General features: G+C 34.1%; 2 protein-coding genes across 10 annotated transcripts; both read right to left on the bottom strand.

The window, feature by feature from the left end:
* Nucleotides 1-5,814: 5,814 nt before the first annotated feature.
* LOC129928090 (uncharacterized) lies at nt 5,815-36,946 on the bottom strand. 4 transcript variants are annotated; one of them, XM_056040565.1, is made up of 5 exons: nt 36,771-36,946; nt 26,649-26,849; nt 26,299-26,476; nt 16,408-16,459; nt 5,815-6,769 (listed from the first exon to the last, which is right to left on the bottom strand). In XM_056040565.1, exons 3-5 carry the CDS (start codon nt 26,446-26,448, stop codon nt 5,856-5,858), a joined length of 1,116 nt encoding a protein of 371 aa, XP_055896540.1. In that variant the 5' UTR covers nt 26,449-26,476; nt 26,649-26,849; nt 36,771-36,946; the 3' UTR covers nt 5,815-5,855. The 4 variants fall into 4 exon arrangements, with proteins under 4 accessions (XP_055896540.1, XP_055896542.1, XP_055896541.1 ...); XM_056040567.1 differs by lacking the exon at nt 36,771-36,946 and adding an exon at nt 32,046-32,094; XM_056040566.1 differs by lacking the exon at nt 36,771-36,946 and adding an exon at nt 31,796-32,083.
* A 637-nt stretch (nt 36,947-37,583) lies between these two features.
* Nucleotides 37,584-44,098, bottom strand: LOC106077583 (uncharacterized). 6 transcript variants are annotated; one of them, XM_013238309.2, is made up of 4 exons: nt 43,919-44,097; nt 42,514-42,636; nt 39,161-39,202; nt 37,584-38,915 (listed from the first exon to the last, which is right to left on the bottom strand). In XM_013238309.2, exons 3-4 carry the CDS (start codon nt 39,177-39,179, stop codon nt 37,999-38,001), a joined length of 936 nt encoding a protein of 311 aa, XP_013093763.2. In that variant the 5' UTR covers nt 39,180-39,202; nt 42,514-42,636; nt 43,919-44,097; the 3' UTR covers nt 37,584-37,998. The 6 variants fall into 6 exon arrangements, with proteins under 6 accessions (XP_013093763.2, XP_055896546.1, XP_055896544.1 ...); XM_056040571.1 differs by having other exon boundaries at nt 43,915-44,097; XM_056040569.1 differs by lacking the exon at nt 43,919-44,097 and adding an exon at nt 43,161-43,330.
* Between the last annotated feature and the right edge of the window lie 8,022 nt (nt 44,099-52,120).

Consider the following 52,120-nt stretch of genomic DNA (forward strand, 5'->3'; position numbering starts at 1 on the left):
AGTTATAATTCAAACGAAATTTTTCAATATAACAGTCACGGTTGAGATGAGTTGAAAAGCCAGATAATCTTTTCCTAGTCGACTTTTTCCAACCTTTACTCTATCTCATATTTTTCTAGTTAAATAAATTTAGGACTATAACTCACAATTTATGCTAGAATTTTATTGAATATTATTAATCGAATTTTTTTTTTCGGCGGCGATCCTGAAAACCTTAATCTAAATATGTGGGGTATCTAATCTTTTCAAAGAACAAATCGGTTTTATTTGCAATCTATTAAGGGACTATAAATTCATATTAGAATATTTTTCTCATTATTCAAAAGGCACTTTATAATAGAATGAATAATGAGCTGAAGGTCAAGAGAATGCGTTACTGCGGTGAAGAATGCCAGAAAACGCTTTTAGCGTCGAGGTTTCGTCCCGAACCTCATTGATGAATAATAAGCTGTAGATGTCAGGAGAATGCGTTTCTGCAGTGAAGAATGCAAGAAAACGCTTTTGGAGTCGGGGCTTCGCCCCAAACCCCACTAATAAATAATGAGCTGTAGATGTCAGAAGAATGCGTTTCAGCCGTGAAAAATGCAAGAAAACGCTTTTGGCGTCGGGGCTTCGCCCCGAACACCACTAATAGGTAATGAACTGTACAAGTCAGGAGAATGCAAGAAAACGCTTTTGGAGTCGGGGCTTAGCCCCAAACCCCACTAATAAATAATGAGCTGTAGATTCAGAAGTATGCGTTTCAGCCGTGAAAAATGCAAGAAAACGCTTTTGGCGTCGGGGCTTCGCCCCGAACCCCACTGATAAATAATGAGCTGTAGATGTCAGAAGAATGCGTTTCTGCAGAGAAAAATGCAAGAAAACGCTTTTGGGCGTCGGGGCTTCGCCCCAAACCCCACTGAAGAAGCTTAAAGCGCTCTCCCAGACCCCCAAGCTTGCAAGAGAAAGACTGGTTTTTTTTTTCAGTTTTTTTCGCCGAAGATTGAGAAACAGTCTTATTTTATTATCATATATCGAATATATATATATATATATATATATATATATATATATATATATATATATATATATATATATATATATATATATATATATATATATATATATATATATATATATATATATATATATATATGCTGTACGCACGTTTATGCATAGGGTTAGGGTTTACTGGGCGTTAAGGTTTGGAAAAAAATCGCCCCCCCCCACTCCAAAGTTCTGGATCCGCCAGTGCTCAGAATATGCATTTTTTTGGCTTTCAATATCAGAAATAGTGCTTGGCTTCGCTGGGGGAGCTCCTAGCGTTCCCCCAGACCCCCATAGCTGGCAATGGCGGGGAATCTACAATTTTTCCACTAACTCATGGAAGAACCTATTCTAGGGCACAATAAACGTCTTCTGAAAGAATGAAGGTTCAGAATGTAATAAAGATTATGTACACACACACACACACACATAAATACATTTTAAAAAATTTTTCGCGATCCCCCCCCCCCCCGAAAAAAAATCCTGGCTACGCCCATGCATATATACATACATACACAAACATATACATACACATAGAAACATACACTAGGCACTGTTCCACACCAGTGTGGAACAAGGGACAGGAGGAAATGGAGACATGATAGTAGATGCCGGCTTATTTCGTTGAATCAAACTAGATCTAGAACAAATTGACATTCTGTGGTTTGTGTGTGTTCTTTATTTAATTATTAAATCCTTATCTATATTATCATTAACCTGTTGAGTGTTTTCCTGGAAATTTATAGCAATACATATTTTGCAAACGTAAACAAGTATTAATAAACGAACAGGCATAATTAAACATTTACGAACGATCTTATTGTAGGTTCTATCAACCTTTTCACCAAAGTTAAAGCTGCCTACACGGCTCTATGCAATTAAAGTGTAAACAATTTATAAAACACTCAAAACACAATAGCTAGTCTACTTCGGCCAATGTAATTTCATTTTTCCCCTTAATATAGTCCATTAATAAATCAATCAACATAAGTGTTTGTAAGAGTCTGTGCAACTCTGTCTACTCCAGGAGTCGTACTGCTTCACACTTGACTGACAGTACCGGTGGAACTTCACTGTGAAACTAACAGTAACCGACTGAATTGACTGACAGTACCGGTGGAACTTCACTGTGAAACTAACAGTAACCGACTGAATTGACTGACAGTACCGGTGGAACTTCACTGTGAAACTAACAGTAACCGACTGAATTGACTGACAGTACCGGTGGAACTTCACTGTGAAACTAACAGTAACCGACTGAATTGACTGACAGTACCGGTGGAACTTCACTGTGAAACTAACAGTAACCGACTGAATTGACTGACAGTACCGGTGGAACTTCACTGTGAAACTAACAGTAACCGACTGAATTGACTGACAGTACCGGTGGAACTTCACTGTGAAACTAACAGTAACCGACTGAATTGACTGACAGTACCGGTGGAACTTCACTGTGAAACTAACAGTAACCGACTGAATTGACTGACAGTACCGGTGGAACTTCACTGTGAAACTAACAGTAACCGACTGAATTGACTGACAGTACCGGTGTAACTTCACTGTGAAACTAACAGTAACCGACTGAATTGACTGACAGTACCGGTGGAACTTCACTGTGAAACTAACAGTAACCGACTGAATTGACTGACAGTACCGGTGTAACTTCACTGTGAAACTAACAGTAACCGACTGAATTGACTGACAGTACCGGTGGAACTTCACTGTGAAACTAACAGTAACCGACTGAATTGACTGACAGTACCGGTGTAACTTCACTGTGAAACTAACAGTAACCGACTGAATTGACTGACAGTACCGGTGTAACTTCACTGTGAAACTAACAGTAACCGACTGAATTGCTATGCTGAACTCTACAACACTCAGTATCTGGTCTTCGAAGGCGTTCGATCACATCCCCATATTACGGGTGATATTGATGTGTAATTTTCCTAACAGTACCATCCCTTGACACTGTTGGCTGGTAATAAAGTATACTTATAGGGGTGCTGAGATTAGGTGTAAAAATTACTTAAGTAATGAAGGTCCTAGTAAACTATTCCTATCGTTTGAACAGAATGTACAATCAAGTAAAATAATAAGCAACATCATAGATAGTGAGGGGAATAAAGTAGATGATTATGAAGATATTAAGAATATTTTTACAAAACACTTCACTACTATGTACAGTGAAGAGCCAGTATATACTGATGCTCAAGATAATTTTCTAAAATTTTGCAACCAGCTGGACAAGACAGATGAAGATCTTTTAGGGAGTGCATTTACGCTAGACGAACTCAGGACTGCCCTGGACTCGACTAAGAACAATAAATCACCCGGTCCAGATGGCTTGACATTTGAACTCTATAAAACCTTCTTCCCCCTGCTTGGTCCTCTCTTACTGCGACTATATAGCGACGCCATTAAACTGGGACATTTTCCTCCAAATTTTAACGAAGCATACATCACACTTTTACCTAAGAAATCTGAAAATAACACTTCACCTAGCGACTATAGGCCCATTTCACTTCTCAACACGGACTATAAACTTCTCACAAAAATGATTTTCCTAAGAATGAAACCACTCATAAACCAACTTATCGGACATGACCAGTACTGTTGTATCCCGGACAGAAACATTGACGGCATGACGCATTTTTTACGGGATTTTATCATGTACAGTAAGGATAAAAACCTCAATGTGTCTCTTTTATCTGTAGATCAAGAAAAAGCCTTTGACCGAGTAAGCCATAGCTTCCTTTTCAAGGTGCTTGAGAAATGTAAAATAAGTTCCCTGTTAATCAGATATATAAAGCTTGTCTATACCAATGCAACAAGTAGATTGATAATTAATCATTCTCTCAGTAGGAGTATCCTCATACAAAGGTCTGTCAGACAGGGCTGTCCCTTATCCCCCTTCTTGTATATCCTTTGCTTGGAACCCTTCTTGGAATCTGTAAGATCTGACCCATCCATTATTGGGATAAATATACCGGGTCGTTCCTTCTCAACCATCAAAGTCAAAGCCTATGCGGATGATACAACCTTTTTTCCATCTTCAGAGCAAGATATTAAGAATATACTAAAGAAATTTACACTTTTCGGAGAAGCTAGTGGTTCAAAAATAAATATAAATAAATCCTCTGTAATGGGACTAGGGAAATGGAAATTCAAAGAGAATTGCGCTTTCAGAATTGTTGATAAAATCAAGATTTGTGGTATTGTCTATACCTGTAATCCTTTGTTCTATTGTAAAGACCAGTGGGAGAATATTTTTGTCAAAGCCTCAAACTTAATTAAACTTTATCAGCACACAGGTTCTACAATATTTGGTAGAGCTGTATTGATAAATAGTTTGGTCATTCCAAAGATTGTCTATTTAGCTAACATTATAGAGCCACCTCCTAAATTCATAAACAAGCTGAACAAGTTAATTAGAAGCTTTATATTTAAAAACACTATTAGGAGCATTAAGCACACTACACTCATTCAAAACAAAGAGGATGGGGGGATAAACTTGCAAGATGTTAAAACAAAAATACAGTCGCTAAGGCTAAAATTTGTAGGTCAAGTAGTTAGAAACCCAACAAACTTTCCCTTGACAATTTACTATTATGGTTTAAGATTAAGTAGTCTTCTTCCAATACACAATGATACTCCTCACTATTTTGGTACAGTCACTCATCCATTTTACAGATCTATTTCAAGAGTTTTACCTGGTAATGAACATTTAATACACAACAAAACCAAAGAATCATACACAACACTTAAAAAGCTGTTACAGGAAAGCCTAGTGAATAGGATTAAGTGGGGGAGAGTTCTTGGGGTGACAGAATTCAAGGACACATTCATAAACCTACACAGTAAACATATCCCACCAAAAGCTAGAGAGATTAGTTATAGACTTATCTTTGGGATGACCCCTATGGCTAGAAGACGGGCAAATGACCGTGAATGTATATTATGCCACCTTGAAAATGCTGATAACGAAAAACACATGTATTTGGAATGTCCATTATTCCTTCAAGTTAGAAGTACTGTAATGGACCTATTGGAAGCAAACTGTGGCAATTATGTAAATGTTAACTTGTCTATTATTTTAAACAAGCTGCCAAAACTAAAAAATAAAATGATACATAACTTTAACTTGATTATTGTTTCCGAATACAGGAATCTTGTTTGGGCTACCTGGCTCAAATGTCTACATAATAATAAGGTGTTTGATCCTAATCACTTGGAATTAACATTTAGAAAAATAATGGACTTTAGGGTAGAGAATTATCTAGTTTGATTTTCATATACCTGTATAATGCTCATGTAGTTTTTCAGAAATAGGGTTTTGGGGGTCAGGGATATCTGATATTGTGTTGATTGTTCTGGAGTAGAGTATACTTGTATCATTTTTCTGTCTTTAGGGGGTTCATTGGTTAGGTAGTATGTCTTTGATATTAAATAATATTTCTATTACTGTTATTATATTTTTAGGTTAATCACTTTTCAATTGTTTATGATTTAATACTTGTGAATTATGATAACTTACAAATAAAAACATATTAAAAAAAAAAAAAAAAAAAAAGCCCACAAAAGAGGCAAGATGGCCCTTAAAAGAGGCATATAAAGCCCAAAAAAGAGGCAAAGAAAAGAGGCATAAAGCCCAAGGATTCCTATGATGATAAAGCTAAAACTGAATAGCGCAAATTCTGAGGTTTCCTTTAAAAAAAAAAAAAAAACAACAGTTAAGCCTATTACGCCCCCAACACAGTTATAAATATAAAAAAAATACTTTCAGGATTTTTGTTGACATTTTTTTGTTTATGAAATAGTTTATTTCGTCACGCGTCACTCCAGATTTCTCCTTCTCCACTGAAGTTAAGTCTAGAAGTAGGTGTAGTTCCAGCGTGTGGAATTTGATTCCAAAACTCACTTCCATAACCTAACACACAGACTATGGCTCCACTAGTGCCAGGGCATGTAGCGGTTCTGTAGGTAAACCTGCAATTGTAATCGTTATTACACATGATTTTTTCATACCATTTACCAAAACTGATCTGTTTACTACACCCATGAGGATGTGAAACAATAAAACAAGCTTTCTCTACATCTCTAGACTCCCTATATTTGTTGTGAACTTCATCCCATGAAAAATAAAACTTTTTCCAATCCTGGTATAGTTTATCTCCTAAATTTTTATCACATGTCACACATTTTAATTGACACAAATCTGTTTCTGTACTGGCATGAACACAAGTAATGTTGTTAAGAGAGATCCCCGGAGTTTCCTCGCTGTCGTAGTATAATATAATAGATGTGCGTCTAGCCTCCATTTCATCGAACACAACATGAGTTGCAGTATTTAACAATATTCCCCAGTACTCTGTACTAGGTGTGTCGGAATGTTGACAACTTTGACAAGGACACTTTCTATTTGTACATTTATAAATTTCATTAATAAAACCACTTGCAGCTCTTAAACATGATGAACCAATCATCTGATAAAATGGAAAAGGTCTCGTTGTTCGGGGCCAAAAGTTAGGCCTACAATGGCTAACATATCTGACAATTACTTGAACTGTCAGATTTGAAATATTTTTAATTAAATCATAAATGTCAGCATTTTGTAGTGTTTCCGGGAGGTGATTTAACGTGAAACAATCTGTCGGTATAAACTTCTTGTGACCTGGATTCTTTTTACATCTCAAAAAACTAAGCCTTAACTCTTCTTTTAAATCTGTATCTTCATTTTGATCTGTTTAAGAAAATAAAAACATAAATGTCAATTTTATGCTCTTTTTGTTTTCAAGAAAGAAATAGGGAGACAAAGACGAGAGAATGAGAGAAAAAGAAACAGAAGACAAAGAGAGATGAGAGAGAGAGAGAAAGAGAGAGAGAGAGAGAATTGAAATAAAAACCTATGTAGAAAACAACTAACAAGATCTAGTTGTTGTTTTTTCATCACTGTGAAATATTTTTTGTGTTGTTGTATCATTTTTTTCCTATTATAATATACTAGTCGACCCACAGCGTAGCATACACCGCTATTATGAAGGGCCGGCCTTAGGCCACTGCAGCAGTGGGCCCCGCACTGTCATTGGATCCGCGCTAATTCTAGGTGTAAATTATTAAATTAAACCATTTTATAACTTATAACAGATTTACCGCGCCTCCTCATTTACCAGGAGATCCTGGAAATCTCCGGAAATTATTAAAATCTTTTGAAAACTCATACAATTCTCCTGAAATATATATACAAAAATTGTCATTTTGGGGTGTCACTCAATATGGAAAACGCCAATCCTACGGGCGATAATAAACGGCATTATGCAATACCCGTAATTGTGGAATCTGGTGAAAGAAGCTTCTCGCGCCTCAAAGTAATGAAGAATTAATTGAGGTCAACAATTCTCGTAGATTGATTGAAACATTTGGTAATTCTTGCTATTGAGCGTGATATAGGTAAGAAATATAATTTTTATGATATACTGTATGACTTCTCTACACGCAAGGCTCGTAAAGTAATTCTGTACGTAGTAAAGAATGAATAAAATGCAAAGACGAATTTATTTTCTAATACAAACTATTAATTTTCACTAATTAGCCGTATCCCTACCCAAACTTGGCCCCGCCAAATCCGTTTCGCATAGGGCCCCATCATGGTTTAGTCCGGCCCTACTATTAAGTGACGGGTGAATACAGAGTAGATTATTTGTTCCCCCCCCCTCTTTTTTTTACGTGGGATAACTCTAGTCCGACTTGCAGAAATAAAAGAGTGATCTTTCCAAGACTTCTTGGTCAAAATGGCTAAGTCCAGCCCTGCTATTCAGTGACGGGTGAATATTATTTGTTCTCCTCCCCCCTTCTTTTTTTAGCCCTAAAGTTACGTGGGGTAACTCTTGTCCGACTTTTAGAAATAAAAGAGTGATCTTTCCTTTACGTTTTGGTGTCAAATTTATTGAGCCATGAAGAGAATTATATAGATACATTTTTATGTGTAATGCACAATGTGAATCAAAATTCTTCACGAATAGTAAAGGTTATTATTATTAGTTTAGAAAAACCCAGGTTCGTTTCTTGCGCAACGCTATTAGCTAACACCGTATATCATCTCTCCATTAGTATATTTAGATCTATAGTCTAATTCTAGTCTAGATGACTAGATCTATATATATAAATCGAATAGATCTAGTAGGCCTAATAGTATAGAATCTATCTTGAGATTAGATTGCCGAGTCTAGCCTATTCTATGCATATAGTCAGTTTTTATTAGAATAAAGTCTAGATATTACTAAAGACTAAAGTTTATTAATTATTAGATATAGACATAGATCTAATAATACTGTAATACATTTACTATAGCCTACTCTATACTTTATCTACTAGACTAGAGATCTAGGCCTATCTATAGATCTATCTATAATCTAGTCAATCTATATCTATACAAATATTCATTATAATACTTCTACTTATTTAATACGTTAGTACTTAGACTTAGATCTATTATAGTTTATTAATAGATTTACTTTTCAATGCCTAGACCTAATAATAAAATTGCTAATGATATGTCTAATGACTGATTATTATTATTATTTTTTTGTAGTAATAGGCCTACTATATCTAGGACTAGACTCTACTTAAATCTAGTCTAAAATAATGACTGTCTAAGACTCTAAATAATTGAGACTTTCACATATAGGTGTTGTTAATAATACGGCATGTCGACTGAAAGTAAGCTGTATTCAAAGTATACATATATCTATATTATAAAGTAGAATGTGAGGGGTATGTATGTATGTATGTTACTTATAGACATCAAAACCGCTTGACCAATCTTGATAAAACTAGGCAGGAATGTTCCTTGGGTACCAACTTAGACCGTAGTGTATGTATTGTAGCCCTAAAACAAACTTAAGACCCTAAAAAAAAATAAAGTTGTCCGACTCTATTACATCTATAGTATTTTATGGATCTAGGCCATGTCTACAATGTTGACATGAGAAAAGATAGAAAGGATTTAGACCTAGATCTAATTTTAAGAAATACACTTTGCGCAGATAGTTTTTTACTTTGACACATGAAAAGACAAAAGAAGATCCATTGATTTCATTATATAATAAAATTAACCTTCAATTTTGTGTTTCAAAAGCATTTTTTACATTAATTAGTTCCTTATATCTGTGATTACAGATTTCCTGACGAACATTCTTTCATTAGACAATTCAGTAATGAATCGCGTACTAAATATTAATTCGTTTAATTGTTTACTTTATAATCCCATCCCTAGATCTAAAACTCTAATTCAACTCTAAGATGATAAAACTTCTCTTCGCACAGATAGTTTTATACTTTAACACATAAACATATTAATTAAAGTCCATTCATTTCATATTTTGATCAAATAAACATTCAAATTTGGTTTTCTAAAGCTACATTAATCTACGAAAGCTGCGAAGCCGAGTTAAAGGCCTAGATCTATATTCATTCATGAATCGCGTACTAAAAATTATTTCGTTTTATTGTTACTTTATAATCCCATCCCTAGATCTAAAACTCTAATCCAACTATTTTAACGTATAAATATATTAATTAAAGTCCATTCATTTCATATTTTGATCAAATAAACATTCAAATTTGGTTTTCTAAATCTACATTCGTTTACGAAAGCTGCGAAGCCGAGGTGAGATAGGCCTAGATCTATATTCATTCATGAATCGCGTACTAAAAATTATTTCGTTTAATTGGTCACTTTATAATCCCATTCATTTAACAAAGCTATCGCTCTTTTCGTTTTTAATAGATAAGAATGTATCGACTTCGGGTAAACCATTTTCGCAAAACTAATTTTATTTTCGTAGCGAAAGAGAAATAACGTGAAAGGATCATTAGCTATGTTTAACATACATCTAAATCCAATCCACTAGATTATTCAAAAGCAAATGTTTTAATTTTAAAAAAAATGGATTTTCCCCTATTAGCTATTTTGATCTGATAGCTTCATTCACACTATTTTTACACTGACATATTCGCTTTACTTATTACATTATTATTTCGTTTAATTGTTTACAAACACTCTCAGTGACTATATCGACAGTAATGCGCAAATAAAGACCCGCGGGTCGCGGGTAACATATGTCTAGTACATATATAAAGTGATTTTTTTTTGTAAAAAAAAAATAGATGATGTACTTAGTGATAGATTTAATAACTTTAAAATACTAATAAATTAACAATTAACGTTGAAATACAAAAAAAAAGGAATAATTTTTCCCGACATTGAAAAAAAGGTGCCGGTACCCCGTACCGGTGCGTACCGTCACAAAAATATATGTATATCTCAATCTTCTTTCATTTAATTTTTTTTTTTGCGTCGTTATTGCTACTTAATACATTGATACCGGATCGATTCATATAGGGTCTAAGTATACAAGCAGGATTTCGAGCATTGGATACATTTTTTTTAAAATACAAAGTTTTATGGAAGAGGCAATATATTAGTTGTTTGAAGTTTGTAACTTCTTAAATTCAGGCTAAAAATATCGAAGCCTACATTTTTTACACTCATTGCTAAACAATTAGAAGAGATGGACTGACTCATAGTGTACCTTGTGTACATTTGCAAAAACACAAACTCTCTTTGTAATCTTATCAGTTAGACTTTCAAAACTATTAAAAATAACAAAAAAACTTTGTGATTATTTTTACTGTATAATTCTATTATTATTCCTTTTTAGAATTAGGATATAAACAAAAATTTGCCATATGACTTTGTCTAACAGAAAAAAAAAGAAACTTACGTCTATTTATGCAGTTATTTATAGATACCTAGTAATATAAAATATATTGAATTAACACGTACATTCATCATAATGCAGCCATGCGATTTTTCGTTTATAAACATAGCATTATTTAGGACAAATATTTTAGAAAGGCTGCTTGGAGAAATCAGATATACCCATTAGGAGAAAAAACGACCCCTTTCTCAAGAAACATTTAAGAAACTAGAACAGACACAAAATAAACAGTGACATTCATAACAAACAAATATTCAAAATTGATTAGAGTAACACCTTTTTAAGTAATCATTTAAAGTTTAAAATCACTACAATTTTTTTTCAACAATTATTTTGTGTATGAAATTGTGTATCGGAAAATGCCGGGTACTTGAAATAAGCTAGTCCTAAAAAAAACAACACAGATCTTGGGTAAAATACTCATCAAATAAAGTACTGTAAATGTCTAGTTTCACACGCTAGATTCAGGTCTTTTATTTGTATAGCCTCTATATCCCAACTACCCGTATTTTTGTGCAGAATATTTTTCTCTATCAGACACACTTAAAATTATAGCATAACAATGTTAGTTTAATTTAAAAAGAGAACTGAAAAATGCAAAGATATATATGGAAAAAAGCAACTTCCGGCCCAATTTGTGATTTAAGTTTTTAATCAAAGAAACGAAACGGACTAGTCCAACATAGCCCATTGACGCCACAAATAAACAACCAAATAATAAATTCAATGTCATTTGTATACTGAAACTTTGTTCAGCGCAACACATCCAGTGAGGTCGAAACGCTACTGATAAATTCTATATGCTAGGACAAATTTGTACAAATGCTCCTTCTTCCCTAGTGCTGTTAGAGTATGGAATGGGTTGCCTGAGCTAGCCAGGAAATCAAGTGACTTGGCAGAATTTAATTCATTGATTAATATGCATGACTGAATGCATGACGCGTAGGACGTAATCATCTTCTTTTTTGAAGTAACGTCTGTATTATATTGTAATAACTTAAGTGAGGCAACTCAACGAGGACATAGACGTTTATTTACATAGAGACATGACAAACATATAGGGCATCTGCCTTGAGTACAGCATCTCCATATTGGCTCTCTACTTGGTCGGAAATCGTTAGTCTCTTATGTCAACATCCGACTTGTCTGGTCACTGATAGTGCGCACCTTTTTTCTGCACTATCTTGGATGGCGGTGCGCATGGCAAAGTCATAACATTGCCCCCGTCTTAGCACTTTTCGTCCCGAAAAGAAACACTGCAGCTGAGGTTTGACAGTTCAGGTGGAGGTCGATCAGTGGGAGCCACAGGCGGCAGGGAGCGTGTTCCCCACGAGGCCATCCGCATTGTTTTCCTCCAGTGCCGCTTTCTCTTTCTCCAGTTGACCAGGCTGTTGTTGCGATAATGACGTGGCCGTTTGCCACACAAAGAGATAGGGTCGAGCACTGTTTTCTTCAGCACAGCCGTTGATCTGACACGCTGTCTCAGCAGACCTTCTCGACAGACGCCTCTCAAGGGAGCTGCAGGTTCGCCTGCAGCCACGTTGCAAGCAAAGTCCAATGCACCGCAGTCATCCTCAGACAACAGTCTTACGTCCAGAAGATAGGTCTCTTCAGGTTCAAGTGGAAAATGTCTTCCTCTTGACAGCTCAGATTTAGAGTGGTTTGATTGACATTCATCTATGCCAATGTCGATGATGATGGTAGAAGTACATATGCCCTGTTGGTGGTTTTCTTGGCATCTAAATTCTATGTGTGATGCGCCGCAGGTACAGTTCATGCTTAACTTCTGGATGCAGTTGTCAAGCTTCGAATTTCCCTCATGAGCACCGACAGATAGGCAGAGGTCTTTAAGGTCCATAGCATCAGGCTTGAACGCAGACCCAACGTTGTCTTGCTCCGCCCGGCTCATTGAGGTGCTGGTAACAGGTACAACAGGAACAAACGCTTCAGGCACATAACAGACTTCAGTTAAGGTACTGGTAACAGGAACAACAGGAACAAACGCTTCAGGCACGTAACAGTCTTCAGTTTCTTCATTTGTCTCTTTCCGTTCGATTCGGTACATCTAATTGAGATCATCAAAGCAATCGTTGTCACGTTTCTCGTCTTGAAAGTCACAACCACAAGACTTGCCCACAACACAGACACAGACGGCGCTCCAATTCCCAGCGTCTCCGTCACCACTGTTTGTGCAGCCACAGTCTTGACCACGCAACTTCTTTACCAACGAGTCTACAGGCAACTGCTCCTTTACCAACGAGTCTACCCGAGACATCATTTTATCTACCTTTTTCCCCATACTGTTAATTTGTTCACACATTTCATCAATACCTTCATTTATCTTGCCAATAAGCTCATAAATCTCCGGTTCAATTTCAAATAGGTAGGTCTCCGGATCTTCGTCTTCATCAATCAAGGCTTGCCGGAGACGAGCTGTAAGCACCTCCTTGGTACCACCAATTATCTCATATCGGTTACGAAGTTCCTTCCTAAGCTCTCTAACCGAGAGTTGGTCTAATGGTTTCAAAGCTGCCATTGTAAATCCTACCTCCTCTCGTTGAGTTGCCTATAATCCCACTTCTGACACCAATTGTAATAACTTAAGTGAGGCAACTCAACGAGGACATAGACGTTTATTTACATAGAGACATGACAAACACAAAGGGCATCTGCCTTGAGTACAGCATCTCCATATTGGCTCTCTACTTGGTCGGAAATCGTTAGTCTCTTATGTCAACATCCGACTTGTCTGGTCACTGATAGTGCGCACCTTCTTTCTGCACTATCTTGGATGGCGGTGCGCATGGCAAAGTCATAACAATATATAAGATAAAATAAGATACTATACTAATTCTCTTAAACGTATACCAGGCTTACTCCACAAAGTGGGTCTTGGCGTACTAGATAAGATATCTAGCGTCTGATAGGTGATCTACTTGTCGTAGGACGACTATCTGCATTTATCTTGCAGATTTTTAAATACACAAAAGATCTATCAAGATAGATTGTAAACACTAGTAACGATCACTCATATACCAAGTACCTCTAAGTATAAAAAAAAACGAATGAGTTCTCAACAAGTCGATGGAAAGCTATACTCTGACTAAATGAATGTACAGTTGTAGATCTCTATCGATGTTTTGGAGTCAGTCCAATGTATAGATATCTTGACTAGCATTACCAATTCCAGCTTCATGACACTGGTGTCCCGTAAAAGTGCAAGTGGCAATGATGACGAATAATTGACAGAACTATTACATGATCTTTCAATTCAGTTTATAAAGTGATCTTGAGTCCCTAACTTATAAACGTAAAGACAGATAAATGGAAACGTGGCAGCGAAGTCCAGACTTGACCGTTAGATCTAGATAGATCTATAGCGTACGAAAATAATTTAATATAATGATTACCTTGATTACAGCGTGTACACCGAACTCCGTGGAAAGGCTATGTTTTGCTCCGGATACCAAGAGGTTCAGCACCTCCTGTTACAGTTCTCCAGCCAACGAATTACCTGCTACACTCCATCGACGCCTCTGAAACACCCCTTTATGCAGGTCAGCTAGGACTCCAGTTGACCAGGCAGATCAGCTTTAAGGTCCGATGTCTGAGGGAAGATAAAACTTGGACTTCTCTCGTCAGACGTAGCAACCAGTTACAGCATCATCTGGTCATCATGGACGTAGCCGACAGTCGTCACATCTCCATATCATGAAGGAGATAGCCCAACCAGTTGTTATAAACCTCTATACAGGGATTGCTTGGGTGGTTGTGAAAGTGGTTGACAGTTGTATATCGTAGGGAAACGAGTATTACAAATTCGTTGGCAACGTCGGAAAACTATTTTGACGATTATAATTTTTTAAAGTAATAAAAAAAATTACATTTGGCTAGAGATCGAAAAAATATTTATCTTTATCGGACTATACGTTTTAGGGTATTTCGGCTATATCTTATTATATTATTGAAGAGTATAAAAAATTAATGTTCAGGAACATTTTGCTCATCTTCTAGGTCTAGATCTAGAAGCATTTCATTAGAGTATTACTTAGTGTAGTAGATATATACATTCACTTAACTTAACCAGGATTCTTTCTCGGAGAGGGGGATGGGGGAATGAGGTGGGGTAAAAAATGTTCCTTTAAAAAAATCTAACATTTATTACTTATTACAAGCAAAATAATTGCTCTATAAGCTGTATAAAAGAGGTATTTTTTTTTCTAAAGAGTATTTAAAAAAAATGTTTTTCTTGTTCTCTCGTAACGAACAAAATCAACCCTGTATCAAGTTACTAAAGTTGTAATCCTTAATACTCCAACGTATGTATATAAGTATTCATCAAAACTAATTTATACAATTTACAGTGCGATAATTTTTTACTGTTTAAAAGATGTGTAAAAGTCCATTTTTTTAACCAAGTGGCTTTAAAAAGTTTTTATATATTTGATATTAAGAAAATCTATTTGAAGATTAACTCGATATGCTTTAATAATTGATAAGCTAATAATTTTAGCAATTAGCCAGCCATTTACATTGACAAGACTTATTAAATTATAAGGCTTGTCTTCGAGTCCGAAGATTAGTGAGGAATGCAGTATTTCCCGTAGCTGCGCAGCCCCAGCTGTGACCTACATATTTTGCCACATCCAAGGCATGCATAACCATTGTCAGCAGGTGGTCGATTTAGATTTTGTTTTCGCCGTCTTCGTTTGTCCTCGGCAGCGGGTTTCTTTTGGTCTCAAATGTGTATCCCGCGGCCTTCTTGAGTGACCTCAAGCTTTGTCGTTCTGAGGCTTCATGCAACCATGTGCTCTCACTTATGTCAGCTAAGGAAAGTTGAAGCCTAAGCTGGTCTTTGAAGCGTTTCCGTGGGGCGCCTTTGTTACGTCGACCAACTTTTAGCTCACCAAAAAAAGACTGCCTTTGGCATACGTTTGTCTCCCATACGGATACGTGCCCTGCCCAGCGTAACTGTCGGACCATAAGAAGTCCCTCTATACTGTCCATACAGTCGTTCGGAAGGACATTGCTGTTTGTAGTGCGCTCTTGCCACCGTATGTCCATGATGGAGCGCAAGCATCTTTGGTGAAAGAGCTGAAGAAGTCTTAGTTGTTTTCTGTATAGTGTCCATGTATTAGAGCCATAAAGAAGGGTTCATATATCTAGGTGCTTTAGTGTCAAATGACGCCTCACTTTCAAGGGAAGTTGATAACCGTCTGGCCAGGGCCAACAGCGCTTTTGGACGCCTTCAGGCGAGAGTTTAACGGAATTAATCACTCCACCTGCCTACAAAAATTAACTTCCTTTGACAAATAAGAGTTGCTAAAAAAGCTTTTTAAGGTTTGCGCTTTAACAGTTTTGACAATCAAAAAAGAGAAAGTGCCCATTGATTTGAAATCATTTCAATTATCTCTCTGGCAGTGTGCAACAGTTTACCAGAAAACCTTGAATGATTTTAGTTCTCTGTCAGAATCTTTTCTCCGCTTTAATAGTGACAGCAGTAAATCATATTTCATTCTTTGCATCTTTGTGACTCACAATTTTTCTTTCATTTTAAACATTGACAGAAATTAAGGCTAGAAAATGTTTCAAATAGTACCTTCAGAATTTAGACGAAAATTATGATTGTCCAGTTGGAACAAAGAAGTCGCCTGTAGAAGGAAAACAAACAAACAAAAAAAAAAAAGCATTATTTGGAATAATTTTCTTTTGAAAGCAATTTATATCTAAATTTTGCTATAAAATATCGTTTCTAAACAATCATTACAGAGAAAGACGCTTTTTTTTACCGTCCATTAGTCACGTTTAGATCTTAAGAAACAAGATTACAAAGAGAGTTTGTGATATCACACAAACTCAGCGGCGGCCCCCGTCGGATCCCTGTCGAATCCGCCTATTCACAAGTAATAATCAAGACATAATTTTATTTTGATGGTCAAAACTAATAATGTTTCAAAGTTTCATTTGCCGTTGTAAAAAAAAATCTTCGGCAATACATGTTTCGGATGCTACTTCTAAGTTAAAAATAATTAACTTCTCGCTGCACGACGGAAGATGGCAGCGAGCAGGGTATGAGCCAGTACCGTCGAGATAATCAGTTCAGTACGCTAACCGCACGACCAGGCATTGCTATTAATAATAAACTGGTTACAAACTAATAGCCTATTATTGATTGTCACGTACACATTGTCTATTTTTGTCTCAAGGTTCGCCGCCAAGATTTCAGCTAGCTCGGGAATATCCAAGTATATAGCAACCATTTATTAGAATAATTGTGATTGGTCAGAAATGTTAATTATGTACGTTAAGCTGTATTCTATTGGTCAGATTGATTAACCAAGCGGCAAGGAGATATTAGTCACGTGGTAACGCTGTAAGTTTGAAAGATTCTAGATATTCTCGCCAGTCTCGAGTGGATTGTGTTAGGGATAAGACGTGAATTGTTTTAGTCTCGAGTTGGAATTCAAAGGAAGAAGACATAAATTGTTATATTGTGTAGATCATCTAATCTAGTAGAAATATATTAATTATTTTATTTAATTACAGTTACCATTGTAATTATTGTGAATAGCTGTTCAAAGTTTTAAATTAAAGTTTTTGTATTAGACGAGGAGAAGTTTCTTCATTGAATATATTAGTAATATACTTAGATCATCTTATCAAATAGCAACTTCTAGATGATCATCTTATCAACTAGCAACTTCTAAATGATCATCTTATCAACTGACGATTTCTAGATCCTCGGCAATCATTGGTTGTGCAACTCAGGTCAAGATCATCTTCAACATGACAGTAGTAAGAGGCATATAAGAGATCGTGACATTTGGCACCTCAATGATTGTGATATTGATAAAGAAATATATTACACATTACGGCATTACATCTACCAGATATGTTCAAAATGTCAGACGAGTTTTTTTGGATATTTTTCAGCATTGATTTGTAATTTTAAAAAATGAACAGATATCGTGCTTGTACTTCGATGTCTCAGCAAGTTATCAACAGAGCTATTTGCATTTTCCCATTCAAATGGAACTAGAATAAGGATGTAGATCAACCTAAACAAAACTTCTGATTTAGCACTCTTAAGATCTATATCTACTAGATCTAGATCTAGAATATAAATTTGGAATGATTTAGATGTAATTTAGATTAGATTTATGCCAAAAAAAAGCCTATATAATCTATCAATAGGCTGAATGCAACACTAAATCTAAACATAGTAGATTGGTTTGAGTATATTATAACATTGATCTAGACGTTTGGGAATTAATTTTACACTTTAAGTCTAGAAATTGAAATTCTATATCTTGTTCTAGTCCATATCAATCTAAACTAGACCTAGAAATTCTAGATCTAGAATCTACAATAATTTTAATTACAATACAAGTCCATATCTAGTTTAAAAAAGCTAGATTTACTGTAAAAAATCTAGATTTAGTTTAAAAAATCTAGATTAGATCTAAATCTAGCTATTACGTCTTTTTAAAATATGGGCCAGATAGCGAGGTTTAATACACAATATTATAACGAGTTGTTTTAGCATTTCATTTGAAGAATTCATTCTATATGACGTCAAAGGAGCAAAAAAAAAAAACAAACTCAACGTCACAAGACCTAGTTAGACTAAAAAATGTCTTCATCAGTACGAGCCAGTTATTGAGGGTTCATAAACACTGATGCACCGAGTGAGTTCTTTAAGCATTTCATTTAAGAATTTATTCATATGACGTCAAAGGAAAAAAATCCATTACTTCACAATAGGCTAGTAACAAAAAATGTTTTATTAACAGGAGAGATTTAACGAGGGTTCATAGTCGATAGTACACAGAGTTCTAATAGAATTCATTTAAAGATATTATATTTATATGTATAATATATATTAACATTAATATATATATATATATATATATATATATATTAATCCTAATATATATTGTCAGTTTGTCTGTCCGTCATGTTATTATCGAAAAAAAAAACTAAAAGCTATTGAAAATTTGATTAACCTTTAATTTTCCTTCCGAAACATCGCAATAATTTTAAGTATCTATACTAGATAGTTCCGGATGTTTGTATTTATAGTAAGAGAAAAAGAGAATTCTAGCTAAATCTAATACCGTTAATTAAATTTTTGCAATGGTCTCGTGTGACAATTATATGTACCATAGCTTTGCGGAAAGATTTTCTTACCATACTTTGATGTTAGGAAGTTGTTTTCCTTAAAAATCGGAACATATAATTTACGAAAATTAGATTTTAAAACGTTTTAGCTAGAAAATTAAATATAATGTACGACAGAAGTGCGATTTCACATAAATAGAGTTAGAATATTTTCATAATAATCTGGAACAACCCAAATTTGTAAATGAGAAGATTATTTGTTTTATTTATTAGAAGAGGGTTTTCAAACAATTTTTGTGTTAGTAGATTTATCATATAAATAAGAAACAATTTTGGCAACGATTTAAAATGAAATTTATTTAATGTACTTTGATTTCTTTTTTTAAATCTAAATCCGGAACATTCTTTACAGATTGAAAAAAAACTTCTGTTATTTTTCAGCAAGAAAATCCAGTGATAAATTAGTATAAAAGTCTTTTTCAATAATTGTTTCTAGTAAATTACTTTCTTATTTTAAAATCCCGAACAACCTATTGTCGATATTTTGAGGAAAAAAAAGTCATTTAACATAAATTGATTTAAGTTGAAAATACGGAACAATTGGATATCAATAATTAAACTATAGTGACTTATTGTCCAAGAATATAAGGATAATGTAAGTCAATGATGCTATTTCAAATAATCATCTGACAATTTTTTTTTAATAAAACAATATCCGACACAATTTAATTGTTAATTAAATATAAGTCAATATAGAGATTTTCATTTAGCATTTATATGCTATTTACTTTAAAAAACGCAACAACATGTGACTGATCATGTCTTCTTCTTCTTCGTTCTCATTGTTATGTTGGAGTGTTCAGATGACTAGACCAATACCTGAGATGAACTGCGCAGTGGTTTCCAAATCAGAGAGCTCTCCATATAGTTTTCTTTCTATTGGTGTGTTTTGGGGCCAGTGTCTTATACGGGCCTCAAGGTAAAGAGAGCAGCTCTGGAGGACGTTCTCTGGTGATACTCTACATGGGCAGATTTCACTGGTTCCAATTTTGAGCTTCCGGTACATGTGTTGTCGCATTCTGTTGTGTCCGGTCCTGAGTCGAAAGATTAGACTTTGGTCTTGTCGGATTAGCTTATAGTAAGCGTCATCTTTCTTTTGATTTGGATGATAGCTCGTCCATTTCTTATTTATTTTATTTACATTTAATTTCTTCAATTCTTCTGGATAGAGTGCAGAGTTTATTTGTGAGTTAGTTCTCCCACTCTTGGTGAGTTTGTCATCCTTCTCATTTTCTTCTAGTTGTATATGAGCTGGTAACCAGTTTTTTTTTGCTGTTGTTGTTGAGCTTTGTAAGTGCTGTTCTGAGGTTTTTAATTTAGGAGGAATCAGAGTTTTGCAAGCTTTGGAGGGTTGTTTTCGCATCGGATAGAAAGATAATCTGAATGTGATCATGTGTTTTACAACGTTTAAGCACGGAATTTAAATGTAATATAAGTTGGAAGAGCAAATAAACATTCGTTGACATTGATTTTTATTTTCACAAAAATATCAGGAGCAATCTATTATGGATAATTAAATCTATTGCAATTTTTCGGTAGGAACATGAAAGGTTAAATTAGATTTTCAATATCTTTATTGTTGTTTTCTTTAAAAATCTAAACGTCACGACAGACCGACCAACAGATAAAACGCACATAAATAAGCGTCTTTTATTCTAAACAAAAATAAATAAATAAAATCTGATTATTTGAGAAAATTTTGAGGGAACTGATTAGCATCATGTCTTGCCGCTGCTTGTCACGCTGCTACACGAAAGTCGCTGCATAAAAAGTCAATTTTAAAAAATGTGCGTGATATTTACATACAAAGTGCATTCTTAGCCTTTATAACATAAATGTTTTCTTTTAATTTTAGCAGCCAGTTGACCAGAAAAAACACCCTTAAATAATAATTATATTTGTTGTGAAAATTTCTTGAACATTTTATAAATATATTTGACTTACTGATAAAAAAATATTGTCTTTCTTTGTTAACATATTGTAAAATTACCTCCTTCTTCTTCTTATATAATACAGACGTTACTTCAAAAAAGAAGATGATTACGTCCTACGCGTCATGCATTTAGTCATTCATATTAACCAATGACTTAAATTCTGCCAAGTCACTGGTTAGCTCAGGCAACCCATTCCATGCTCTAATAGCACTAGGGAAGAAGGAGTATTTGTACAAATTTGTCCTAGCATATGGGACGAGGAATGTGCCTTTATCTTTGTGTCTTTCTGAGTATTTTATTAAATTTTGTTTTTGTATTTGAAGATTATGGTTCAGTGTTTTATGTATAATTGCTACTTTACTTTTGAGTCTTCTGTCCTGAAGGCTTTCTAAATTTAGTGATTTTACTAAAGGGGTTTCTCCAGTCAAATGTGAATATTCGTTTGTTATGAATCTCACTGCTCTATTTTGTGTCTGTTCTAGTTTCTTAATATTTTCTTGAGTTGAGGGGTCCCAAACGGAGGATGCATATTCTATTATTGGTCTAACCAAGGTTAATTAAATAACATTTTAGTTTTATGTTTTTATTTGATTTATAGAAATTTCTTTTAATAAATCCTAACGCTTTGTTTGATTTTCTTTTTATAGTTTCATCAATATGTGGATTCCATGACAGTTTTTCATTTATTATAACATCTAGGTATTTTACGTTTTTAGTCTGTGTTACTGGTTTGCCATGACTAAGATAAGAGGAATTAATTGGTTTTAGTTTTTTTATTACTCTTAACAACTGACATTTTTCTGAGTGGAAAGACATGCTCCAATTTGATTCCCATTTCTGTAATTCATCTAATTCTCTTTGTAAAATATCTGTGTCTTGTGTTGTTTTTATTGTTCTATATATTATGCAATCATCTGCAAATAATCTAACTTTTGTTCCTGAAGTAATGCAATTTGGTAAATCATTTATGTAAATTAAAAATAGTAGTGGACCCAAGACTTCCTTGAGGTACACCTGAGTTTACTGTTATCGGTGTTGATTTAGAGCCATTTATTATTACAGTTTGTTCTCTCCCTATCTCCCTCTCTTACATTTATGTTATTGTTTTAGAATTGGTGTATCTTTAAGAAAAAATTGGTTGCATAATTAATTTTATAAACTAAACTGTTTGCTTTTAGAAAACCAAAAGTAGCCGTTACACCTAAACTTTTTCAAAGCCGCATCGCATGGTGAAATAATATATTTGATTTATTTTTCTTCTAGTTTTCGGGATCTGAGTGTGACAGACGGACAGACGGACATTTTGCACAAACCTAATAGCGGCTTTTCCCCTTTCGGGGGCCGCTAATAAAAGTTATATTGAAAATGTTATCATCATTCCCTTTTGCGTTCTAAAAAATTGAATTTAGCTATTTTCGTTCTTTATTGTTCTAATTATAAAATTTGAAACTGATTTATTCATTAACAAACATCCTTTTATAATCTAAATTTTTTAAACTACTGTAATTAGTTTGTAGAGTAAAACATAAAGAGGCAGGGCCGGCTTTATGTATAGTCGAACTACAAAGCTGCCTAAGACCTCCCATTGGTGTGGCCTCACACAGTATTCTAAAGACAAATTAGAGAAAAATTGCAAAACTTGGATCTAATCTCTAACATAGTGCCCTATAGTGGAGCTCTATGGGTCTATGTCTACTTTGACTCTATGAGTCAAGGTTTATTACGCATGTTTAAAATAGAGAAAGGAATTTAGCACCCCATGGCACTATGGATCAATTATTGCAACCAAACAGTGGAACTTTTTTCTTGGGGGGGGGATGGGGGATGGGGATGGTCATATTGTTAACAAAGTATGACTCATGGCTAAAAAATTATTACCTGTGTAAAAAAAAATGGAGTAATTTATATAACATTGAAAAAAAATATAATGTTCAAAATTCGAAATATTGTTTCATAATTTTAGATTGCTCACCTGATGCTGGTCACCGAGTAAATGACAATGGTTTCACAAATATGCAACATTGTGATTAGACCAGTAAAAATGAATAAATATTTTGATGTATTCCAAACTGTCAACGACAGCACTAGTAGAAGCTTGAAAATCGGCCAAGAATATGATAATTGAGCGAATAGGAAAGGCTGCAAATGATGGTGTGCAAGAGTGTCTACTTAAACTTAATCCAAAATTATTTAATGTGCCTTTGTGAATGAATTGGTTACATGGTAAAATCTGTTGCAAAGACCCTTTTTGGAGATTTGCATCAAATTTTATTTTTTGTTTGGCGCTTGAACATAGCAGCGTCAAATCTTGAAAACTCTTACTACAGGATTTGGGGCTGGCAGGCTGGGCTACTGCCCTAAACAAAGGGCCTCCAAACTAGAAATACAAACAAAAATATATCCATTTTTCAATTTACTCAGGGAGCTAGATTTAAGTTAAATCATCAACTACTTTTCTTTAAAAAAAAACTCGCAAAAACTCCATTCGTTAAAGTGGTAATTTAGTTCTTAATTAATTGTATTTGATGTTAAAAAAGAAATCATTATTTTCTTTGCTGGAAATTTGGGCAAGCCACCAAAGGAACAAAAAAATAAATAAAGAGTGGATTTTTTCAATATCTTGTTAGATGAAGTAGATAAATCATTGAATTCAAACAAACGAACGTCACTTTGGTATTTTAAAATTTCTGCACAATAAAAAAAGGTAAATAATTTTTCGCTTTCAGAAAAGAAAAAAGTAGTCGTTGCATCAGTCCTTTGAATGGTCTAAAATATCATGATGTCGGATTTTCAATATCTTTTCTAGTTTACGAGATCTAAACAGGACGAAAGACGGACCACAAAAAATAATAGGGTCTATTCCCATTTCGGGGGCCACTAAATAAAGTAAAAAACAAGGTTACAAAGACAGTTTATGTGGAAACACATACAAAATCGTCCCCCGAAGTGGTCCGCTCAGGCAGGTAAAAAGTCAGGCTTCAATATTTTCCGAAAGAATATCATAATGAAATTTTATCAAAGGCAAATGACAGAGAAGAATGAAGAAAATAGGTTGACCGATTATGTGTGGTGCCCCAACGGTCCCGCAGACCATGCGATAGGTGAAAATGAAGGTTAAGTTAGATGTGAACCTGACCTAACTGATGTCATATAAGGATTATCTAATTGATCTATTGTTTTTTAAGGGTCAATCTCTTATTCAAAGCCTCAAGAAAAAAACAACCTTTCCCGTAAAAAAATATATTAAAAAATATCCTTTCGTTAAATGTTCTGTGAATGTGGCTCTGCAGTGCAGTTTACTCTATAATATGAAAAACTACTCATTAATTGTTGTTTTCAATTATGTTAATCATGTTTTATATACATATTAATTAATTTTTTTCTATTTAAAAAAAAGGAAACATTTTTTTTGAGCTTACTTTACTTAATACATTTATAAAGTGTTTTTGACAAAAAATCTAAAACCTTTTGCATGAATTTCCTTAAAATATGGTAAATACTCATCTCCCTTACTAAATAGCCTCCCATGTTTATTACTATTAAAAGTGAATAGTTGTAAAAATGTTTTTTTTTAAATAAAAAATCTGTTTGCATAGTTGATTTAAAAAAAATAAATTTTTCGCTTTAGAAAAGAAAAAAGTAGCCGTTGCATCAGAACTTTAAATGTTCTTAAATGTCATAAAGTAGGACTTTCAATATCTTTTCTAGTTTACGAGATCTAAACGGGACGGACGTACAGACGGACGGACAGACAGACTACATAAAACTAATAGCATCTATTTCCCTTTTGGGGGCCGCTAAAGAAACAAAGTTTATACAAAGTGTAATTGTAGCAATTAATGTGGATCAATCATATCATTACGTTTGTAATTTTGAACACTTTTTCCTCTACATTTGTATCCCCTATGTTTTCGACTTGTTTTGCATTTATTAATATGTCTTTAGCTTTCAACTCTCTTTCTACGGCATGATTTTACTACAATCTGGATTAATATGTCTTTAGCTTTCAACTCTCTTTCTACGGCATGATTTTACTACAATCTGGATTAATATGTCTTTAGCTTTCAACTCTCTTTCTACGGCATGATTTTACTACAATCTGGATTAATATGTCTTTAGCTTTCAGCTCTCTTTCTACGGCATGATTTTACTACAATCTGGATTAATATGTCTTTAGCTTTCAACTCTCTTTCTACGGCATGATTTTACTACAATCTGGATTAATATGTCTTTAGCTTTCAACTCTCTTTCTACGGCATGATTTTACTACAATCTGGATTAATATGTCTTTAGCTTTCAACTCTCTTTCTACGGCATGATTTTACTACAATCTGGATTAATATGTCTTTAGCTTTCAGCTCTCTTTCTACGGCATGATTTTACTACAATCTGGATTAATATGTCTTTAGCTTTCAACTCTCTTTCTACGGCATGATTTTACTACAATCTGGATTAATATGTCTTTAGCTTTCAGCTCTCTTTCTACGGCATGATTTTACTACAATCTGGATTAATATGTCTTTAGCTTTCAACTCTCTTTCTACGGCATGATTTTACTACAATCTGGATTAATATGTCTTTAGCTTTCAACTCTCTTTCTACGGCATGATTTTACTACAATCTGGATCAGTTAGAAAACATTCTGGTGGGGGGGGGGGTGAGAAGGTAAGGGATATCTGTGTGAATTTTACCCTCATTGCTTTCTGAAAGCATTTAATTAAAAAAGGAGGGGGTAACAACCTGAAGTCGACCTCATTATTTGTTTCAAACTTATTTTAAAGCGGCGCTCAATTATAACTGTACACAATTACATAAATTACTCTCCTGTTCTTGCGACTTTTAAGCTTCTGCCATATAAACAATATTGCATGTTAAAAAGTCATATTTGCTTTATTGCAAGACTTATCTCCCTTTAGCTTAGTGCATTTTTAACTAACTAATACGACTAATTAGTTAGTTAATTTTTTGATTTATGTGTTGTCATCTAATTGATTTTAACCAGACAGACAGACGGAGTGAGTTGATATAAGTTTGTTAAAAAAATTCTACCCAAAATAATTTATTTTCTAAGAGAAAATAAGCGAGTAGCAATATTTTTGTATTTTTGATCCGTACATAGAAAAAAATGCAATGCATTCTTTACAATATTTCAATTTTTGTTTTCTCTTCCGGAGAATATTGAGAAATAGTTTAGATTAAATGTGAACATTGTTTCTAATTATTAGACTAAATCTAGATTTTAGTCCAATTTTTTTGGGAACATTGTTTAAATGTCCACTAACATGTTCGTCCCAGCGTTGCTCGTATTGAACACTAAAAAAAATTATTAACAATACAATAAAGTCTAGATTAACATTAAGAGATATATTCTTTACCTGTAGTACACTTTCAGAGCATGGAGCGGTTTCTTTAACATTTCTATATTCATTTGACAGAGATGATATCGTTGCAAGTAAATTCTGCTTTGGTTTTTCACTGGGTCCTGGAGATTGTGGACTAACGCTAGAATCCAATATTCTCTTCATTCTTCGGAAGTTATTAAATGATAAATATCTGTTTACGATTAATTAAAAAACAACAACATTTAATCAAACATTATAAAAAAAACAACAAAAACAGTTAATATAAGAATAATTTTTGTAAACGAAAATAAATGAGCTCTATTTATTTACTTATTTATTTAGCAAAGTGAGTTTTTCTGTTAGTATATAATAAAAAAGATTACCAAGAGAGTTTATATAGGCATAAACCCCTAGGCAACTTCAGAAGGATCCACACTTGGTCAGGTTTCAATATTTTATATATTTTTAGCACGAATATCAGAAGCAATGAACTACAAACATCAATAATCCTCCTTCTCTCTGTACATAATAGACCTGCGTCGACATCATGTGCTCCTTGATCGGCTCAGGGAATGATAACAGGTCTGAAAATAAGCTGAGATAACTAAGTATTGACTAAAGAAGCCATGACCAAGGAAAAAATGTATAAACACTAAAGAGATATGATTTATCTTCTAGATCAGGAGTGGGCAACCTTTTTCAACCGAGGGCTGCATTAACAAAATTTGGGGATCGGGCGGGCCGCATATATGTATGTATATATAAGAGTTAGCAATTTTTAAAACTAATTTTACGAATTATTTATTTTTTTATTTTGCTATTGTCTATTTACATCCAACATTTCACCACGAATGTATAGTAGTACTTGAAGTATATAACTGTTTACTTTCGTGCATAATGTTCCGGAACCATGGGACTAGCTTACTAGTTGTTTTTCTTGTGATTAGTGTCAAATTACCTTCAATAAGCATCGACCTATTCTAACACTTGATAATTTTCAAACAAAATGAAAATATTGTTTAAAGATGAATGTGGTTCTATAAAATGTGAAAGTATAAGTTTCTTAAAGTGTGGATATACAGCTTCTGGTACCCATGAAGCTCCCGCGAAAGAGCTAACTGGAACTTCTATTTCAGGTCATAATTTGCTTGGAGGAATGTCATCTGGAGCTATTTCAGCTTCTGCATTAAATGGTGAGCTGAGGGTATTGAAAACTAGTTTCAAGTTCTTGACGTCTTAAAATTTGCTTTAAAATTCCACAATCAAAGAATCCAAATAAGTCTTGTACTTTTCAACTATTTCGCTGGAAATAGTTTCACCTTTCAGCTAATGTAAAATGCTAAAGCCTTAATTTCGCTTGCTGGCCTCAAGAAATGGAATATCTTTGTTTAAAAAGATTTAAGATGCACATACATTTCATGTGCAAACAACAAATTGCAATGCTTCCGATGATAAAAATGAAGTTTGTCTTCAACTCTTCATTAGAAATATTAGGAAAGGGTCCGAGGGGCCGCATAAAACACCTCGGCGGGCCGCATGTGGACCGCGCTCGTAATTTGCCCTTCCCAGCAGGCGGTTGAATGTCAATGAATGGTCGACGTCTCATTCTTGGCTTCTGGAAGAAGTTTTCGCCAAATGTCTACGGGCACGTGCTTGTACTAGCAATGGGCTATGTTGGACTAGTCCGTTTCGTTTCTTTGATTAATAAGTTGAATCACAAAATGAGCCGGAAGTTGCTTTTTTCCTTATATATCTTTGCATTTTTCAGTTTTCTTTTTAAATTAAACTGACATTATTATGCTATAATTTTAAGCGTGCCTGATAGAGAAAAAAATTCTGCACAAAAATACGGGTAGTTGGGATAAAACCCGATAGAGGCTATAAAAATAAAAGACCTGAAACTAGCGCGTGAAACTACACATTTACAGTACTTTATTTGATGAGTATTTTACCCAAGATCTGTGTTGTTTTTTTAGGACTAGCCTATTTCATGTACCCGGAATTTTCCAATACACAATTTCATACACAAAATAATTGTTAAAAAAAAAATTGTAGTGATTTTAAACTTTAAATGATTACTTAAAAAGGTGTTACTCTAATCAATTTTGAATATTAGTTTGTTAAGAATGTCACTGTTTATTTCGTGTCTGTTCTAGTTTCTTAAATTTTTCTTGAGTAAAGGGGTCGTTTTTTCTCCTAATGGGTATACCTGATTTCTCCAAGCAGCCTTTGTAAAATATTGGTTTTAAATAATGCTATGTTTATAAATGAAAAATCGCATGGCTGGATTATGATGAATGTACGTGTTAGTTCAATATATTTTATATTACTAGGTAACTATATAACCGCATAAATAGACGTAAGTTTCATTTTTTTTTGTTAGACAAAGTCATATGGCAAATTTTTGTTTATATCCTAATTCTTCGATATTTTTAGCCTGAATTTAAGAAGTTACAAACTTCAAACAACTAATATATTGCCTCTTCCATAAAACTTTGTATTTTAAAAAAAACATTTATCCAATGCTCGAAATCCTGCTTGTATACTTAGGCCCCTATTTAAATCGATCCGGTATTAATGTATTAAGTAGCAATAACCTCGCAAAAAAAAAAAAATAAATAAAAGAAGATTGAGATATACATATATTTTTGTGACGGTACGCACCGGTACGGGGTACCGGCACCTTTTTTCAATGTCGGGAAAAATAATTACTTTTCTTGTAATTCAACGTTAATTGTTAATTTATTAGTAGTTGAAAGTTAGGCAATCTATTACTGAGTACCGGCAATTTTTTTTTTTTTTTTACAAAAAAAAAAGCACTTTATATATGTACTAGTCGACCGGCTACGTAGTATACGCCGCTATTTTGCAGGACCAACCTTAGGCCCCTGCAACGTATGCGACCGCAGTGGGCCCCGCACTTTTATAGGACCCGCGCTAATTTTAGGTTTAACTTATAACAGATTTCCCACGGCCTCCTGTCGATTTAATAGGAGGTAATTGCAAAATATACGAAAAAGTCCTGGAAATATCCGGAAATTATTAAAATCTTTTGAAAACTCATACAAATTTCCTGAAATATATAAAGGAAAATTGTCATTTATTTTCGCCTCTTAAATTACATAGGATAACTCCCTCCGTCCGAGTTGCAAAAATAAAAGAGTGATCTTTCCATTGTGTCCAAATTCTTGAGCGTGTTCTGTCGCCTCGATAGTAACTACAGAGTAGATTACTCCCCCCCCCCCCCTTTTTTTTTTTTTTACGTGAGGTAGAAATAAAAAAGAGTGATATTACAACGGTCCCTGCTATTTTGTGACGTGTTCTCCCACCACCCCCCCCCCCCATGTTTTCTCGTGGACTATCCGCAGAGTGATCTTTCCTTTACTTCTTGCTACTCGACAAAAATCTTGAGGAGAGAAGAGAATTATATATATAGAAGATACTTTGTACAGCTTACTTTCAGCCGACATGCCGTATTATTAACACCACCTATTTGTGAAAGTCTCAATCATCTAGAGTCTTAGACGTTCATTATTTTAGATTAGATTTAAGTAGAGTCTAGACCTAGATCTATTAGGCCTATTACTATTAAAAAAATAAAAATAATCAGTCATTAGACATCATTAACAATTTTATTATTTGGTCTAGGCATTGAAAAGTAAATCTATTAATAATCCATAATGGATTTAGATCTAGATTTAGATTTAGACTTAGATCTAAGTCTAAGTACTAACTTATTAAATAAGTAGAAGTATTATAATGAATATTGTATAGATCTAGATTGACTAGATTATAGATAGATCTATAGATAGATCTCTAGTCTAGTAGATTAAGTATAGATTATAGTAAATGTATTACAGTAGCCTATTATTAGATCTATGTCGTATGTCTATATCTAATAATCTAAGAATTAATAAACTTTAGTCTTCAGTAATATCTAGACTTTATTCTAATAAAAAAAATTGACTATAGGCATAGGATAGACTCGGCACTCTAGTCTGAAGATAGAATCTATACTATTACTAGATCTATTCGATTTTTAAAATATAGATCTAGACTATAATTAGATTATAGATCTAAATGTAGTAATGGATAGATGATATGCGGTGTTAGCTAATAGCGATGCACAAGAAATGAACCTGGGTTTTTCTAAACTCTAATACTTGGTATGTAATAGTAAAAAAGCACCTACCTAAATAAATCGTAACTAGAAATAAAAAACCTATATTTATTGTAGTATATATAGTCTGTGGTTGTATATTATATAGCCTTCGTAACTTCTTCTATAGAGAAATGCCTTTTTAATTTCTTTTACTGAAAAAAATGGGCTATTCGCGTCTGACACATATATAATTTTTATGTTCAGCAACAAAGCCCATTACATAAACTCTGTCGCCATATTTAACTTTTCTATTTTAAAACATCTTTTCGTCTGGAAAGGGGAGGGGTCGGTAGAGTGAAAACGATTAATCCTCGCTTCTTTTTATAATTTCTGCTAATAATTGCATTTGGCATTAAAGAATAGGGGTGGGGCTCCTCGATAAAAGAATTCAATTTATAGCATATATAAATTATATTAGTGACATTTAAAAAAATTTTTAACTTCTTAACTAAAATACAAAAAGAAAAAAAGTATTGGTTTGTCCGATTTGCGGAAAGCGATTGCATGTCTCGCCCCTCTCACCTGGTACAACCCTTTTTCATTTTATATTTACAAATGATAAAATTTGTGATAAGAGTGTGTGTTAGACATAATATACAAATGAGTTAAAACGTCAATATGTATTTTATATATATAGATATTCAACTAATTGTGTTCAAAAGCTATGATTTCTCCATAAAAATAGGACCGCCCTCCCCAACTCAGAGGGCTAGAGTGGGGAGGGCATCAGAAGCAGTCCCCCCCCACCTCACCGAATCGGTTAAGATACAGAAGTGTAGCGACATAATATTAAAATTATATAGTAATTCAACTAATTTTGTTCACAAACAATGATTTCTTATTAAAAGTAGGACCGCCCCCCCCCCATTTAAAGGGTTTAGGTGGGAAGGGCAGTAGATGTATTCGCCATCCACCCACCCAATCGGCCAACAGGGGAACGACATAATATAAAGATCGGTTAAAATATCAATAACAAGTTTTAATTATATAGATATTTAATTGATTCCGTTAACAAGCTGTGAATTCTACAAATAAATTGGACCGCCCTTCCCCAACTCGAAAGGTGGTGGAAGGCGGGATTGATGTCATCGCCAAATCCCCATCCCACCAAATCGGGCAACATACTAGAGATAGTGATTTGTTTACTAAAATTCGTCCGCCTTCGTGGGGGGGGGGGGGGGGGGGGTGTCAGCCGAGTGGGTGGGCAGTCGCCCCTACCGCTCCCCCCACTGGATCCGCCAGTGGGGAGGGGGTGATATAATCCAAAAATAGGTTAGAATATATATATATATATATATATATATATATATATATATATATATATATATATATATATATAATATATATATATATACTAGCATTGCCTACCTGTTTTTCCATTTTATTTATTGCTAGGCTAGATGTATATATTGTTCATTTTGCTTACAAACCCACTAGTGGTTTTTCCGTTATTGCTGACGATGTATTTCTCTAGGTTTCTCTACATTTATTCTAATTAAATCTAATCGGAAGTATTTATATCTCTTTCATGATCCATAAGACGCTAGTTGTAGCGACAACTAAAAAATAAATGACCGTGGTTCCTTAATGATATTTTTTAACGATTCTCTTAACTTACCAATATCTCTAGTATTAATCATTGCTGAGACATATCTATAAATATAAATAAAAATTCCCGGTATTAATTATTGGGAATTTTCGTAAACAAAAAATAACAAATGTTATATTCTAACCTATTTTTGGATTATATCACCCCCTCCCCACTGGCGGATCCAGTGGGGGGAGCGGTAGGGGCGACTGCCCACCCACTCGGCTGACACCCCCCCCCCCCCACGAAGGCGGACGAATATTTGTACTCTTGTCTCCCCTCAAATACTTAACTTTAATTTATCGTATATCGAATTTAGCACATGGTCGGTATGATTTTATTATGAGATTAAAATTCGACAAATTCTCATTTAATTCTAAAATTTTAAAAGAATCATTTCTAACAATTATTTTTAAATATACAATTATATCAAATAATTTCTTAGTCAAAATCCTTTTTTTAAAAACAATTCCTTTATATTCATCGTCAAAAACATCCGGAACCTGGGTTGACTCGGTCTCGAAAACGGCTTCAGTGAATTTCCGACACTTGATGTATAGCTTTGTGAAAAGAGTTAGTAGCTTTTTGGCCACTCTGGGAAAACTTTAGTTTGATCGTTTTAATTTTTCAAAGTATAAGAAAATTAATTTGAATTTGACTAAAGAACTAGATAATCTTTATCTTAAGCAGACTACGTCTTCGGATATTTCCACACATATGTTACTAGTCATGTATTACCCGCGGGTCGTAATTTGCTTATTTACTGATGTAGCCACTCATAAGATCTCTTGACTTAAACTATCTTACGTATCTGCATGAAATCTTGTACACAAGTTCCTCCTAGATGCTCACTAAGAACATAATCGCAACCTTGAGACAGTTATTCGCCAAAAAAAGCAAGCTTTCTATCAAACCTTAGTATTTTATTTTCGGTATTTCCAAAAAAACTACGCATTCTACATATCTCAATGGCAGGGGTTATCAACCTGTTCATCGCGACCTCATTGGGGATCGAATGACTATTTGACGGGGGTCGCCTAGACCACTGCAAATATGATTTTTGTGTGTGTGTCTATCTCGAATCTATTCTAACTTGTAAAACTTGATATTGTACAAAGTTTTTCAATTTAAAGTTAAATTTTTTTTGTTGTTGTTATTGAAATATGGAATGTTCTGTAATTATTGAAGGATATTCAATAAATCAGAATGATTTCAAAAGTTTAAATTAATGTATAACGCAGCGATGCAGAATCGTAGTTATTATTTGTATGGTAACGTCGTCACGAAAATGATAGAGATTATAGTTAGTATCGTTTAAAGATTCATGTTATTAAAATCAAAATATTTTCATCAAGGAAAAACCCATGGACATTAATGTACTATAGAAAAAAAAAAGCATAAAATATTACGTTGATTCATTTACGGTTTGGTTTCACTTCAATAGTTAAAGCCGTAATTCAAAAAATTCCAGTGCGTCATTTGTAAGGAAGTTTTATAATCAGAATCTGTTTAACGTAAATAACTGCAACGTTATTTTGATATTTAACATCCCGAGCTTTGACGACATGGAGAGCAAGTAGGCCTCATTTAAAGGTACGTTTAGGCATATAAGGAATGAAAGTTTAAAAGACGAGTTTATCTTTTGAAAACCACTTGAAAAGACTACATCACGAGATGTAAATCAGAAAGATGATTGATGTTTTTGATAAAAAAAGTATAAATCTCATTGAAAACTATTTTGATGTTTGTACAGAAGGTACAGGAAGTTTGCCAGCCTGACGGTCTGGATTTCAACGTCTGTTACTGAATGAGCCACAAAAGTCATCGGAGCTTACAAAATCGACGAGTACTAGGAACGAAGACATAGCCACAAGAATTACAAGAAAGAATGAAAAACGTCACTACAAGGATGAAATGCAACACGTCTCCAGTTGTCTGGAAATAATCCGATCCTTCAGAATAAAACTTCTCATTGAAAAACAAACTGACGAAAATAATATGTCTATGTTGCCAAATCTATCAACTCTCTATGAGAAAAATGAGATTGAACCTGATAAACGAATCAAGTGATAATTTGTGAAAGAACATTTGTGAATTCTTGCGGACATAATTTCATCATACTTTCCAAATTCTGACACAACCATTAATTGTCTGAAATCCATTCATAGATAAAGTTGAAGATATTTCCGAGACAGAAAGAGTTTATTGAACTCATTAATAGCACTGTAGAGAAAAATGATTTTTTTAATGTCAGTAACACACATATGGATTTGGTGTTTGCAGTCATAACTCAATTTGTCTGTAATGCGCCATCCTCTTTTATTTTCAATAATATATTTTGGGGTAAAATGGGTTTTCCAGCCTGTTAGATACCAAGTATAGGTAAATACAGAAAAAGACTTGATGCAGAAATTGACATTCTTTGTGATCTTGTAAAAACTGTCCCGAAAATTCCTCATCTTGTGAAACAGAAACAATGCCAAACTGTCGCAACAATTGTAGCAATGTAGTTTTCTATTACCCTGATCACTGTCCACGCTCCTCCATGCTTTTGAAATTGTCACACACGTATGATGGATACCGAATAGAAAAGTTCATAAATGCACGCCAAAAAAATTATTTATTTGGAATTTAATTATATTAATATATTTTTTCAAGAACATACGGCAATCGTAAAAGTTTTGTGATTAAACATCAAACTTTGGCAACATACACATCTATCAGATATTCACATTAGTATTACGTTTTATATCATTAGCAAATGTACAGTTTTACTTAGGCATATGAAAGATTTAATTAAAAATATTAAAATTTAATTTTCATGTTGAGGGTCGCGGCATAGTTGGGAATAGTAAAAAGGGTTCGCCGAGCTTAAAAGGCTGAGAACCGCTGCTCTATGGACTCCTTCAATCGCGAAGCGACGATGTATCATCTCATGGAAAAGATATGAATGCCTGGGCATTAGCTGTAGTCAGAACGATGTCGCCCAAACATCAGTTCCCCCCTCTCCACGCATCTGATGTATCCAAAAGGAACGGCAGTGTCGATACAGTTTGGGGTCAGGGTCGTCCCAGGTTCTGCCAGGGTGTAGCACTGGGTGCTGCAAACTGCCTTAGGGTCTTTCCCATTTATATAACTGAGGAAATTCATTTCACTTTTATGATCTGATCTTTCTGAAAAATGGCTTCGTGTTTGTATTCGGTTCATTTCATTTTGATACAGCTAAAGTCTTTTATATATATATTTATTTATTTATTTATTTATTTAGAGAGAGAGAGAGAGAAAGAGAGAGAGCAAGGAATGGTACTCTCTGACACTAATTAAAAAAAACAAAAAAACAATCAACTAAATCTCAGTAGCATTCGTACACACATACATACATATATACATACATACATACATACATACATACATACATACATACATACATACATACATACATACATACATACATACATACATGTATACATACACACATAAATACATAAGCCTTACTTTCTGCTTTATATTATATTATATTATATTATATTATATTAATTATATTATATTATATTATATTATATTATATTATATTATATTATATTATAGATATAACCATATGCGTAGCCAGCCCCCCCCCCCCCCCCCCCGAAATGAAATCCCCCTCCTCAGGGGGGATGTCGGAGTTTAGTGACTTATCTTTTGCTTTAATTTTGTTTATTTTAGGTGAAATTTTAATTCTAAACCATCACTTGCCCTAGCACAGCCAAGGGGGGTTTGATTTTAAAACCCCATACCAGGAGATTTTGAGTTTTAAACCCCCTACCAAGGGGTTTTGAGCTTGAAATCCTATACCAGGGGGTTTTGAGTTTAAAACCTCTTACCAGGGGTTTTGAGTTTAAAACCCCCTACCAGGGTGTTTTGCATTTAAATCCCCCTCTTCTACTAAGCAAAAAAAAAATGCAAACGACAATCCCCAAATTCCAAGAGCACTATCCCTACTGTCATGTCTGTACAATATACATGGCCAAAATTTTGGGGAAAGACAAAACAAACATATATCTTGATCTTGATGGACATCATCATGTTTCCCATCTTCATCAGTTTCTTGGTGTCAACATTCAACTACAGTGTGAACTTTGTGACATAGAAACATGGACAGGAAATATGTAATGACACAAGATGCGTAGAAGTTGATGTGAATCGGGTTTTTCCTAAGTAATGTGACGAGTAAGAACAGAGTAGGATTACGAACAAAAAGAATAACGGACAAGACGCCTGAGAGGACGACGCTAGGCTAGCGACGACAGAGGACTGTGCCCTTTTTATTGTATTATCTGTTGATGGTCAACACATCTGTTGATGGTCTATTTTGTTGATGAGTATATATATGTTAATGGTGCATGCGAGTCCATATGACACAACAACAGAATGAATCAAGAATATACTTAATAACGCAGGCTGATAACTTCAACAATTTAATAAACAATAAAAAGGGCACAGTCCTCTGTCGTCGCTAGCCTAGCGTCGTCCTCTAAGGCGTCTTGTCCGTTATTCTTCTTGTTCGTAATCCTACTCTGTTCTTACTCGTCACATTACTTAGGAAAAACCCGATTCACATCAACTTCTACGCATCTTGTGTCATTACACTCCACAAAGATCTGGATCTGTCACTGGCAATGTCTGAAGCCTCTTCCCACCTAGTGTCTACTGTTCTGAGGTCCTCCATGAAAGTATGGGGCCAAGTTATAGGAGGACGTCCCTGTTTGTGCTTACCTCGTATTGGCCTTCATGTCATCGCAACTTTTGGTATGCGCAATTCATTTTGTCGGAGAACATGTCCCGCAAACCTCATGCAACGCTCTGTCACAACCTCACCAAGTGGTCGACTCCCAGTTCGGCATAGGATCTCCTTTTAGGAGATAACTTCCGTGTCTCACATGCTGTTGAGATGAGGATTGTGTTCTGTAACAAAAGCAGGGAACAAAAAGTCGCAAGTATCAGTTACTTGTTTTGTAAAATGTAAAGTGTTTGACATGTTTCGGATGTTCCTTGAGAGTTGAAGATAATTTACTTCCTAGTCCAAACCTCCCGCAGAACGTCGGGGGATGGAGGGGGCAGTTTTTAAACCCGGGACCATCCATAAGTCTGAATGACAGTCAAGCGCGCAAACCGAACGACAAGAAAGGTAGTAGCTAAGTAAAATATTTGCAATAGAAGTTTCTAGGATTCTTGAAAAGACTATTTAAAATGTAAATTTGGGAAAAGTTAGTTTGTCGTGGTTCTTAAGTTGTTGCGATTCTTGAGTTAGCGGGTCGATGAGTTCAGTTGCATCAAAACAAAGCTGTCTCAGTATAAAGCTATATATCAGTGTAATTTTTATCAGTGCAAAGTGGTATCGACCTAATGTTGTAACAGTATAACTACAGTGTAACAAAGAAACATTGGTTTGTGGTCTTATTACGTCAGTGAATTTGCAAGAATTTCATTTCAAGTTAATGATGAATTGAGAAGTAATGAATTGATTGAATGTATGTGTTTGAAGGTGTTTATTAAAGAGTTTATTAAAGAAAAAAAGAAAAACAAAACTTTCTTAAATATGTTTTAATCATTTTATATTTCCTCTGCAAACGATTCTGTTTGTTCCATTTACTATATACAAAGGAAAAAAAACATTGCACTGTCAACGCAATCCTTAACATAAAATCGTCACAATATTGGCAGTAAAACAGTTATCGTTACAAAGTCTAACTGGTAATAGCTATAGTATAGATTTTATTTAAGTATCATGTATGTTCAATAGTGATTTTTTTTATTGATCTGCACTACTACAGCGAAATATAACTGATTTATATAACTATGCAACACTTTACAATGTCAACAAATTTGTCACTGTGTTTGTTTCTAGACTACAACATTCTAGACATTATTTGCTTAAAAATTTTTTTTAGATCAAAAATATTTCTTGATAAAAATGTGCTATCCCAGCTATTTATCTTTATCTTTATTTGGAGTCCAAAAATATGCCGAAAGCACTGAAATTAATTTGACCATCAGTCCCACTGTGTATAAGTTGATCAAAGCCAGTATACCAGCTGCCTGTGTTATAGCCTGGAATGAAGACATAGGCCCCGCTACTTCCAGGACATGTACTTGTTGTATAACTAAAGCGTTTTCCTTTCAAATCATCTCTTTCTTCTAGTTCCCTCCACTGGCCTACACTTATCTTCTTGAATCCACCATGAGGATGGGATACTATGACAGCAACCTTATCCTCATCCCAGGTAGATTTCCATGTGGAGTACACAATATCCCACAGTCGAATGTATTCTGCCATTATATCTGCCAGCTGGTTGACCAGTCCAGTGTCACAGGTTATGAATTTCATTTTGCACAGATCTTTCCTGACGTCACATGTGTCGATGACAAGTCCAGCGGACAGTTTGATGGCATCATCAAATAATGTCCACGTTGTATCGTCAGCTTCTGTCTGGTCGAAAATTACGTGGGCCGCTGTGTAGACCTCTATTTCGCCCCATAATTTCTTGGGGCACGCCGAAGTTTTGCATTTCTGGCACTCGCAAACTCTTTTACCATCCAAGTGCTGGATGACTTGCTCCACTCTTGCTGTTCCCATTCTCAACTTGCGCTGACATCCATAGTATGGATAAGGCTGTTGAGTCACTGGCCATTCTTTGGGTCTTTCTGGGCTCACCTTGCCAACAGATAGCTTTATGACTAACTTAGCCAACTGCAGAATGCATTCATGGAAATTTTCATTCTTGTACTTTTCAGGCAAATGGTTCATTGTGAATTCGTTTACTAAATGGAAAGATGCATGGCCGGGGTTCTTCTGACAACTTTTTTCGTTGGCTTCTGGATCATTCTCAAAATCTTCGACATCTTGAGTTTCCTGGAGTCCTACAGTATTCAAAAACGAAACCCATTTAGAAATTTAGTTGACGGTAGAATAATCTATATAGACATTTTATTTATTTTATGAAACGTTATAAAAGCTTATTGCTCTAGTAGAGATTCCTCAAATATGTGTACTGTGCAGCTATAGAACCCAAATAACATTATAACTAATAAAATAAGCAGCTACAATAAGCAAAAAGAAACTATCTAATACTTTAAATGTATCTACTCTAGTTTATAAAACGTACCGTAAAGTAATTTTGGCATAGTGTTGCTTTTCTATCCAATATCTAGATAAATAAATAAAATAAATAAACAGTTAAGATGATTGCTTTGAAGATTTGCTTACGTTTATATAAATGATGCTATAAACAAAATGCCAATGTATGTCCATATATCTGAGGGGGGGGGAGGGCGGGAGAGAATATTTTAATCAAGCTCTTTAGTCTAGGCTTAGTATAGTTACTTAAAATGTCCGATTGTTTTAGTCATTTTCTGATACAATTCTTCAGAGATGGACAACCCCCCAACCCCCCCCCCCCCATCTTTTGTTTAAAATTGTGTAAATTATGAAATAATTCTGTAATAGAATGGAGTTGTGAATAATTCTTTTTTAAAATCTTAATTTTGTTATTGAAACAGAAGATTCAAAACAACAGAGCAATGTATTTCCAGAACAAATGAAACAGATTTACTGCATGGATTTTTTTTAATAGCCTAAATTGTAATTAGTTTTTCAATTATTGGAAAGAGAAATTTCTAGATGTGAATGGAGTGAATTCAGAATTACTTTGCCTTGGATTGGGTTATTTTTTGTTAAATCAACAACTGTATAATAAATCAATATTACGTTTTTTTTTAAATTTTGCTTTGACTAAGTTACCTCCCTTTACCAATCAATACATAGTATGTAGGTTAGCTTGCTATTTCTTTTGTTATTACAAAGCTTATATTAATTAACTTTCTCTGTCTGTCTGGTACAAATTTCGAACACGTTATTTCTCCCATACCCATTTTTGGATCAAATTGAAACTTAACACAATTATGTATTGTTCCTGCCAAAACATGATAATAATCAATTAGTCAATTAATTACTACTGATAAATCATTTCGTTTGATACAAAAAAGGGAACCTAATCCTTCAGTATTAAAATATATGGCTAAATACGCGGGGTGTTGTCCCACTTATATAAATTTACACATCATTTATCACACAGTCATTATCGGATAAAGTTAAAACTTCACTAATTATTTATTGTACCTAACAAAACATGAAACAATAAAAGAAAAAATAAGTCAATTAATTATTGATAATTAATTATTATGTTTAATATCGAAAAGGAGAAATTAATTACACATTATTGAGAGATATAGTTTGAAATGTGGAGTTCTTCTCCTCAGATTAAGCTTTGTTGTTCAATTTTTAAAAAATCTTATATTCATTAGTAATAATAATAATAATTGCTCAATTCGTTGTATGACGGAATTATTGTCTTTTTATAAAATAGTAGTTATAACCTGTAATTCTTCTGTCCTGAAGTGTTTCTATGTTTAGTAATTCTAATAATGGTGCTACTCTAGAGTCTAGACCAGTGGTCTTCAACCTTTTCGTATTTTTTCTAGCGAAAAATTCGCCAGCGCCCCCTGTAAGAAAAACACTTATAAAGAAGCGTGAGAAGGCAAATTTGAACAGAATGTCATTTATTTATTAAATTTTATGCTGTCACTTATCAAGCATGGTAGACGACCGTATGCCAAAGGCGATCTTCTTTGGCGAGTAGGACGGAGTTACAGAGGTGCCCCCCACCCCCCTTTAAGCGTTATAAAGATCCTTTTAGGCGCCATTTCACCCACACTGGCATAGAGGATAGTACCTGGCAGCATTCTCTGGCAGCAGATGGCCCTCTGAGAGAGACAGTTGAAGAGCTCTCACAAAAGCTGCGAAACAAACATTTGAGACTCAATGAAAAGCTATTATTGAAGTCAGGCGAAATGGATATATAGCTGTTTGTCTGCGGGAAATTCGGGAAAATATGCAGGTCGCAACTGGGTTTGCGTAGTTATGTGAAACACTGGACTCAGCGCATAGACATAAATAAATATAGCCGATAAAAGAGTTTTATGAAACGAAAATTTGTGACTTGCAATTTTGTGTACTTTATTATACAGCAGTGTAGTTTTGTTTAATCTCTAAGACTGAAGATCATGCAACTTTTCAGAATTCGGAAATCCGACAACATGTTTTCAAGTTACATGAAGTTATTTCCCTTTTCCAGTCTATATTTATTTATGTCTATGACTCAGCCGTAATCTTCGGAATTGAAGGCAAAAATAGCCCATATTATCATTATACAAAAATTATGTCAAATAATTTGCAGTGATTACACACAAATAAAAGTCTCATTGTCATGACTTTCTTTCAAATCCTAAGAATATTCCCCTTTTAAATTTTTGAATATTAGGGCCTACTGTTTTTAGGCTAAATAGTAAATTTAGTTTTATTTTTTAATGTAAACATTATTATTGCTGAATTCGCTAGAAAAAGAAATTAAGCTAATGGTAACCTTGTGCCTCCTGCAGTCTGACAATATTAAAAATTTCAAGCTTTAAATTAGTCAAAGCAAGGCGAAGGTCTTCTCTAGTGGCTACATCCAGCCTATTTCTTTGCTTATTCATTAACTTTCTTACGCACTAAATCTAGGTTAACCATGTAAGTTGATGGAGACGCTAAAAAAAAACTCCATTTTCGACCACAGTTTTGGAATTTACTGAAACATTTAAATGCAGCCACATCTCTGTTGTGCCTCCAGGGTCGTAGCTAGGAATTCTCCATCGTTTGGGGGCCAGGAGGCTTGAACTCCTTTGAGTAATATTTAATTTAATTAATTAAATAACACTCATTTGGGCCCACCACTTAAAGTGGGGGCTGGGGGATTTTCAAATTCTCCCCCCTCTTCCCCCACCATAGCTACGCCACTGTATGCCTCCTATGTTTACATTCCTTTTTACTGAAGACATAATTTTGTAAATCTATTTTTTCCTGCAACTCAATTTGAACATCAGTAACAGATGTTTAATAATTGTCATTTATATTTAATTTTTTTTATTATTTTAGAAGCGAATAGTAATTTCTTCAAAGAGCATTGTTATGTTAATTGCATAGATATCAGTGTCCTTAGGCAGTATTTTTTTTTGTCAACAAACAATTTATGTGAGATTGTAAAACTCTTTAAAAAAGATTTAATAAAAGAAAATATGATATAATCAATGAAAGTACATTTCATTCCTGGCAGTCGGAGGTTCATTTGCCTTAGATGCCTACGATGTAAAACATTTTTTTTAAGCCTGCTTTAAGTCATCGCCAACCGTTGAATCTTTCTGTTTCTCAAAAAAAAAATCAAAATTGTATTTAAGAGCTTAATAAAACGAGCAATAATAAATCCCTTTCGAAATCCAGCGAACTTCAGTTTACAACTAGAGTCTTATCTCTTTTTCATCCATTGTTTCACAAAACTGTTGAAAGATGAGATTATTTTCGTCATGGGTTTAAATTTTATTAACATTTTTATAATTAGAAATAGAAATGTAATTGTGGACTTAACTTTTATTAAGATGTTGCCTGTGTATCATAACTCACAAGGTGAATAGTGGATAGATCTGTTCTTTTTTCTGTACTGTAGCGTCCAACCACTGATGGTTCCCATATGCGTCATAAGCTACATAACTAGACAATTTTGAAAAAATATTTCATCACTAACAGATAAAAAGACTTTTTGTGAAAAATATGTTGTAAAAAAAATAATTTTAGTTTTAATCAATTTTAATCAATATCTTAAGACTTTAAAAAAAAAGCTATGAATTTTTCAAAGAGGTCACTAAAACATTCTGCTTTTCCTTTTTGTTTTTAATATTGTTTTAATAGTAGATTTTTAAAATTGTTTATGAATATTCTTAAAGAATTTTTGGATATTGCTATATGTTCGTGAAGCCGTCTTGGTTTCATAACCTCATCTGAAAATGCCGTCATTCAACGTAGAACAAACTTTTATCACTATAACTTTTAGTAACACTCTACTACATAACAGTGAGTTTTCGTAACAACACTTTATTAATGTTTTTTGTTAAAAGAAAAGGTTAACTTATTCTATTTAAATGTTAGCTTTAACGTTTTTTAAATTGACATTTACATATCAAAATATTAACATATGTAGATAAAATAAACTTTAATCCAAAAGGCGTATTACCTACTTTGTTTATGAAATCTTAAACGTTTATGTGCGCAAGATCCAAGAACACTAGATACCTTCACATCACAGCGAAAGAGTAAGAATTTAAAAATAGAAAATGGGATTCCCGAACTCAATTTCTAACGCTGTTCTTAAATTAGAAGAAATCTAACTATAATTTGTCTGTGTTTAGTTTGCCAACTTTAATTTTGGAGAGTTTTTTAAAATTTGTTTTGTTTCATTGCACCTTTAGTTTCTTCTTTCCGGCTTTATGCCCAGCGCCCCCTTACCACCCCCTTTTGTGCACAGCGCCCCCGACCGCCCCTTTGGCTCCCAGCGCCCCCCCAAAATCTCGAAAACACCCCCAAGTGGGCGATAGCGCCACCGTTGAAGACCACTGCTCTAGACAAATGTGATTTTTATTTCACTGCTGTTCATTTCAAAGTTTTCATGTACAAGATAAGGTAAGCTTAACTCTTTCTCTCCTAATCGACGATACCATCGTTGATTTTAACCTCACTAAATTAAATTAATGTTTAATTTTTTAAACTTGACTTTGAATTATATAAAATGAGCATGCACTTCCCTTTAATTCTATACCAAATACAAAATTTTCTGATAACAAACAACAAAGCTATTGACGCCCAATCATAACAGGGGTAGTGAAATTGTATTAAGCAAAATGAAGAATTCCTTCAAAACGTGCAAAATAATTACGGAAAGAAAGAGTTAAGAGAATAGTTTCATGACTTATTTTACGAAGAGAAAATACATACTTACTCTTCAATGTTGTTGTTTTTTTTTTGAGAGTGTAAAATATACTTTTTTGGTACGAAATGTTATGAAATACATTTAGAGGTTGCTATTTCAGAAGCTTATTTCAAAATCAATAAATTGATCATTTGAAGGCTTGATAGTTGATGGAATAGGGAAATCCTGAATATACGTGGCATTAGGGCTACTAAAAATATAGAATTACATAAATGCAACATGTCGTGTCTCATGTTCAACAGGCCGTGACGACTTACAGTATCATAGAGGATAAACTTAAAAATCTACATATATAATATAACACCTTTTTTCTAGATACATTTCAAGTATTTCTTTAATTTGAAAATATAGTACTTTGTCAATTTTAAGTTCCTTGATTCGAAGACGCTAAAATATATATTTAAACTTAATGTGATGTTGATCCATTTAATTTTTTTGTTTAAACGTTGAAAGCCAAACTAGAAAAAAAAAACAAGATTAAAAAGAGAGTTTGTGTTATCACACAAACACAGTGGCGGCCCCCATCGAATTCACCAATGGAACAGGAATATTCAAACTTTAGTCTTGTTTTGATCGTTTAAAGTAATACAAATTTAAATAATCATTGGGCACTAAAATAATAATAATAATAAAATAAAGTTAATTTTCATCTTTTAAAGTTTAAATCTTTCAAATTTTTATCAAACATTAGTACTTTTTCAATTACAAAATTTTTATCGAACTAGGGCCTAGCTAAATCTAGACTAGATCTATAGAGTCTTTAGTGATCTAGAATCTTGATATATAATTTAGATCTAGACTAGAATTCGTATGACTTTACACGTTTAATCTTAAAATCACTATACCTAGGCCAATATTATGATCAGGATTAGTAGGCCTTCTGGTACCGGGTAATGGTTTACTATGCTGTTCGCATCCAATTCACTTCTTAATATGATACTTCTGTTTACATAATAAATAAATCTGCACCTCTAAGCTGTCAGAAGATAAGCTAGTGCCTTAATAATTAAAATTTTGTTCAAATTATTAATACATTTATAATATATAGGGCCTATATATATTATAAATATATCTAGATCTGGGCTCTATTTAGTCTTATTTAGACTGTCAAGTGTCTATAAAGGTAGTTTTTTTTTTTTTTAAACTTACTACTAAAGCGAAGTTCGTATCAAAATTCTTTTTTAAAAACATTTCAATCAGAATTTTTATTCCATGAGTTAGTTAATAAATGGAAAATATATTTAATAATGATCCATTGATACTTTTTCCATTGTAACCTTAGATGCACATTTTTTTTACCAATGCGCGAATTTGTGAATGAAGCTTGAGTTGTTAATGAAGTCAGTGACCTTCAAAAAAAAAACAAACTTACCTCTCCTGAAGCTATTCATTTTAAAGTGATGTATTTTAAAGTGATGTATTTTTTTTTAAAATCTGATTGCATAGATAATTAAAAAAAAAAGTTTACTTTCGGAAAAAAGAAAAGTAGCCGTTGCATCAGAACTTTAAATGATCTAAAATATCATGATGTCCGATTTTCAATTTCTCTTCTAGTTTCTGAGATCTAAACAGACAGACAAAACTAATAGGGTCCATGGGCGTAGCCAGGGGGGGGGGGTTGGAGTTTGAAGCTAAAAAGTACCTCTTCAATATAAATAAAAACAAATTACTCACTCTAAAATCTATGAGCGCAGCCAAAGGGGTTTTGAGTTTAAAGCCCCCGCTAGGGGGGTTTGAGGCTAAAAAATACATCTTCAGTGTAAGAAAAAAGCAAATTACGAACTCAAAACGCTATGAGCGTTGCCAAAAGAATTTGAGTTTAAACCCCCATTCAGAGGGGTTTAATGCTAAAAAATACCTCTTCAATATAAAAAAAAAAGCAAATTACACACTAAAATTATTTGAGCGTAGCCAATCCAATCGGGGGTTTTGAGTTTAAATCCCTCTTCTACAGACGGCGTTTGTTTAAAGTTTAAAACCCCTCCAGATGGTTTTAAGTTTAAGATCCCCCAACAGATGATTTTGACGATAAAACTTCTCTTTTCGATATAAAATCTAAAGCAAACTACAGTCACTTAATTCCAAGAGCGTATTCAAGAGAGGTTACACATTTTTACCAGTGGTAGGACTCCCTTAATAAACTGCAGTGAATAGCCATCTGCCGAAATTGAAAAACACTAATTGTGGCTCAACAAAGATGGCTAAGACAGATTTTAGGAGTCAGTTATAGAGATCGGGTTTAAATCAAGGAAATCCTATGCCGAACTGGGAGTCGACCCTTTAGTAAGATTGTGAGAGAGCGACGCATGAGGTTTGCGGGACATGTTCTCCGACAAAATGAATTACGCATAAGAAGAGTAGCAATGATATCCTAGTACAACTTGACGCCACTTATTCATTGAGGTCCTCATGGCAGGTGGGAAGAGGCTTCAGACATTACCAGTGACAGATTTTTATGGAAACAGCTTGACGTCAAATGCTCCGAACGGCGCGGTAGGGTCTAAGTCAGTAAGAATAGCACATTAGGCTTTTGAAATAAAACTTTTTAATAGCAGGAAAATGCACTGTAGATACCTCAGAACATGCATTTTGTTGGCTTTCAAGACCAGAAATAACGCTTGGCGGCGGGGCTTCGCCCCGCGCGAAGGGAGCTCCTAGCACTCCTAGCGCTCCCCCAGACCTTCTTGCTAGTAGTGGCTGGAAATCTACAATTTTATGGAAACAACTTGACGGCAAATGCGCCAAACGTCGCGGGGAGAGTCTAAGTCAGTAAGAATAGCACATTAGGTATTTGAAATAAAACTTTTTAATAGCAGGAAAATGCACTGTATATGCATTTTGTTGGCTTTCACTATCAGAAATAGTGCTTGGCTGCGGGGCTTCGCCCCGCGCTGGTGGAGCTCCTAGCGCTCCCCCAGACCCCCTTGCTATTATAGGCGGGGAATCTACAATTTTTCTACTAAATCATGGAAGAACCTATTCTAGGGCAAAATAAACGTCTTCCGAAAGAATGAAGGGTCAGAATGCAATAAAGATTATGTACACCCACACACACACATAAATGCATATAAAAAAAAAATTCGCGGGGGGGGGGGGGGTCAGGGAAGGGGGGTAAAAAAAATCCCCCCCCCAACCCCCCCCCCCCCCCCCCCGAAAAAAAATCCTGGCTACGCCCATGATATGGTCTATTCCCCTTTTCGGGAGCCGCTAAAAAACATCCGGAGAAGTTGTTGAAGAACAGAAACGGGACTTGTACTTACTTTATATTTATTTTATATAGGGCTACACGCAAGAGGAGAGTCGAACTTAATTGTGGGTACATATAAGTTGGAAGTGAATTTATTAACATACAATATAGATGTAATGGGTCTTAGTCTTTGTCGTTATTAGCCTTAGTTTTGAGTCACCTTATCATAGTGTTAGGGCACGATTAAGAATTAGTTTTTTTTTTTAATTTTTAAAAAAATTTTTTTTTTTATTTTTTTTTTATTATATAAAGGTAATGTTTTGATTTAGAGACAATGATGCGACTAGTAAAAACAAGAATAGGATTTGAGGAGGAATGGCAAAATATAAACAGAGAATACTTCTGAAGGCTTTAGAGAGAGGAAGTTTTTATGAACGTAGAGATGTAGCTTGACGACATTGGACGGTTGCCTTCGTTGTTATTAAACTTCTTCTTCTTGTTCGACATTCACTATCAGAGTCGACTAGCTTATAGTGTTGGCCTTTCTTGTTTGACATTCACTATCAGAGTCGACTAGCTTATAGTGTTGGCCTTTCTTGTTTGACATTCACTATCAGAGTCGACTAGCTTATAGTGTTGGCCTTTCTTGTTTGACATTCACTATCAGAGTCGACTAGCTTATAGTGTTGGCCTTTCTTGTTTGACATTCACTATCAGAGTCGACTAGCTTATAGTGTTGGCCTTTCTTGTTTGACATTCACTATCAGAGTCGACTAGCTTATAGTGTTGGCCTTTCTTGTTTGACATTCACTATCAGAGTCGACTAGCTTATAGTGTTGGCCTTTCTTGTTTGACATTCACTATCAGAGTCGACTAGCTTATAGTGTTGGCCTTTCTTGTTTGACATTCACTATCAGAGTCGACTAGCTTATAGTGTTGGCCTTTCTTGTTTGACATTCACTATCAGAGTCGACTAGCTTATAGTGTTGGCCTTTCTTGTTTGACATTCACTATCAGAGTCGACTAGCTTATAGTGTTGGCCTTTCTTGTTTGACATTCACTATCAGAGTCGACTAGCTTATAGTGTTGGCCTTTCTTGTTTGACATTCACTATCAGAGTCGACTAGCTTAAAGTGTTGGCCTTTCGCCTGTGTTATTGGATTTCATTATTTGAGTAATACCTCCGTTGGACTTATCTGCGTAATGCACAGCGTGGAAGCACATAGCAATATCTAGTAATATAGTCAAATACGTCTAGCGTTAATCTTTGGATTACAGTCTAGCTATAGAGTTGGGGGTGAATATTCGCGTGGAAGTGGTTTTATTTACTAAATCTATAAACCTATAATGCTTTAAGAATTGGACAATTATTTGCATTGACAACAATATTTACTGACTGCAGTATCTCTAATGCCATGTCTACATATACCCAATTTAAACATCATTTTGTATTATCATAGATAGTTTTTGGTAGATTTAAGTGATAGACATACTTCACTATAATTACATCCATTGTTGGGGGCTTGGCAAAACAAAAATGCACGAGGTTTTGTCCCCTGCTAAATGAACAGCCAGCGTGAAGGTTGAAGGATTTTTTATTTGTAGATGAAGATATTAGCATAAACATTTATTGTTTACCTTGCCGATAATAGTTATGTTTAAAAATAACAAGTTACAACGACAATAACAATAACTAGTTATTAGATCTTAACTACAAAATTTGTTGTGCTATTTACAAACAAGCTTCCTCCCCATCTGCAAAATAAAAATAAAACAAGATTACAAAGAGAGTTTGTGTTACACAAACTCAGAGGCGGCCCCCGTCGAAGTCGGATCCCTGTCGGATCTGCATATTCGCAAATAATATTCAAGAGGTGATTTAATTTTGATGTAAAATGTTTTACACGTTTCGGATGTTCCTTCAGAGTTGAAGATGATTACTTCCTAGTCCAAACCTCCCGCAGGACGACGGGGGATGGGAGCGGGCAGGGTTTGAACCCTGGGCCATCCATAAATCTGAACGACAGTCCAGCGCGCAAACCGCACGACCAGGCAGCCATCCGATGGTCAAAAGTAATAATGTTTCAAAGATTCATTTGCCGTAAATTTAAATTTAATAAAAAAATAGTAGATTAGTTTTAGTATATTAAAACATTACAATATTGATCAAAACGTTTGGAAATGAAAATCTACACTTTTTTTTTACACTTTAAGTTTAGAAATTGAAATTCTACATCTTAATCTAGTCTATTTTAGTCTAAACTAGATCTAGAAATTCTAGATGTAGACTCTAAAATAATTTTAATTAGAATATAAATCCAGATCTAGATATACTGTAATAAAAATCTAGATCTAGTTTAAAAAATCTAGATTAGATCTAAATCAAGATATCATTCCTTTTTTAAACGCGAGTCACATAACGAGGCTTAATAAACATTACTATACCGAGTTCTTTTTTCATTTCATTTGAAGAATTAATTCCATATAACGTCAGAGGGAAAAAAAAACACTACGTCACACGGCCTAGCTAGACTAAAAATCGCTTTCATCTATAAGAGCCATTTATCGAGTGTTCATAGACTTTGGTGCACCGAGTGCGTTCTTTAAGCATTTCATTTAAAGAATTCATTCCATATGACGTCAAAGGAAAAAAAAACACTACGTCACAAGGCCTAGCTAGACTAAAAATCACCTTTATCAACACGAGCAATTTCTCGAGTGTTCATAGACATTGGTGCACCGAGTGCGTTCCTTTAGCATTTCATTTAAAGAATTCATTCCATGTGACGTCAAAGGAAAAAAAAACACTACGTCACACGGCTTAGTTAGACTAAAATATGTTTTCATTAATACAAGCAATTTTTTCGAGGGTTAATAGACATTGGTGCACCGAGTGCGTTCTTTTAACATTACATTTAAAGAGTCCATTCATATGACGTCAAAGAAAAAAATTCCATTACCTCACAATAGGCTAGTACCGGTACAATAAAAAAAAAATGTCTTTATTTACACGAGATATTTAACGAGGGTTCATAGACATTGGTGCACTGAGTTCTAATAGATATTATTTAAAAAGGATCAAAGCCACATTGTTTTTGCGTTTTGTCTGTCAGTCGGTCTGTCCGTTATCTTGATATAAAAAAAACAACTAAAAGTTATTAAAAATTGATTAACCTTTATTTTACGTTTCAAAACATCGCAATAATTTTTAGGTATGAACACAATTGAAAAGTTTATATAATAGATTGTTCCGGATGTTTGTATAAATAGTAAAAGAAAAAGAGAATTTCAGATAAATGTAATACCGTTAATTAAATTTTTTGGATGGTCTCGTATAAAAATTAGATGTACTACAGTCACGTGGAGAGATATTCATACCTTACTTTGGTGTTTGGATTTTGTTTTCCTTAAAAATTGGAACATAATATTAACGATAATTAGATTTTTTAATGTTTTAGGTAGAAAGTAAAATGTACTGTAAGAGAGTAGTGAGTTAAAATATTTTTCATAAAAATCCGTAAAAACATTATTTCGTAAATGAGAAGATTATTTGTTTATTAATTAGAAGAGGGAGTTCAAACAATTATTTGGCGTTAGTAGATTTTTAAATAAATTCGGAAATTTCTGGCGACGATTTGTAAGAAACAAAATCCGGAACTTTCTTTATCGATTACAAAACTTCTATGTTATGTTTTACAAGAAAATTAAATGTCTAAAAAGTAATTTTCAGTAATCAATTCTAGTAAATTACTTTTTTTAAAAGCCTTATGCGATTTCAAACAATCATTAGGCATAATTTATGTTTTATAAAACAATATCCGGAACATTTTTACACTTAATGAAATATAAGTCAGTATAGAGATTATGATTTAGCATTAATATGCTATTTACATAAAAAACGGAACAACATATTATTGATAATGTGTTTTTGCAACGTTTAAGCATGGAAATTGAATGTAATATAAGTTAGAAGAGCAAACCAACATTTGTTGGCGTTGATTAGTTTTGCACGAAAAAATCCGGAACAATCAATTTTAGATACTTAAAACTATTGAGATGTTATGGGAGGAACATTAAAGGGTAAATCAGATTTTCAATAGCTTTTAGAGTTCTAGTTTTTTAAATCTAATCGTGACGGACAGACCGACCAACAGACAAAACGCACAAAAATAAGCTTCTTTTATTCGGATGGGGGCACTAAACAAAAAATAAATAAAATCTGATTTTTAAAAAAAGTTTAAGGAATTGGTTTAGCACCTGGTCATGTTGCGACGTTACGCTACTGCACGAAAATCGCTGCATAAAAAGTCCATTTAAAAAAATGTGCGTGATATTTACATACAAAGTGCATTATTAGCCTTTATAAACAAACAGAAATGTTTTCTTTTAATTTTAGCAGCTAGTTGACCAGAAAAAACGTCTTTAACTATTATTTGTATTTGTTGTAAACATTTCCTGTACATTTTAAAAATATATTTGACTTAGTGATACTGAAAATACACAAAAATTGTCCATCTTTGTTAGCATATTGTAACATTGCCTCCCTTACATTTACGTAATTGTTTTAGAATTGGTGTATTTTTATGAAAAAATCGCTTGCATAATTAATTTTATAAATTAAACGGTTTGCTTTTAGAAAACCAAAAGTAGCCGTTGCACCTAAACTTTTCAAGCCGGATTTAATGATGAAATAATATTTTTCATATCTCTTCTAGTTTTCGAGATCTGAGTGTGACAGACGGACAGACGGACATTTTGCACAAACCTAATAGCGGCTTTTTCCCCTTACGGGGGCCGCTAAAAATTACAATTTTGATCTTACGACCGTATTGGAAGCTGGAAATGTTTTCTTTGATTCTCAAATGAAATTGTATCCATCCGTAGACTATCATTTCAAGAAAAATGAAGGTTAAAAACATTCAAATGCGTTTTTGATATTAACCATGTCAACAATATACTTAAACACAATCGTGTACACATTTAATCCAGAACGAATGTATATAGTTTGCGCCACTGCCACTTTA

The sequence above is a fragment of the Biomphalaria glabrata genome, chromosome 9 (assembly GCF_947242115.1).
Source record: "Biomphalaria glabrata chromosome 9, xgBioGlab47.1, whole genome shotgun sequence".
In the NCBI taxonomy this organism is placed as follows: Eukaryota; Metazoa; Mollusca; class Gastropoda; family Planorbidae; genus Biomphalaria; species Biomphalaria glabrata.

Excerpts from the sequence above, each read along its gene's own strand:
- LOC129928090 (XM_056040565.1), bottom strand. The coding sequence starts at position 26,448 with ATGAAGAGAATATTGGATTCTAGCGTTAGTCCACAATCTCCAGGACCC. Across the intron at positions 16,460-26,298 it reads GCTCTGAAAGTGTACTACAG|GCGACTTCTTTGTTCCAACT; the intron begins GTAAAGAATATA and ends TTCCTTCTACAG. Across the intron at positions 6,770-16,407 it reads TTTTCGTCTAAATTCTGAAG|ATCAAAATGAAGATACAGAT; the intron begins GTACTATTTGAA and ends TTTCTTAAACAG.